This window comes from Rhinichthys klamathensis, unplaced genomic scaffold, assembly GCF_029890125.1.
Source record: "Rhinichthys klamathensis goyatoka isolate OS25496 unplaced genomic scaffold, OSU_Roscu_1.1 h1tg000040l_1, whole genome shotgun sequence".
Taxonomy (NCBI): Eukaryota; Metazoa; Chordata; class Actinopteri; order Cypriniformes; family Leuciscidae; genus Rhinichthys; species Rhinichthys klamathensis.
This window is the reverse complement of record NW_026606587.1, coordinates 9,902,524-9,959,718: the sequence shown is the minus strand read 5'-3', so window position 1 is coordinate 9,959,718 and position 57,195 is coordinate 9,902,524. Positions and strand designations below refer to the sequence as shown.

Below are 57,195 nucleotides of genomic sequence, written 5' to 3'. Positions count from 1 at the left end.
TGAAGATGAAACTTGCCCAGAAGACAAAGTAATAATACCGTATAATCAAGTTTAACATCGTTAGAATTAAAATCTGACAAAAATAGATTCTGTCATTTGTATGTTAAATAATCTGCTAAAGTTATTGTTTTTTTAGCAATGATGCAACATTTATTATTTATAAACGATTAGCTCGATAGAGCTAGGGTAGGTAGATATCAATTCATTTATATATCAATGGATGGGTCTATAATGTATTTTGACAGGTTTCTGTTCTATCTGGCTTAAACTTAGCTAACCACGTGTAGGTTTAGCTTCCCCTATCTTCTCTACTCAATTTAAAATTAATTTTAATTTTAATTTTCTTTTGTTGCCTGTCTTTAGCTTGGCCTCTTCTGGTAAGACTCTGTTTACTCCTTGCATTAAAACATACTCCACATGGTTTATAGAGCAATATTACAGTAGATAATGGAAATATGTGAATTTTTTTTACAGTCTATGGTGTGAACACACAAAAGACACATTTATAATAGGTATGTAAATCTCTCTCTCTCTCTCTCTCTAAGTAAAGAGTTAAACTGCACACTCACTCAAATACGTTAAAACACATTAAAACCTTTCCCCATATGGTTTGAATTCTGGTTTGAGTTGTTTCTTATAAATGAGATGATCTAATTATCTCATTTATATCTTAATATACATTTTTTCTTAAAATAGCTTACTGATCTGGACTCAAATGTAGGGTATGTGCACTTAATGTGGGTTTTATCATACTCTGTCTTTACCAAGTTCTCTTTAACTTGGATCTCATAAAGGTGTGTTTGCTTTAGCTACTTAAAGAAACACACACACACACACAGGTACAAGGTCAAATTCACCATGGATGTCCTTTTTAACTTTTTTAATGTTTCATTTTTTAATGTTTCATCAGTGAGCAGGAGCAGTTAAAGAAAAAAAACAGTTAAAGAAGAGTGGCAAACCATAGGGGAGTCATCATAATTCATAAATGGTGTTAATAAATATTTTTTTGTGAACAACAATATTGTCTATATCTTCTATATGGCCCATGGAATTTTAGAAAAGGGATAAATTGTGTTTGTCTTCATAAAATGCTGTGTAGGACACTGTTTTGTAGCTGTATGATGACCAATAGAATAGTACAGCAGATATTTCATCGAGGATCCATATTATTACACGGTACTGTCTGCATGTCTAATGGGCTAAATATGGTTAATATCTAAATGTGACTTTATATAAATTCACAAAAACATATTTCACTCAGTCTCCTGTATATAAAAACCTACGGTGAATTGGCCTATAACTGCAGTAGGTCATAGCATCACCTGTCATAACAAATAGTTAATCCAAATATGTGTATTTTTAATTTTTCATTTCACAAAAACAAATAGTCTTCTGTAGGTTGAGTGAAGAGAGTGAAGCCCAACTGAATATCTACAGAAAATTTAATCCGTGGAGATCTACACTGTTACGTTTATATTTAAATTAACAAAAAACACAAAATTGTCAAGTCTATGGACGGGTTATTAATGTGTAAGCGTCGATTTAATTATGTTATTTCGCAGTATATCCCTCTACTGGACGCATCAGGAACAACAGGGTCCTAAAACTGTCGGGCGTAAAACTGCCAAGGGCGTATATCTGCCGGCTCCAGGTCTGCAGCCTCCCCCTACTCGAATGTGCCTCCATGAAGGATTGGTTTTTATGTGCCGCTGAGCGCCCCCGTGCGGAAGGAAAATACGTTTGTCAAATGAAAACCGTCGCACGGTAATGACGTAAGACGTTTAACCGACGTTAGAAGATAATGGCGACCAAGCAGAGCTGCTAGATAAGGAATTCATTATTAAAACGCATATTTATCTTTAACGTCAAGCTAAAACCACATAATGTTGATGTCAAATATATGCATCAGCTTTTTTGTCAAGATAGTTATTTAGCAGCGTTGATTTGGGGGTCAATAGTCTGATGAGCCGTAAACTAACGTTACATTCATTTCGTTTATTACTGATCTTGTTTCAGTTTCGTTCAGTCTGTAGTGTATCAACAGCAGTCTTTGGGAAAGCACTTCCAGTAGAGGATTTTTGAGATTATTACGAGGACATCGCTGGATCAACATGCTTGAGGACTGTTGACTAAAGATATAATCACTTCGCCCTTGCTGGTAAGCATATTTGATTAGAAAATAATACATTTTATTATGTACCACGGCTCATACAATGGTGAATATAGCAACTGTTGGTATTGCATGTCAGGTTTATAATTTAACCATGTCTCCTTCCGTTTCTTAGGAATATTATAATGTTTTAGACACGTATAGAGACTATATATATATATATATATATATATATATATATATATATATATATATATATTAGAAATATAATTAAAATAGACAAATATCATAGAAAAATTCACATTTGTCTCTAATATGACAGCCAGTCTCCATGGCATTAAACCGCAAGCAAGAGTCAAGAGGAGGCGGACCGGCTCGCCCTTTCTCAACCAATAGGAATCATTTCCCCTGTCAATCATTTTGCACGTTCCGAATTGCTCACATGGGATTGGCTGACAGATATATGGGGGCGGGGTTTTGTACTGAGGGGTTTGTGGTTTATGCGGTGGTTAGAGTTGAAATCGCTATATTTTATTATATTAATACTAATATATATATATATATATAATATAATAATAATAATATAGTTTATTATATATTTTACACATTCAGGCTTGTTGAATCAGTCCATGTAAAATTCATCACGTGATTATTACGGCACTTGGTCTGGTGGAGGAGTGGATTGAAGTCGCGAGCTGCTGTATTTTCACATTGAGCTCGTGAAAATACTCTTCATTGGAACTATGACTCGAATATCAGTCTTTCTGAACCTGTAAGAGCTGAACTGAAGACACGGAAGGTGCTGCGGGTGTTTGTTTCGGGATATTTCACGTGCTTTAGACACATTTAACCCGTGCTGATTTCAGACTCGTGGAGGAGTGGATTGGAGTCGCGCGCTGCTGTCAGTGACATTGGTCTCGTGAAAGTCGTGACTCTGATATCATTTTATGTTATGGCTTCTAAAAGGATCATTGCATTTATCAAGACTGCTATTTGGCTTTAAACAAGCGAACAGCGTAGGTGATCGGTCACTGCAAGAGCAAATGCTGGTGAGCTGATACAGCTTATTTGATCGTCACTGTTTTATATAAACTCTTACACGCACTGTCAGGTAAGACTGTGTTATTATATTAGTAGTAAGTAACTTATGTTTTTATTCTTGTTTTAGCAATTGTGGCCTGGTGAAATGTGTGTGTTTTCTAAACATGTTTACCATGTTCAGCTGAACAAATCTCTCAATCAGTTCATCATTACCAGCAGTATCCAAATTATGTTAGTAACTTGGACAATGTGTAAATGAATGGATATTGTTTGAACGTTTGAGAATTTCAACGTGAGTGTGCACTTGTAAGAATGATTGCACAATCTAAAGGGAGTGTTTCCTCTGCTTATCAAGATGTCGATAAAGGACATATTGTGTGACATGCATAGATCTTTAGTATACGAACACTATCTGTAGTAGTAGTTATAGAGTTTTGGCAGATACTGTTGTTGCCATAGTAGTTCAATTATTTATAAGGAACAGCCCTTGTTTAATAAGGTGTGCTGGCCTAGTTTTAATTCAAGCAAATCCTTTCATTTGTGCATATTGCACAGTTTTAATTTTTGGGTAGTTGGCATGATATTACAAACAATGTCTTTTAGAATGACATGCCATACCTATTTTAAAACAATTTGTCTGTCATGTCTGTCTGTAACATAACCAATCTGGACTGCACAAATAGAATGCTGTTTTCTACACACAGCAGACAGTGTCCAGATTACTGGCATGTGGTGGAGGTTTGCTGGTAGTTAGATCAGGTAAAGTCAACTTCTGATGACTGCTTACCTTATTGTAAGTGCAGACAGCTGGACGCTTTACTGATATTACATTTGTCTTCTTCGTCTGTTCATTGAAGGTGACTTTCCAGAGCACACGAACGCTCCATGTTTCACGTATTTGCCAACTGCAGGTCCAGACTCTTTAATACGACACCGCTCAGTTGTTCAGAAGAACCCTGGCATTACCAGCACTGAATGTTAATAGTGTACAGCTGAGGCTATGCTCAGGAACTGATGGCCAAATGTGGCTTGTTTTGAGGAAGTAATGTGGTCTCAATGGCTTAAGATTTTGCGGAATACAAGAAGACCTAACTAATTTTTTTTGTATGGTTTTTTATTTTTATATTTAAGTATTACAGTAATGTTGCCTCTGGCCTATCTCTTAAAGCTGCTGTCCGTAGCTTTTTTGGGGTTAAAAATTATCCAAAATATTTGAGAAAATACATAACCAGCCAGTGTTCAAAACTATCTGCTTGCCGTAGCTCGATTCAAAGCGATAAGCTTGTAATAATGTTTTTAATTCCAGTGGTACTGGTGGATTTCCGCGGGAGATTCGAGCATGTCTTTGAGTCATTACGTCACATCTGTACACATAAAGAAGGAGTCTCGGCTAGTAGGCTATGTTGCGTGTGAGGATGCTGGAGGTGGAGATTTAGGGTGTATTCACACCAGGAAAGTCCGATAGTTCACTTGCTTTGGTCCGGACCAAATAAATTTTTTTTTTTTTTTTGGTACGGTTCGCTTTCACACTGCTCTTTTTGCAAGTGAACCAAAATTTGTCAACAAAACCACACGTGTGCTAAGGTCGTCCATTTATTGGACAAGGATTCTCAAGTAGGGAAATCAGGAAGTGCAAAAAAAGGCTCAGCATGGAGATATTTCGTACTGCAATATTTGTTATTTTACTAATTTTTAGGGGTGTAACGATACCCTCATGTCACGATTCGATACATATCACAATACTGAACTCACGATTGAGTTATTCCAAGACATATGATAAAAGGTTAACAAAAAACGTATCCACGATACGTATTGTCACTATCCACGATACGTATTGTTGCATTTTTGTATTGCGATATATTGTGGCTAGGGCTGGGCGATATGGCTGAAAACTGTATCACGATATCAGTGTTTCATATCGGTCGATATCGATAATTATTGATTTTTTTATGACCCATTTAAAATAAGGACCAGGAGAAAAAATATATTACATTTAAACATTTTTATTTTAAACTTACCCTTCCTCTGATTACAATCCCAAGACAGAAATGTCAACACAACCATGGAAAACTCAAATAATTAGAATGTAAACATAAGTCTAAATTCACAATCAGACCTGCAAACTCCTCAGAGTAAAAAAGGTGACAGTGGCGCGGCGGGACGGGGGTGGTGGGGGTTGTGATCGTACGTGCCCCCTGCTTGATTTCTTTTTTGAGACATCACGGTTCGGTACGATTTCGGTACAATGGAGTAAAAAGCAAAACAGAAATATATTAGGCATTTTTATAAATGTCTTAAGCCTTGTATTTTTTAAATAAGTTTTATTAATAAAGGCATAGAACCTGTTTATTTATAGTGCACTGATAATAGTTTTATGTAATTGGTTTATTAATTAAACTAATAAAAAGATAGATATGAGATATGTTTGGTAATTGTACCTGAATGAATTTAAAATTAATTTGCTATATTTCAGATCAATATATTTGTTTTCCTTAATTTTAATTAACCCTAACTTTATTCTCATCAGAATTATAAATAATTGATTTCCGTATAAAATAATCTACCAACATATTTCACTTTCTTTTTAATCAATGTGTAACTTAAAAATAAACAGATTAGTGCTCTGTTTTGAGGACAAGAAATAAAAACCAATGCGATATGATGAATGTCCAAAAGATGGAACACACAGACTGTTTTAAAAAGGGTTGGATAAATATGTTTTGCTTTTAAAACGGTGTGTGACAGTTGTAGGTTACAGTTTGACAAGAAATACAGTGTGACAAAAGCACAATGTTGTGTTTTATTGCGAGTATAGGCCTACACAAATATAAGTAAACACTTTGCAGGCTGAATGATGTCCTGTATTAACAAAATGACGGAGTATGTTTTTATGTCTCCACTGTTCGATCGCGCCCGCGTGTCTCTCTCTCTCTCTCTCGCGCGCGCGGAGTCGGACACACACACACACACACACTCCAGCATTGAAATCTTGACATCGCAGCCTGTTCATTATGCTGTGTTCACATCAAACGCGAATAGAGCGAATTATCCAATAATGTTTCGCAACTCTAGCCTGCATGGCATGCAGATGAAGGGCACTCATTTTCTGCGTATCAATCGCCGGTTACTGAAGAGGAACCCAGCAGCACGAGACAACGATGGCGCAACAAAACTGACACGTTACATGATTGCCTGAGCGTGTCACTCCCTACGTTGCTAGGTTACCAGAGAGCGCGTGCCTTTGATAATGCAACCAAACTTGCTTCGCAACCTGTGGTTTCTTCCGACGAAGAAAAAAAATATCGAACGTTTTATCGAACACATTTTTTATTGATATCGATCACGTGTCTATCGCGATACATATCGTTATCGTTTTATCGCCCAGCCCTAATTGTGGCACGATATATTGTTACACTAATTTTGTGTTATTCTGTACAAATGCAATATGAAGAAACTGCGCAGAAGACGGATAAGGTATAAAGTTTTCATTCATAGAGAGGGGCTATGGTCAAACATTCAAATAATGAGATTCTTATTGTATATACTGCTAACAAGTGCTGTCAATGTTAACGCTTGCGATTAAGTTTGTTCACACCGTAAACGAACGGTACCAGAGTTCGTTTGGAACCGTACCGAGACCACCTCTTCAGCTGGGTTTCGGTTCGGTTGTTTGGTCCGCACCCGAGTTCGATTGCTGTATTCACACCTGCCCAAAAGGTCCGCACCAAGGGGGGAAACGAACTAGAGTTCGATTCAATCGAACCACACAAGGCAGGTGTGAATACACCCTTATAGCCTTTTCTCACAGCACTTGATATAATTAAACTTATCAATTTGAAGGCGGATCCAGAAAGGTTCAAACGACAATCACCAGTGACAACAGATTCACCCGCTGTAAAATGCAAAACTTTGTTCGGACTTCGGAGTGGCTAACGTTACAGAAAAAAAGAGACTGCAACCGGACCCATGCGAAAACAAGGATACATATCGGAAGGACATTACATGTAGTCACGCAATGCTTGCTTACGTTGTTAACATTAACAATTTGAGAACAAAGGATAATTTGCACGGTTTTGCGTGATATGATAACTTATAAGCGATTGTTAGATTTAATCAGCGCGATTTGCTGCAATGTCAGAACCAGAACAAAGGTGGATGTTTCTTACTTGTTCAGGTGACATTTTCCGGTGAAAATTCTTATGTTGGTCATACTTCCAAAAAGAATAATCTGTGATTCTGAATGCCAGTATCCACATCGGCACGGTGACTGACAGCTAGGGATGCACGATGATATCGGGACAACATCGGTATCGGCCGATAAAAGCTTAAAATGACCATCATCGGCATCGGCCGATATGAATATTTCTGCCGATGAGCCTTGCCGATAGGGTGGCGTGTTTCCTATGCGAAGCATGAACGAAGCATGATCGCCAGCAACTTAAACTTCCAACTAGGGGTGTGCGTCTAACGGTTTTTGATCGTGGACGATTAAAATGTCTACACGATCTGCTTTTGAAGAAAAATCATAGTATCGTGCATTCTATCAGTTCAATTCTGGCGCCTTCATCTCAACATACTGTACAACGCGACGTACATTCACATCACATCACATGTAAACGCAGAGGTAGAGTTACACTCACGGTCACGGGACACCGCAATTCACAAAAGTTCATTATTTGCATGTGCGTCAAAGTCTTGCTAGGTAAACATATCATTCATGCGCTGATGCGCTGTTCTAACATCCGCTTTTCTGAGCGCGTTACACCCGACGCTCACAGGAACGAAAAGCCTGTCACAGAGTCTGCATACTGGACTAATCTTTCGAGTCTTATTGCGCTGATACTGTCAAATACACACACGGTTTACATAAACAAAGTCGGTTATGTCTAAAGTGAAAGCAAACAGAGAAAATCTGCTTGTCAAATGCGTGTATATTAGACGCGTCGCGTCCCTCGCGTGCAGTTCTTAAAGAGACAGTATAATATGCTGCCGCTTGTCCTTAAAGAGATACTGCACCCAGAAATAAAAATTCTGTCATTATTTACTCACTCTAATGTTGTTCCAAACCCTGTATTCATTTCTTTCTTGTGCTTAAATATACTATGGAAGTCACTGAAGTACAGCAACTGTTTGGTTAGCCACATTCTTCCAAATAACTTTTATAATTTCAACAGAAGAAAGAAACTTGAGAGAGTAAATGATGACAATTTAAATTTTGGGGAGAACTATCTCGTTAATGTTAATAAAACAACAAAACACAAAGAGGAAATCACTCACTGCTCTTGACTGAGAACTTTAATAGAAGCTTTAATAAGCTTTTTTTGCACTTAAAAAAAACACACAAATATATCGGTATGGGGCAAAATTAGTCTGAAAATATCGGCATATCGAATATCGGCCAAAATCCTATATCGTGCATCCCTACTGACAGCCTCACAGTCTCCTCAAACATTGTGTTCATCCGTGCTGTGCCGTGTCGAGGGTGTTGAAGTACAACTCACGTAAAGTTGATAATTCCGCGAATGACTGCAATTGCAGATTTCGAACAGAGATGGTGACAAAGAGGAAAAACGCCAGACTGCAGCTTGAAATAAATATAAAAATGCAATTTGTAGCAATTTGTAGCATTTAATGATTAATGATCCTGAATAAAGTTTTACTGTGATGCTGTATGAGCTCCTTCTGCATCCATGAATAAAGAGAGAATAACATTTGTGGTAGACTGATATATTGGGTCGGTCTGGGCGATATGACAATATTATTGGATATCAACGATGTCTCGCAAGTATCACGATGTTGATTATAACAGTCAGTTTAGTTACCAGACGATCATTGGCAATATCAGGGAAAAAATGACAAATATCTTTCACATAGCCCTGTAGTTACTATACACATTTTTATTCATGTGCAATAGCATAAATTTAATATTTTTTATATAGTTGGTAGGGTTGAGATTGAAAATAGAAAATAGATTCCAATTCTGGAATTGGATACTTAACGTCAGGAATACTTGTAATAAAATTAAAATTTGAATTTTGATTATTGATTCCTGTGTGCGCAGTTTAATGTGATTTTAAACCATTCTTTAAGCGCAAGAAGAGTCAAAAGACAACTGAATTCTGTACTTCAGCACTGTTTTCTGTGCGGCAAGTACAGAGAAATCCCGTAAACACAGTTGGTTTTGTATAAGTGAACGTACGTAAACAGTTGAGAAAGAAAATGCGTGTAACAGCTGCCTATATTGGGTCCGAGCATTAATAGCAGCCTACTATTCTCGCTGCCACCTGTCATTACTGTTAATTTAAGAACAAAAGAAAAAAACCTCATTGATCTTGACTGAATTACTTTTGTAATTTTAATCAGCCTAATCTATATTTTATTTGCCTGTTGTTCAGAGCTGACTGCTGTAACTGCAACGTGTGTCAGTGTGTGCGACTATGCTTTGTAGATGCGTTCCCTGTAAACATCATTTATCCTTATTTTCTTATTTGTGTCAAATATTGTTTTTTGATTACACATCTTGATGTTTTTTTTTTATTCCCAATTTAACAGTGCTATTCTTTTCTATGTAATTTATTTAGTTGTGCAGATGAAAAAATGGAACTGTATCCTGTAGAAATTTGGAATAGGCAGTGATTTCTCCCATTTAAAAAAAAAATATGATCAAGTAGGCCTATTCTTTTATTTTGATCTGCAGTCTAAAAGTTTAACAGAATTAAATGTTAGCTGCCTAGCCTAGTTTTGTAGCAAACAGATGAAGAAATGATGGTGCTTTGAATATCTCATTCACGCACACGTTGGTAGTTTCCAATGTTGGTTGCTTCATTATACAGTTGCGTTATACTTTTGCTGTAGTCTAAAAACAAAACAAAAAAATAAAGATAAACTTTAAGTGTAGCCAAATGGAACAGGTTTACGGTGAATGTCTGCAGTTTTGTCTCCGGCAGGGTGGGGCTCAGGTAGACGATATAATTTGATATCCGATATTTTTTAAGGTGATTATCAATAGGATATTTTTTACATATCACTGATAAAGTACACAAAGTACAAACAAACTCATCTAGAAACTGTAGTAAGCACATTTAGAACAGCTTGGGCATAATGTGTTGTTGACACTCTGCTCTAAATTGGGCGACACAGCATTTCCCATCAACACATAGGACTTAAACAATAGCTCTGAGCAATGCAGTTAGACATGTAGTAGTTCTGAGTAGTTCTCAGGGAGTGTTGTGTTTGCATGTGACAGAGAGTGTATCCAAGTTTTTGTATTGCGTATTTTATGTGTTCATTTGCAAAATGTGTCTTGTGGGTGTATAATCCCTTTGTTTCACCTCTTTACAAGATTAAATGGTCAGAATGTGTGAACATTAAATCCTTCATCCCTTAATAAGGAATAGGAACAGCATTATATATGTTTAATGTTTCATTATTAAAGAGTTGAATGTCTTAATGCCACCAGAAGGTATTTAGATAAAGTTTTAAAGCAAAGACCCATAACACCTCATCATTCTGGCCACTTTTTCATTTTTTTTTCATTTGTCTTTTCTAGTGAGATGTCTTTGGTTTTCCCACGACCCAATACCAGTGTGATCGGCAAGAAGGACAAGCGACTGATGGCTGAGGTGAACGCCTCCCCGCTCAAACACTTCGTCACCGCCAAGAAGAAGATCAACGGCATCTTTGAACAGCTGGGGGCTTACATCAAAGAAAGCTCAGCCTTTCTGGAAGGTGTCTGCTTTCCTTTCCCTTGGCAATTCATTCCACTCCTTGTTTCAGGAACTCAAAAGCACACTGTTGCATGCTGTACATCTGTCAAGCTGATAAGAGAAACAGGTTTCATTCTGACTTAGATAAAAAAAAAAAAAGACAGGTTACGTAACAAACTGGGAGACGGCTGAAGGCTCAGGGAAAAGCATGGCTTAGTCATCACAGTCAGACCTCAGGTTATCTTCTTACAAATAATGACCCTAAAGTAACTTCTTACAAATCTACCCTGGCAGTTGTTTCAGTAGTGTGCCAAGCGTTTTACTGGAAGGATTTTGGAGGATTTTATATTAGGTTTATTTGAGGTCAGTCATAATTTAGTCAAAATTGCCAAAGCTTAAATAGATATAGCATAAATTGTTAAATAGATTTGGACGTGCAAGTAAAAAGGTATCTGTCCTACAGAGTTTTTCTACTTCACCACTATAAAGAATGAGAATATTCAATAATTAAATACAAGCGAAAGGATGAAACGTTTGTAATCCCCTGCAAAATGGAATAACTCATGGAATATTGTTAAATTCGCAGAAAATCGTGCGACCAGATCAGCTGACAAATGGCTTAAATCTATGGGATCATGTACCTCTCTCATTCCTCATGAAACCAAACGTTTCCATGGTTGCGAACTTGCGATGTAACATTTAATTGCTTACCTATTATTTATTTTGTAAACAAAGTTTTGAGCTTCTCTCATGCCGAAATAGTCATGTAAATTAGCATAACATACACAATAATGTTTTGCCGGTGGGGCTGAAAACCAGATCTATCCGTTACCCTGAGATGTTAACTTCATTATTTGTGTGCTGCTTGTTGAGGAGAAGTTTGCTATTGGTTTTCTTAGTGATCTGACATTTCATTTTTTTTAAACTGGAATTTCTTTTGATTGGTTTACATTGACGGAGGGACCCGAGCCATATCTAGAGACCAGGGGCTGGATTCACAATAATCTTCTTAAGAAAGAAGTTAAGAAATTTCTCAAGATAAATTCTAAGAAATTCATAAGAATGTTCTGTAAGGCTGGAAGCTTACGCTGCTATTTTGAACAAAAAGCAGTTGAAGAATGATGTGCATAATTCAGTTATTTATCTGACTCCAATGTAATTAATCTGACTGCATTAAAGTTGTTGTTATTCTTTAACCTCTTATTCTTTAAAAGTAAAGGTCTTTCTTGGAACTGATAGGAAAACGTAAGATTTAACCTGAACGTTTAGATAACGAAAGTTATAATCACTTTAGCTTTCAACATCATCAGTGATAAAAGGAAAGATTCTTAAAGCCTTTAAAGCAGGCACAGTTATTTATTAAGTTACATGTTTAAATATACAGACAGTAGAATGGAACAACATACTGTATAGAAAACAGTTGTAACAAATAATGCACTGCTGTGCAGAAGAGGCCGTAAAAGCCTTTCTTGTACTATGAGGTTACGCACCGGTGCACGGAAAGTGGCAGGGTTAAAGCCTTTCTCCCAGATCAACAGTTACCTTTCCTTCTTATACCCTCAGCAAAGCATTGTTAAACATGAGTGGAATACCAAAACCAACTGACAGGAAACCAAAAGATATGGCAAATGGGTGGTGATCAAGAGAGGGAGAAGTTCACCACCTTTCAGTTCAGTTTATAAGCTGTCAGATGAGACCAAACATAACATGGCATACTAGTTACATGTTAGAACACACTAGTAGATAAATAGTCTGTAGTGGAAAGCACATGTGTTTTGTGAAGCAAATGGTACAGATGTGTCATTGAGGTGCAATCGATTCTTGTCTCCCCAGAGACCATCCAGTGCCTGGAGAGTCTCAACAGTCCTCGATCCGCATATTGATGAATCCCTTGCATTAGATAGGCATTTGCATACTGTGATGATGAAGGCCATTGTATAATTCACATGTATACTTTTAAAAGGGATTTCTGAAGTACTAGGGCAGTAAAGAGTTCTACCCATATTCGCTCAGCCCTATAGTTCAATTCGTAAGAAACTGCAATTGTGTAAAAACAAAGGAGAGTTTTTTTTCTCAAGAAGAAAATAACGGGTTTTGGCGTTATCTGATTTTTCGAGCAGTAATGTCGTAATTGTAAAATTATAAACGAGGTCCCTATTTTTGTAGAGTTCTTTCTGAATTTCAAATTTAGCTAGCAAAACCATTATCTATCAATGGTGTCACTTCAATCAGAATACTTGTCCACTTATATAATATAATACATATAATTACTATACTAATACTAGGGATGTGCATGTGCATATGTAAGTAATGTTATGCTGTAATGCTTAATATTGAAAGAACTGGAGTTCTTTCCAGTTCTTTAAATATTCTTTAAACCAATGTTTAAACAATGTTCTTTAAACCAATAAATTACCTTTGGGGATTTAAGACAAGTTGGAGGCTATCCTAACTTTAAGAAGTTTTTTGCAAAGATTTTAAGGACATTATTTTCAGGAAATTTAATGAAAGTTTTGTCTGAAGAATGTTCTAAACGGTTTTCTTCTTAAAGTTCTAAAGGAATTTATTCTTAAGGTAAAAAACAAGAAGAAAATAGCAGTTTAGAGGAATTTATTCTTAAGAATATTTCACGAATCCTACTCCAGAATGTCATAGAGACTTTAGGGGGGACTCTTCTGGTGTGGGCCACGAATCCATACCTTTAATTGGCAACCATGACTCTTGACTATAAAGGCATTTCAAAGTTCTTAATGTTGGTGAAGTATTTAAAATATCAAGTGTAGTTGAACTGGTCTCTTTTCTATGTCAGAAACTTACAGCAATGAAGAACTGGATCCTGTTACCACAGAGGAGCAGGTGGCGGAGGTGCGGGGGTACCTGTCCAAAGTGGCAGGGATTGGGGAAGTCTTGTCCCGGAGACACATGAAGGTGGTCTTCTTCGGCAGGTACAGTGTATATATATTGCCCCTCACAGCATGAACACAAAGTTTGTGTCGTGTTCAGAGTAGCACTAAAGCTAGGGATGCAACGATACCGCTTTTTCAAAACCGATCCAATCCGATACCAAAATTCTGAGTATTGGCCGATACCGATACCAATCCGATACCAGTGCAGTTTTTTTTTATATCAAGTAAAATTTCTATAACTCTGTGTTTAACACACAAAAGAGTGATTATCAGTTCAACACACAATCTACTTAATACAGACAACTTAATTTTAAAGAAAAACAACAAATCCAAAAAATATATGATCATAATCTGTGACAAAAATGCTATTATAAACTAGATTAGTGGATAATTCAGCAGTAAAATTTAGTCTAGAAAAATCACGAGTGCACAATAATTGTATAAAATCTGAACATATAGTGAAAAAAAATTAGGGGAACAAATAAGAGACAATAAGTGTAACACTAAATCTGGTCAAACGTTACAAATTGCTCTTTGTATTGTTGTAAAATACATTCATGAAAAACAAGATAACAAAAATCAAAAAGATAAATTATTATATATAGCCTATATAGGCTACTATAAAATTGAGACATGTTTTAAATGTATAGCACAGCTGTTTAATGAGGCAGCAACATATGATAGATAGGACAGAACAAGAAAGGCTATTAATAATCTTTCATTGCGCAAAAGTAGTATGATATGATTATGAAAGACTCCAATACAGTGCGGCACACATCGCTTATGTGCTTGAAGCAACACGGAGTCACAGCGCGTCGAGTCCGCATTGAAAAGTTCAAAGCACAAAGGAAAGACATATCGATGCGTAGTGTATTGTACACAGTATCTATCTATGCAATCGTTTATTGAGCCTTTTCTTTTAACAGTTTAAAATTTTAGTTACTGTGCGTGTGAAGAACTATATAGTGCTCTGACTCTGCTTTAGTGTTGCGATCTAACAGACGCCCGGTAGAAAGTAGCATTATTTAGTTACAGCAATAAAGTCCAGCAATATAAAGTTGTTTTATGCGAAACCATAGACCTTTATCTACAGATCAAGTATAATAATAGTAACATTGAATCATCTTGGAGAGTTTCATCGTGTTGACTCTTGTACCCGAACGCGACGCGCTGTTTGAATGCTGAATGGAGAATGACTGACAGCCGTAGCGGAGGGAAACAGTTTACGTGGTCTTGAATTTAATGACTTAAATATTAATTTATATCTCACATTATACTAGCCTATACAATGGCTTCAGAACACTTAGAAGATAGTGCAAGAAAACTTTATGGTGCTTTATAATGTTTTTGTGCCTTTTGTGGGGCTAAACAATAACACAGAATAATATGCACAATATCGGATTTGGATCGGCCTCGTCTGACCGATACCCGATCCGGCAAAAATGGCAGTATCGGAGCCGATACCGATACTGAGTATCGGATCGAAGCATCCCTAACTAAAGCCCAAAGTATATTTGAATTTTTACGCGAACGCTGGTGTGTGCTCATAGGGCGCAGCCATTGGTTAGTACATTTTGCGCAGCCAGATTTTCTTATAGTGCGTACTCTGTATGCTCAGCTTGTATATATATTATGCCTTGAAATTTTTTGCGCTAATTAGTTTGTGGAGAAGGTGGCAACACTGCCCCGGTCAATGGTTTCACAGTCGAAAAATAAACAACAAAACAAACTACTGGAAACAACAATAGCTGTCCACATTGATGACCGCTTGTGTGAGGGAGTTAAGAGATACATGCAACTCTAGTGTAAACTAGTACAAAGACATTTTTTATTGGTGACAACATCAAACATGGCAAAATGAAACCGCGCTTCTCGTTTGAGCTGCACAGCGTGGACAGTTTATAAGCTCAGACCAATATTTGACAGCACAGCACGAGCTCAGAACATTAGAGTCTGTGGCTCAGAACAGGTTTACTCGATCCATTCTCGATCACAAGACACGTTACTACACAGCGGTGGGCGATCAATTGAGAAAGCGTTTGAATTTGGCGAAGTATTAATAACATCACTGCTAGATCTTGTGAGAAGCATTCAAGTTCAGTGCAGAATTCTTTTATAAACCATAGATATCAGATCTAGCAGCGCTGACATGGAAACCAGGAGAAACATTGTGCCATGAACGAAGTTATTGAAGGCTTTTCGTTTCACAAATCACCAACATTCACCATGGATTTAATATAGTAATGCTAACTGTAACCATGGTATTGTGGGAGAAATAGTCTAATGTCTTTACATTATTCTTTTCAGGGATCGTGCAACCTTTTGAGAGTGAAATTTAAGCACTTTTCAAGGACAAGCAAAAGTGCTTCACAATTTTTCCAGCACTTCAAAGCTCTAAATATTATCTAATTTAAATGTTATTTTTAATGTGATGACCAAAAGGTTTTACTTGTTACTGTTGTTAATACAAATTTATTTGATCTGCATCTCAACTCAAGCACAGTGCTTGACTGTCAAATGTGCATTTCCAAGAAATAAACATGTAATATTATTAGTTATTGCACTTATTAATGCAAAACAATAGTAATTTTATGATTAAAGCTGCAGTCCGTAGCTTTTCCTCTTTGTCGCCATCTCTCTGTTCGAAATCTGTAACTGCAGTGATTCGCGGAATTATCATCTTTACGTGGGTTGTAAATCGGCATGAAACAACGCGGATGAACACAGTGCTTTGAGGCGAGTGCTGCTGTCAGTCACCGCGCTGTGTGGATACTGTCATACAGAATCACAGATTCACTTTTTAAAAGTTTGACCAACATAAGAATTTTCATAAGAAAATGTCTTCTGAACAAGTAAGTAACATCCATTTTTGTTCTGACCAACTAAGGGGGGAAAAGCATTCGACATGATAAGCTTCGTTAGATTTAATCAACGCGATTTACAGCAACCGTGCAAATTATAGCCTACTTTGTTCTCAAATTGTTCATGTTAACAACATCAGCATTGCGTGACTAATGTTAAATTGAATGTGTTTTATGGTTACCTGTGTAGTTCAGAATTCATATTCTCCATAATAGCAAAACGAGAAAGGCACAACAAAGGAAACTCCATAACTGTGTGAATTAAGAAAACGTACTGTTACACGATTGAACTATTGAAATGTCTTACTTGAGCAGAAAAAGGCCGTCTCTTCTTCCGTTTTGAATCCCTTTCAAAACACGGAGTTCACGCACTTTTCAAAAGCCCCGCCGATGTGACGTAATGACGCAAAGACATGCTCGAATTTCCCGTGGAAACCCACCAGTACCACTGGAATTAAAATCATTATTACAAGCTAACCGTTTTGAATCTAGCTATGGCAAGCAGATAGTTTTGACCACTGGCAGAATAAGTTTTTTTTTATATAATTATTTTGGATTATTTTTAACTTAAAAAAGTTATGGACAGCAGCTTTAAATTACCTTTATGGTTAAAAATCCCCCCACTCCCCAGTGTTACTGCTTTCAAATGTTAGTCTGGAGCCCTGGGACTGTGCTGATGACTAAAATGGCTTCACACGGACTGGACGCAAGCCAGAGCGGAACGCGTACAAGAATGCTGTCAGCTTAAGTGTTCATGTCAAAACTGAATTACTTTGGGTTAAGTCACACCTTTTGCATTTACAGAACCAGTAACGGGAAGAGCTCCGTCATTAACGCCATGCTCTGGGACAAAGTGCTGCCATCTGGAATCGGACACACCACCAACTGCTTCTTACGGGTGGAAGGCACCGATGGCAATGAGGCTTTCCTGCTCACCGAAGGATCGGATGAAAGAAAGAGTGTTAAAGTAAAAACTTTTCCTTCTTATTGTCATAAAGCCATTCTTAAGTGATTTTGGAGCTCTTTTGTTTGAGTCTTTGGGTGTGTCTAACATGTTCAGTCAGATAAGACCCATGCAATGGGAGTGGGAATGGAAATTGGCCTCTTGCATAACATAGTGCATCTCTCCATAGCAACCATAAATAATAATAATAATTCATTACATTTATATAGCGCTTTTCTCGGCACTCAAAGCGCTTTACATGGAAGGAGGAATCTCCTCAACCACCACCAATGTGCAGCATTCACCTGGATCATACTGCGCCTGAACGCCCACCACATAAATAATAGCTCATAAATAAATGAGCTTTGCTCACTGGAGGTGTTAATGATGGTGTGTAATCTCTTCAGTCTGACAAGTGAGAAGACACCCTGTAGAGCTAAACTTGTGTTTCAGATTTCATGAACATTGAGACTAGAATTGTAACCATGTAGTGTTGCAATATTGACAAAGCCGAAACCGTATTCTGTAGGGATGCACGATATAGGATTTTGGCCGATATTCGATATGCCGATATTTTCAAACTAATTTTGCCCGATGCCGATACCGATATATTTGTATTTTTTTTTTAAGTGCAAAAAAAGCTTATTAAAGCTTCTATTAATGTTCTCAGTCAAGAGTAGTGAGTGATTTCCTCTGTGTTTTGTTGTTTTATTAACATTAACGGGATAGTTCTCCCAAAAATTTTAATTGTCATCATTTACTCTCTCAAGTTTCTTTCTTCTGTTGAAATTATAAAAGTTATTTGGAAGAATGTGGCTAACCAAACAGTTGCTGTACTCCAGTGACTTCCATAGTATATTTAAGCACAAGAAAGAAATGAATCCAGGTTTGAAACAACATTAGATAGACAGAATTTTTATTTCTGGGTGCAGTATCTCTTTAAAGACAAGCGGCAGAATATTATTACTGTCTCCTTAAGAACTGCACGCGAGTAACGCGACGCGTCTAATATACACGCATTTGACAAGCAGATTTTCTCTGTTTGCTTTCACTTTAGACATAACCAACTTTGTTTATGTAAACCTTGTGTGTATTTGACAGTATCAGCGCAATAAGACTCGAAAGATTAGTCCAGTATTTAGGCGCTGTGACAGGCTTTTAGTTCCTGTGAGCGCCGGGTGTACGCGCTCAGAAAAGCGGATGTTAGAACAGCGCATCAGCACGTGAATGACATGTTTACCTAGCAAGACTTTGACGCACATGCAAACAATGAACTTTTGTGAATTGCAGTGTCCCGTGAGTGTAACTCTACCTCTGCGTTTACATGTGATGTGATGTGAATGGACGTCGCGTTGTACAGTATGTGGAGATGAAGGCGCCAGAATTGAACTGATAGAATGCACGATACTATGATTTTTCTTCAAAAGCAGATCGTGGAGACATTTTAATCGTCCACGATCAAAAACCGTGAGACGCACACCCCTAGTTGGAAGTTTAAGTTGCTGGCGCTCATGCTTCGTTCACGGTCGTCACGTGCGCATAGGAAACACGCCACCTATCGGCAAGACTCATCGGCAGAAATATTCATATCGGCCGATGCCGATGATGGTCATTTTAAGCTTTTATCGGCCGATACCGATGTTGTCCCGATATCATCGTGCATCCCTAGTATTCTGAGTAAACCTACAGTGTACACTACACACATGCTTTGTTCCAAAAGCTTGTGAGCTGTCTATGAAGGCAGCATCTTAGGTGTGCTTCTAGCTCAAAGGCTGGTCATAAATCAAGTGTCAAGTTAATCAGCAAGCATCAAGTGTACTTCGTGAAGGAGACAATGCCAGATTGGACTATGATAAGCTCAGTATGTATTTGGTGCACTCATTTTTTTTGAGTCCAATCCAATTTCAGATTCTGAAAGTTCTGTGTACATATGAACCCTAAACTTTATACTCCGCGAGTATAAGTGTCGTTTTCAATCCGACTCATTGAGGTGTTTACATGAAGGCTTTAACTGACCAATGGATTTTTTTGGGTGCTTGTAAATGTAGCTAAAGAGAAAATAATAAATCCAAGATTTATTGAATGAGGCGAGAGAAATGTTGTTTTATATCGAAGTAGTATCCCTTTTTTGTGTGCACACTACTTCATTTTGGAGTGTTGTTGTTAATTACCAATTGGGCTCGATGATAAATCAAATATTAGTAAATAAATAGTGTGGTAATTTTGCTGACATTATATAATCAGGGAATGTCGTGAATATCATGATAATGTTGATAGTTTAACTTAGATTTCTAAAGCCAATTTTACACCCCTTTGTCGTCTCACTAGTATGACCGTGCCAGAGGTGTATGTGTGAGTGCTCTGTGAAGCAATGGTTTCTATTTACAACGTGTTCTTGAAACGGTTTCAATGCAATGGCCCATCAGAGGCGTTTAGGTCAGAATGCACTCAACGCTGGAGTTTTTGTTAAAAATTTGGAAAAATAGAGATCGATAAGCATTATTTAACAACATGGTAACATCAAACTCTAGAAATCAGTTTATGAGATTTTAATCACAGACAGAGATTCAGTTGATGAGAAAATACTTTGACTATAATCAAAAGTGAATTAACTGTTCGAATTTTGAGGCAATTTTTCACTGTTAATGAAAATGGGAAATAATATTGATATTTTTCAAGGTATTGTATTGAATTTAGAAATTCCAGTATCGTGACAACAATAATATACGCACAGTATACATAATATATACACAAAAGAAAAAGTACACATTTCAAACTAAAATAAACATACCTCCGAAATAAATATGCATGCTTAGTTTCACAAATAAGATTACAGCGTATTTAAAATTACATTGTGCTAAAATTACTGTGTCTAAGGCTGCATTTACATGGTTCAAGTGACCTAATTCCAATGTTTTCCTCCCATGTGGCACAGATCAGATATAGGTTTCATTCAAACATGTGGAAATAAATCTGAGATGAATCGGATGCGTGCATTTGCATCTGCCATGTAAGTGGACAGATCGGATATTCCCATCAATGCGAGTCGTACGTCATTGTAATTAGTGACGGTGGCGAATGACGTCAACTCAGGTGGACACAAACCTCGATCACATGACTCTTTTCAATGGAGGATGAGGGCTCAACCCAATGTTTTGCTGACCTTTAAAGACGTTGCGGAAAGCAAAATTTGTATTATCATTTCATCCGCGTCCATTGCAACTGGCACCATTTCTACTTTCTTTTTTTGGGTATTCTGGGTCAGTGCGTCCATCTTGGGTTGTTTTGTGTGTATAGGGTAAATGCAGATATCGGATATGGGTCACTTTTTAAAAGATGATGTGAGCTGGTCGTCAATTGGTTATAGTCAACAAATCGGAATTGGGCCTTAAGACCTGCAGTGTAAATGCTGCCTAAAAGTGTGATATGTTTGTGAAAATCAGTAAAAATTAGAAGAAGAAAAAATAAAACATTACTACAACTTTTATGCATGTACGTACCTCATTTAGACATGTAAATAGCAATACTGAAGTGTCATTAATATATCGTGCTTAAATTTTTGTATCAATGTGATAAAATTGGAAACCATTGAGCAGACGTGGTCTGTGATGGGCAATAAGGCAAAAGCTTGTGTGCTGCTAAATGAATGTCTATAGATCTTGGCTGACTGTACATGAGCTCCAGTCTATAATTAAACCCACATGAGTCGGGGCCTTTTCCTGCCAGCTGTCACAAGGTCGCACGTTTTTGTCATTTAGGACTCGTCTCATGACCTTTCCTCTGCATTGATATATTACAGGGCTGAGGAAACGTGCATGCGATACCTAAAAGCACATTGTTTACTGTAGAAGAATGCTGGGAATGAGCATGTCACTGTACTTACCAGTTTATCAGAGGTGCATGAAAAGGAGAAAGACACAATTAGATGAATATTTACAGCAAAGATTTATTTATTTTAATTCTTGCATTTAAACACGTAGAGATGAGACTTTTGAAATGTATAGGTTGATATAGTGAAAAACAAAGAAACATGTTGACTTGTACATTTGCACAACAATAGATAAAGCATAATATCAGCAGCTAACAATTGCTATGTTTCCATTCACATATTTTTGTGTGAATTTTATGATATCGCATGAAAAAACACTGAATAGAACTGTGAAGATGTGTATAAAATATAAAACCGCATAAAAAAAAAATCAAATCATGCACATAAGCTATGATAGAAACGCATTTACCAAATAAATTCCTGGATTGGCAACAAAATCCATGTGACTTTGCCTCAACAGATCATCTGGCTGGATAACTGGATTAACCAGCTGGACTCCCAGAACTGTCTTGCACGATTTCGTTCCCAAACATCATGCACTCTCCTCTGAATGTAGGATAACATGGCAGCATTTATTATATTGTGTTTCATCTGCGCATGGGATGAAAATGGTGCTTTATTTGCAATTGTACCACATGGGTGTTGAATGCTTGATTTTGATTGGTTGATATAGCATTCTAAGGAGTGCAATTATTTTCCAGTAAACGCACAGCTATGAAGTAGTTTCAGGTCTGTCGACCGCATGACAGTTCCATATCACGTCGCCACTTTATTTGACTTATTGCAAAGGTCCTTACAGCCTACAACAATAAATTAACCTGGGGCCGTATTCACAAAGAATTTTATCTTACCACTAGGAGTACTCCTAAATCGCACTAAAATATTTTAGCTAGGAGTTTTCTCTTAAAAGTTATTCACAACGCCTTTCAGACCTACTCTTAGTAAGGAAAAATGACAACTCCTAAACTAAGAGTGAGTCTTCGTTGCTATGGATGACGTCAATTCTCATGCACGAGCTTCCTCGCAATGATCACGGTGATTGGTTGTTAGATGACAGGGCCATCATGCGGAACATAACACAGACACAACAAATCATGGAATTACGACATCTAAATATGTCTGTGTCCTACACAAAATAATAATAGTATGTCATTGAAATGCATATATAATGACATATTTGTGCAGGCCCCAGTGAAGTGTAATTCTAAAAAGGCAGAGAGAGAGAGAAAAGTCGTAAATTAAATTAAATCAAGGTAGGCTAATACCCCAATGAAAACCGCCACTTGCCTAATAATGAAAAAAACGACACTTGCATTAACAGTTGCTTGGTTAATTGACATCATATTAGCCTAAATAGACTACTTAAAGCAAGGAAATGTTGCTCCTATTGAAGTAATGTAATAGTTGAATGACGGTGGATGATGAACTTGCCAAAACGGAAAAGAAAGCCCAACTGGACGCAGGATCAGTTACTGCTGCTGGCCCAGTTGGTGGTGAAAAAAAAAAAAAACATAATAAAAGGGAAATTCGGGACTGGGATATCAAGCAAAACTAAGCGTGAGACATGGGAGAGGATTTGTTTGCAGATCAATGCAGCAAGAGACTGCGAGAGGCGGTGGTATGCGCTACAATCCTTTGTGAATAGGTGTTAGGAGTCCTCTCGACTTCTTTTAAGCTGTCCCAGACTTAGGTGCTACTTTTAGGGAAAAGTACACACATTACTCTTTGTGAAAAAAATTAGGAGTCCTAAAGTTAGGAGTGACACGCCCATTATTTTTAGGAGTTGCTCCTAAATTCGCCAGTTAGGAGCTACTTTTAGCCTTAAAATTCTTTGTGAATACGGCCCCAGAACCGTAGTATAAAGGCCAATTGACATAGCACAGACAAACGCCAACAAACACGTTTGTTGGGTTTTGTCGGATCAGTGTGTTACCCGTTGGCGTTGGTCGGGGTTTGTTTTCACCCGACTGAACATACATGCAGAACAATGGTTACTAGCTTAATTTAGTCCAATTAGCCTACAGACAATGTGAACATAGCATCTGGATGATAGATGCTTTTGTGTGTGTGTGTGTAGTTTACATGTGTATACACTCTTCAGGATGTAGGACACAGTCGTTCCCTTAATGCTTTTCGCAGTGTCTGAAAAGAGGCCATTTCTGTCCTGCCTGAGTGCATGATGACATAAACAAATGCACTCCATCCCAAGAGTGGGCCAAAGGTCATACAGTTCCCTAAGTCTTGTAGCTTTATTACTTGTGATCCTTTACTCTCTGGTGTATGCTTGCAACTAGTGTTGTGTGCAATTCTCCATATTCATATTGGTCTATCGTCAGCCTGTGAGATCGGCGATACACACTTTTATCAGGTGGGGGGTTTCAAAAGTGTACTTATTGAATCATTAATTTACTTGTGTATATATATACTCATTTATTTAATTAGTTATTTACTTAGTTCATTGTCTATCATTTTGCAAGCAAAGATGTAGTTGGTGATAAAGAAAAATGTCCTGTCACATAGGAAGTATTTCACCCAAAAGGCGAGCCCATGGATATCACACAGGCAGTTTGCAAACTTTGCACGAGAGTTGTGTTATTAAGGTCAGTTATTTACTACAGAAAGTAAAAGCAAAAACGGAGCTTTTGGCAGCTGCTGCTTCATTAACGGTGCAACCGTTCTCTCAGAAATGACGGGAGCTGAATCTACCTCAACATATGCTGATAACAGTATATCAACTACCTTTATTTATTGGTCGGTTATGCAGTGATCTCGTTATAAAATAATGCAGAGGCAAATTCATTGTAGGCCCTAATATTAATTTGATAATAATACTAGCCTGATAATAATAATACATTTATACATCAATGGGGAAACCACCCAGTTATTTTCTTCATGTCAAAGGCATCAGCTATCGGCGATATCTCTGACTGTTGTCTATACACCGTATCATCTATTGGCGCATTCCTTCTTGCAACCACAGATGTTTGGTTGATAATCTCACACCTATCGATTTGTTAAATTTGTCAGCAACCCAAAGCTTTAATAGGCCCAGTTTTGTGTAGCTAGACGTTTGAAGTTCCACGCACATGCCATCAAATCATGTGTCGCCCAAAACTGAGACTATGATAAGCTTTAGTTTAGCTTTTATTGCTGGATGAAGCTTTTCCGGATTTGTTTGTTTTATTACCTTTTTTCCCCCCTTCTCCATTCACTTGCAAACCGGAATCAGCAGGTTTGCAACACGGACAAACACTGACAGGAAGTGAGGTAACTTCCACTGATTGTTACAGAACCAACCAGCCATTTGATCTCAGTATTATCATTACATGAAATAATAAGAAATAAAATCTAAATGTAATGCTGTAAAAATGCAAAACAAAACAAAAAAATATATCACCTTAATAAAGAATCGGCAACAGACTCCAGAAAATACTCTCCACAACACCTCAGTAGTAAACCTGTGCATTCTGCTTTAGATTAGATGAATGAAGAGACAACAGGGTAAAGTAGCGTGAATGCATATGCAAAAATAACTGCGTCCACACCTTTTCAGTGCTTTTTATTTTAGTCTTTAGTAAATCTTGATGCCAAAAGAGGTTTTTGCACTGGCGCAAGCTGTTAGTAAATTTGGCCCTAAACTTGTTAAAGAGGGGTTTTACAGTGCTGACTGTCTGTCAGTACACTAAAGCACAGCTCTGAGCAATGTGGCTCTAAATTATTTGAGAATTGTGCCTCCCTTTAAAAGTGCAGTAAGCGAAACAAACACACACCCCTCCCTTCATTGCTCCGCCCCCAAAATGCATGAACACACAATGCAAGATCGGAAGTCTCTTTATCATAACTGAAGCGAAGCAAAATAATGCTTCACGAAAAGTAAAGCGAAGATAATGAACAAATGACAAGGAAGAACAAAAATTAACATGCAGTACACAAGAGTATGTAAGCAAGAGTTTGTTGTTAGTCGCCAGCAACACACAGATCTAGGCAAACAATGACACTCAGAACTGTCCTGTTACTAAAGCTAACATTACAACAACAGCATATCTTGGTTCTGTGAAACACCGCAAAAGCATGTTACTCACATGGAGCAGAAACAACAAAACCTCAGCATCTGTTTTCAGGCCTTCCTGCTTCGGTCTCTCTAATGCTGGAAAGCTTTTCTAAAACCCGTTTTTTTTCACTAATATTCCTCTGACCTTTTCTCTTTTGTAATGTCTCTCAGCCATCTCTCTTTCTAGTCTTTCTTCTAATCTCCCTCTTGCTCACTCGCTTTGTATCTAGGGACCTCTGTTTTGATTGGCTAACCTCTGTGCTTGTGACTTCTGCACAGTATGTCATGTGTATTTGAAAAGAGTGAGTAAAATAATGTTTTCCATGACAGGACTCCTTAAATTTCAGTTAATTTTAAAATAGTCTGATTAAAAAATGTTGGTAATGCTAATGTGTGTGTGTACATGTGTGTGTGTTGGCAGACGGTGAACCAGTTGGCCCATGCATTACATCAGGATGAGGATTTGGATGCAGGCAGTCTTGTGTGTGTTATGTGGCCTAAAGCAAAGTGTGCATTGCTACGGGATGACCTGGTACTTGTGGACAGGTAAACCGGACAGTTTGGCCTGAGACATACTGACATATTTTTAGGAAATAAATAATGTATTATCAGAAATGTCGTCATTTAACATAATACATTGCCTGTTTTAATTTTAAGATCATTAATTTCTGCACATATTAAACTTTGTTTGCATGTATTTATTTATTATATTTGCTTTGCTGGATCATTTTTTTAATATAAATATGATGTTTAAGGATACCAATGCAATAGCATTATAAGCCTACTGCATTATATAACTATTTAAGTGCATAAGAAGTCACATTAGTAATATCAGTCTGTCTGAAACTTATATGAAATCTTCCTTTTCAAGCCCTGGCATCGATGTCACAACAGAGTTGGACAGCTGGATTGACAAATTCTGCCTTGATGCTGACGTTTTTGTGCTGGTGGCCAATTCAGAGTCAACTTTAATGCAAACGGTGAGTTTAATACGAACTTCAGTTGGTAAGGCTAATTAAATGTGGAAGCAGAAGCTTTACACAATATTTTCTATATATTACAGCATTATGGACACAGACAAAGTGCAGTAGTATTCACACTGATTTCATGTGTGGTTAAGATTGGTGTATTAATCTTTATTGCCATGCAAAATATGACTTGTCGAGCATGATTAACTTCTATTTTTCTCCAGTCTTTGTGAGGTTGTCAAGTAATTTTAAAGTGGACTGGTGTCAGCTTCTTAAAATATGTCTCCCCTCTGCCCTCTTAAAGGAAAAATCATTCTTTCACAAAGTGAACGAGCGTCTCTCCAGTCCCAATATCTTCATCCTGAACAACCGCTGGGACGCCTCAGCCAGCGAGCCCGAGTACATGGAAGAGGTGTGACTTACATGACACATTCTCTTAGTCTGTTTACCCTGAGATGTTTTAAACCGTTAGCATCCCTGATATTGATGAACCTAATACTTTAAGCATGTTTTAGTTTTTTACAAAATAAAGGACAAGGTGAAGCTTTAAGTTTTTTGTGTCTGCTTTACACATTAAAGGCAGGGTAGGTAAAAATCCCCAAAAATACTTTTTTCCATATTTGTTTAAACTGTCTTTATATATCAATGCATAATTAAAATGTAAGTAATCTGGAAAAGAAATGATAAAAATCGAGTGTCTGTAGTCCTCTCAGGACTGCAATAAACACAGCTCATTATTCCATTAACTCCCACCCCCTCCCTTCTCGGCTCCTTCCAAAGCCACGCCCCCAAAACACATGAATGCGCGATCCCGGCCGTTCGCTCAGCTGGAAGAGTCGGACGCGTTTACCAGCGCCGAGCAGAGAGGAGCGCAGTGCATGTAGTGACATTATGTCAGAATCACAAGTAATAAAATAACTAACTTTATCAGTATGAATATAAACAATTTACATGGCTGTTAGTACACACTATCAAGCTCGCATATCGATACTGGTAAAGTTTAAAATATTTTACTAGCTCGTAACCGAATCAAACTCAATATAAGGCAAAGCTATAAATAGCTTCATTGATACACGTTTGCCGTTACTATCAGTTACACTGTGATGAAGGTGAATTTGTAAGATTCATAACATATACAGGTGTTTTGCATGTAAGAGCTTCCACGATGAAAGCACTGTTGGCTCTGATGTATTGTTTACAGATAAACTGAGTAAAATACACTCAAACACCTTCTCACAACTGCATTGCAGACACCAGATAATATAACACACACACAACATATATTGTATAACACATACAGATACAACATAAAGACATAGGTAAACATATGTAGAGCATATAACAACAAACCAAACGTGAAAAAAACGGAGCAGGTAGAGGTCACGGTGAACATAGGAACAAAGTTTTGGCAGAGGGTAAAGCTAGGTATAAAAATAGATCCCCTAAACTTTTTAACCTAAAGTTAGATTTGGCGAAATTAAACAAAACCGCTTTCAACTGCAGATAGGCCTATTGTTTATTTATCGTCTCAACCCTGGCTCACTAACAGTAACGTTATAACAGTCGACACCAAAGTGACACTGTCATAGCTAAGCCAGTGTAACGTTAGTTATGCTACGTAACGTTAGGTAGCTATATTAGGTAGCTACGTGTGCTAGTGATACATGCTTCATGAAAAAATAAATGCCATCAAAATGAAAACAGCGAGATTACCTGTCCAGCAGAAATAATGCCATCATGGAGTCACTTTTCAGCCCCTTGAGATCCCTCAGTTGTCGCCACCGCTGGAAAGCCACGCCGATATTGACTCTCGTATGATTTCTTGATTTATTGTTCATAGCCTTTTCAAATACTGTCTTCCTTTTTTTAACTTGTTTGACTTCGCTGCCTGTATATGCAGGTACTGAGAATTTTGACTGTTCTTTCTCTGCCATAATTGTTATTAGCTTCCGTGCCTCTTCAAACGGGTGCGCGCATTTGGGCTGCTCCTGTATCAGCAGAGGCGGTATCCATGGTAGCGAGGGAGAGTACCAGTCGCCCCAGCCAGTGTTGTTTTTGGCAGCCCTTTTAGTTTTAGTCTTAGTCTTTTGGACGAAAATGCTTTTAAGTTTTAGTCACATTTTAGTCACTTATAAACATAATAGTTTTAGTCAAGTTTTAGTCGACGAAAACACAAAAAGGTTTTAGTCAAGTTTTAGTCGACTAAAACACAAAAAGGTTTTAGTCAAGTTTTAGTCAATTTTAGTAAAAAAAATTAACAAATTAATTTAGGCCAAAAAGTATCGGAAATGGGCTTAGGTTTGACAGGTTGTAGCAAGTGTTGCAATTCATAAAACAACAGCTAACCTTAAAACCTTTGCATAATAAACTAGACTTTCTCATTGATGGAGATGCAGTGCTGCCATTGCCAAGCTGTACTTCATTGTCACATTGGGCAGAAACCTTTTATCCCCATATTTCAAGTTATAGTTTTTCCATGAATATTAAATGCTATTTTCACCAGGAATCACAGTAAAAAAGGAATGGTTTAAAGTTTAAACAGTAGGGATGGGCATTCGATTAAATTTTCTTAGTCGATCGTCGGGAGAATTAACGATCGACTATCGATTAATCATTAATATTTTTTATATATTAAAATTAATTATTTATTTAACTTTTTATAAATTAAAAATGCAATGAAAATACAAAAATACAGCGTGTTTTTCCTCGATGAGATCTTTATTACAAGATAATCAACTTGCGGCAGTTAAACTGGACATTCGGCTAAACTTGAAATATGCGCTGCGGTGCTCTAAAAAGCAACAAAACCTGCAGCTGCGAGTTGGCGTCCTCAAACAGAGACCCGATCGTTTGTTCCAAAATAATAATAAAAAAAATCATGTTAAACAATAACTTAACCAAAAACATAATAATACTCAATGTAACTCAAAACTATCCAAGGTACGAAGTCGAGAAAGAGTGTGAGAGAGATTAGCCTACCTAGCAACAAATTAGGCTACTTAACAAAGCCTCAAAAAAAATATCTATTAACTCACATAAAACTTCTGCACCAGTCTACTGATTTTTGTTGAGAAAGATAAGCATGTTGATGACATGGACTGGGCCTGGGGTCAGACGCGACCGCAACATGGTGACCGTCAAGCCTCGTTTATACTTTTGCCTGGCTCTGCAGCGTGAGTCTCCGCAAACGGACGAGGCGTTTATACTCCACGCGCTCGCCTGTAAAACGCCGAATACCGCAATGACGTCATTTTTGCCTCGCGCACCTTTGCTCGTGCTTGTGCGGACGCGTCGAGGTCGAGTGTAAACAAACTCTTCAGTCCAGCCGCCGAAAACACCCGCTCTGAGGGGACTGACGTTGCCGGGATGCACAGGTACCTCTGCGCTAACTTGACCAGCCCGGGAAACAACTTATTCCGTTCACTTTCCACCCGTCTGCAGTGGTGCAATCCAGCGGTTCATTGCTTCAAGGCTCACATTACGCAACGCAACCATATTACATTTACATTTACATTTAGTCATTTAGCAGACGATTTTATCCAAAGCGACTTACAACTGAGGACTAAACCAAGCGAGTCATCGTGAAGAGGCAAAAGCAACGCAAGAAGTGCTCAAAATACAAAGTTCAGACATAGCTCGGAGTAGCATAAGCCAGGCAAGCGAGGATTTAGAGGAAAGGATTTTTTTTTTTTTTTTTTTTTTTTTTTTTTTTTATCGATAACAAATTAACATGATCGACGAAATTCTTAATGATCAATTATCGATCGTCGATTAATAATGCCCATCCCTATTAAACAGCAAAAAAAAAAAAATTGAGCTACTACAACATTAAACACAGATAAAGTGGTAACAGTGGAATCACTGTTTTACTCCAAAAAAGCCAGGAATAAAAACATTATTACATTATTGTGGCTTTATTTGAGAAATTGCTAAAGTGCAATGAACAACGTGCCCAAAATATAAGCTATTGAGGAACACATACTTATGATCTACAACTTGCACTTCAACTTGTCTGCCAGTGCAACAACAAGATGCATATTATTTGTAAACACAAACATCAAACAACCCTGTCTATCTTTAACTTGTGCAAACTGCAAAGTTGCAAACATTCTGAAACAAAATAATAAAATAAATAAATAATATGGTGCATTGAACATAGGTTGTTAGGAATGCATACTTGAATATAAAGTATGAAACAAACATGACACTTGAAGTGTGTTGAGCATAAAAATGAATAAGACAATTCCTGAATATTGTAAACAATTTGGTCTTTCAATGGTTAGTTCGGTATTTTACACTTAAAGCCCTGTTTTAAGATCGTTTCTGATGAAATAGAACGGTTAAGATTGAAATTTGGACAAATGCTGTTGTCCCGAGAATTTTAGGTTTACCCCCCACCTACACGTCTATGTGCACTGGAACAATCATTCATAAAACGCATTAAACTTTAGTTTACAAAGACGTGAAACTCACCGAGTGGTCAGGGGTGTTCACTGATATGCTCACACAAAAATCGCTGCAAAAGATGCTTTCCAACAGGTTTTATCGTAGTTTTTGTCCGACTCCATTGACTTGACTAAACTACGTTAAAACCTGTGTTGTTGTTGCGTTGAATCTGGTGCGCGTGTGCGGCGGCCGGGTGCTGCGCGTAACGTTACCCAAAACAAGGATAGGAAACGGCAGGATTGCTGATACTTTTTTTTTTAGCTTAATACAGACAGATTGCACGCAAAACAGGCAGAAATGACATGCATTGTGAACGTCAGACTCATTATCATTTTCGTTCCGTCTCGTCAACGAAAACTCGAAAACGTCTCGTCATGTTTTAGTCACCTTAGAGCCATTTTTAGCTAGTCATCGTCGCGTTATCGTCATTAAAAAAAAGTGCGTCAACGAAATCATTTCGTTATCGTCATCACTGACGAAAACATCATTGGCCCCAGCCAATATTTTCTTTCGTCCCGAATGGTATAATGAGCTGTGTTTATTGCAGTCCTGAGAGGACCACAGACACTCGATTTTTATAATGTCTTTTCCAGATTACTTACATTTTAATTATGCATTGATATATAAAGACAGTTTAAACAAATTTGGAAAAAAGTATTTTGGGGGATTTTTACTTACCCTGCCTTTAAATCAAGCAAACAAATTGGACCTTTTTTTAATTTTATTTTTTTTATTACAGGGACAGTGGATATTAATAAACATTTCTGTAAATATGCCAGAATTAGCCAAAAGGCTATTTTTCATCTGTAGTCCCTGTAGCCTTTTTAGAAACCAAATGTGAATGTTACATGGTGTTTCTGCACTCTTATAAGGAAACTTGTGTGTTTGTCAGGTGAGACGGCAGCACATGGACCGCTGCTCTAGTTTTTTAGTGGATGAGCTGCGGGTGGTGGATCGCGCTCAGGCCAGTGATCGGATCTTCTTCGTCTCTGCTAAAGAAGTTCTGCAGGCACGTGTCCAGAAAGCCCAGGGAATGCCTGAAGCAGGTAGATTTGTTACAAACTTTTTCATAGACGTTAAGTATTTACAACATAAAGCATTTTTCTGTAAATATTTTATTTTGAATGTTTTTATTTTAAAATTCTTTATATTTAGGGCTGCACAACAAAACACTATACAGTATTGCGATTTGAACTGCGATATGATGTAAATGGACATTAAAGAGGACTCGAACCTCTTTAGTTGTGATAGTCTCAGTACATTGACACTGGTGTTTAAGGAATCTAATACAATTAAATAATAGTTTTTATTATTAGTTTTAACTCAATAAATAATATTATAATGAAAATTTTATTTGACACTTTGATAGTTATAATACTAATATTTATGTCTTCAAAACCTAAAGTCTTAATAAATCTCAGCATTTGATTTGATAGTCGTTATAAGCTATATTGCGGTTTCAGTTTTATTTCGATTAATTGTGCAGCCCCATTTATTTGAATGTTTCAATTGATGTAATTTTAATTTAATAATTATTAGTTTTTCATCATTGAACACCCAGGCTTTTGCGAACCCCTATTTTGGGAAAACCTGCATTACAAATGTTGAGTTAAATATTCTTTAAAGTTTACAACGTTCACATGATCACATTAATGTATATGTACATTTAAGCATCTTATTTTGAAAGAGCAAGAAAAGTCCTCTTTTCCATGACATGACCCCTGTAAAGCCATTCTTGTTGGATTTTCAGGTGGTGCTCTAGCTGAAGGTTTTCAAGCGAGAATGTTTGAGTTTCAGAACTTTGAAAGACGTTTTGAGGTGAGTGTTGTTGGGTTTCGGGAGTGTGATTTGTTTCAACGTGTCTGTGTGTTTGTCTGACTGTCATATATGCGTGTATGCTTACAGGAGTGCATCTCCCAGTCAGCAGTGAAGACTAAGTTCGAGCAGCACACAATGAGAGCCAAGCAGATTTCTGAATCTCTGCGTCTGATCATGGACTCTGTGCACATTGCAGCTCAAGAGCAGAGGTGAGCGCAAAGGCGCCTGCTTTTCTTAGCAGTAATCCATCACACTAAACACTGATCCACTGGTGACATTGACATTAGCTTAATGCCTGAGTGTGCTGTTACAATCTGAGGAAGTGATATAAATAGTAGAGTCAGATTTTGAAATTAGTGATGATATCCAGTAGGGATGGGTATTTTTGTAAATGTTTTAATTTCGAGTACTGATATATTTAAAAAAAAATAGGGGCGTGGCATGTCCGTCATGGCGATAATACAAATATTTGAATTAAAACTGTTACTTTAATGTAAATAAAAATATTACATGCCTATCAAATTATGACTTGAAAAATAACACTAGATTATCAATAATGCATCAATATTTTCAAAAAAGAAAGCTTTATGAGGTGAAGCTGAGGAGTGAATAAACAACAGTAAACTGAAGACATGTGACCTGTTCTATGACACATCCTAAATGAGATTAATCAGATATCCTTGATACACAACATAAACGTAACATCACAACTTGTATCTGCACAAAAGGACGCAAAAATGCATGTGAACTTTTAGTGACGTGCTAGCCAGAAAGTGTAAGTGGATGCGCTCTTCCCGTAACAACACGCTGAAACACGGGCAACTAAAGCACAAAGAATTTACAACATTCTTTTACAATCATGTTCTCATTATTATGTTATGTATATGCATAGGCGTAATTTGCAGATGGGACGGGTGGGACATGTCCCCACCACTTTTTGCCAGGGTAGATATTGTCGCCACTATTTTTTAAAACCTCTCGCGGTATCTGAGGTCTGATTGGTTAGCGTCCAGACTGGCGAAATAAAGTGAAACTACAGAGCTGAATACACCCATGCTAAAGTTGACTAAAAAGAGGAATAAAAAAATCATCTTTTGGAAATTGATCTTAATGCCTTAATTAAAAAAATGAGGAAAAATCCAACCGTTTAGGACACCTATTTTCTTTGTGAATGAATAATGTATCGTAAATAAATAAATGTTCTTCCTTAAAATACAGAGGGCATTAGTCAGGACACCCCTATGTTGAATTCCCATAGAGGCAGGCAGATTTTTATTTTTAAAGGCCAGTTATTTCATGGATCCAGGATACTATGCATCCTGATAAAGTTCCCTTGGCCTTTGGAATTAAAATAGCCCCACATCATCACATACCCTTCACCAGACCTAGAGATTGGCATGGGGTACTTTCCATAATGCTAATGCTCAATGCTAATCAAACCATCTATTAGGCTAACTGAAATAAAACCATGCCAATCTCTAGGTATGGTGGATCAGTCTTGGATCAGTATTATTAAAAATAATTTGGTTTGTTATATTTGAATGATAGTTGACTATGCATAGACTGAAATTAATGTTTAGTATAATGATTTTTTGTGTTTTGTTCAGGATTCATTGTTTAGAGATGAGGGAGGAGAGGGAGGACAGGCTGGAGTTCATTGATAAACAGCTGGATCTGCTCACACTGGACTGCAAAAGCAAAATCAAAAAGATCACAGAGGAGGTCGAGAAACAGGTGATGCTCCATTTATGACTCGCTTGTTTTTCTGTCTTTTTCAGAAATGTTAGCTATTGCCTATTTTGTTTCTTTCAGGCCTGGGCAAACAGAGTATACAAAGTTAGAAAGATTGGGCTGTGTGTGTACCGTATGCACTGTACACATACCCTAGTTTACGCATAAAAAACGAAATGTACTTTGGGCATTTAAAAAATCAGCCATTTCTGTTGGACTAAATCAGCTCAATGATATTTTTAAAAGACACATTTTTGTTTTAGTTTGGCTGAAATCAAACATTTAAACTTCATGTAAACGTGTAATGTCAGACTTTTTTTGGCACATCATACAAATCCACTGAGTAATATTCTATAATGATGGGGTAATGTGTTGAATGTACTATATTAAAGTATAGTTGTTCATAGAAATGTACTTTTGTTTACAATTTAAGCTTCAACCATAGTACAACTGGCATTTGCAAGGTTGTTTCCACCTTTTAACCTGCTCATCTGGATGTGTAGGTATCTAATGCTATGGCCGAGGAGATCCGGAGACTGGCTGTACTAGTGGATGACTACCACATGGACTTTCATCCTTCACAAGTGGTGCTCAAAGTATACAAGAATGTGAGTTGGACTTGATGTCCACCCATGTCTTCTCTTTATTTGTACGCTGCTTTATCCGCTCTTGGTTAATGTTTAGTATCAACATGTAACTCTCCGCATGGAAATCCCCCAGCTACCCAAAAATGTAATTTGAGCTCATCTTTGGGACGAGGACACGTCCTTTTTAATTTTCAGTTTTGCATAGGGCTGTATACAGATAAAAGCAGTTAATAGTGATTAATCTAAGGATTTATTTTCTAGTTAATGTTGTCTTTGGTAGCTCTCATTTTTTTTCTTTTTTTTTCCTCATGTTTTGCTGGAATGATTGATTTTAGGAGCTCCACAGGCACATAGAGGACGGTCTTGGCAGGAATATGTCAGAGAGATGCTCCAGTGCGATAACTGCAGCGCTGCAAACCACACAGACTGAAATGATAGGTCAGTATCTCTCTCATTTGGTGAGCTTTCAAGCAGCTCATACCAGTAACAGCAGCAGGTTAACAAGACGCTTGTTATCGTTCCAGAGGGTCTGAAGCCTCTGCTGCCCATCGGCATTCGAGAGCAGGTGGACAAGATTGTGCCCAGACAGTGCTTCGCCCTCAGCTACGACCTCAACTGTGACAAACTCTGCGGTGACTTCCAGGAAGACATCAGCTTTCACTTCTCCCTGGGATGGACCATGCTGGTCAACCGCTTCCTGGGTCCCAAAAACACACGCCGCGCACTCATGGGCTACAATGACCAGGTAGCACATGTTCATTTTGGATGGTCCTAGACATGTGCCGGTATTCGGTAATGCGATAAATCGCGGTAATGAATATGCACGATATTGTTATCGCGGGGACTTCGAAATACCGTGAAAAATAATAGATCCGAATTTAGATTTTTAGAACGCGCATCAGCTTATTTTCCATCAACCGCTTAAAAAACAATGCGTATGCTGCGCAAAACACGTGCGCACTTTGATGTAAACAATCCCCACATGTATAAGCACTGTGTGCATGCAGTGCGCACTCTAGTCTAATGTAAACAATCCTCACGTGGAGAAGAAGCACGGCGGAAGGAGGAACGCTGCCGACTATTTATCCCCCGCATGGCTGCCAACTCTCACGCATTCAGCTTGAGACTCACTCAATTGACACTTTCACACGGTCTCGCGCCACACATCCATTTTCTCACGCAGAGAAAAATCGCGGAGCAAAGAGGACACTGACACCGACAGACTAGACAGAGCAGGTTACTTTTGATATGAAAAAAACATCAGCTCTCAGGTTCTGTCCATTTTATAACGAAATTCAGACAATAAATACTGTTTTGCTGCTTGTAAATGTGACGTGACAGATCGCGCGCCTCAGTTCAAGTAAACCGATCATCTGTTACTTTTTATTAAAGATACAGTACAACCCACCGAAAGGTACGTACTTTCGATCAATCAGTGTTTTTCAACCACGGAAAGAGGTCAATAAAACTGCAGGAGAACAATTATGTCACAGAACGTTACATTTACCTCAGGAAAGCCATTTAATGTTAGTTGACTATAAGAAAATAGCTATAGAGAGGAGTATTTTGCTAAATATGTGCACTATATTACATATTTTAATATATGTTTACTTGTCACTATATAATTGTTATTATAACGAAAATTACGGCATATTACATTTTTATATTTATATTATTATTATATTTATATTGTATGCATTATATTTAATTTCTCTCTGTTTGTTTACAGCATTATGTGAGATATTTTTTCTTGAGAAAAATTTAAATGCAGGCTATCTACTGTAGCCTACCTAATATTTATCCAAATGAGTCAATATTGAATCAAGATTGAAATTAAATCCAAGAATTTAATTGAAATCGTGAAAATTGTGTTAAGCAATAATACAAACAGTAGCCTCAGTAACTGTACCATGTAAACATTGTAACATGTTGTCACTAAAAAATAAAATTAATGTTTTGACAATCACAATTACACATTGTGATGCAAGTTTTTTTTAGATACTCCCGATCCATCTGTTTCTCTTGTGCAATTAAAATATCGTGATAATACCGTATACCGTGATAAAAGCTCAATCAATTAATCGCAGCATGAAAATTTGATACCGGCACATGCCTAGATGGTCCTTGCTTTTGTCAAGTCAGTTCACCTTTAAATATATAGCGCTTTTTACAAAACAGATTGTTTCAAAGCGATCTTTTGTAATAAGTGTAAACATTTTTCCATCAAAAGCATCTTTGGGGCGCTATAAATATATTTTTCCTCCTGGATTCTGGATTTGTAATGGTTAAATTAAATTTAAGGAATCAATTAGTCAATTAATAGTCAAATTAATTGAAGTCTTGAAATGCAATTTCACAACAATGTACTAAAAGTTTAACAAAAATTACATTTTAGTTTTTCAAAAAGTTATTTTAATAGTTTTTGGATTTTTTTTTTCTGATTTTTTTTCTGATTTTTTTTCTTCATTTTCCCCAAATTTCTTGTTTTCCTTTGAAATTTCCCTCGGCTTTGTTTTAATGGTTTAATTATTTTTTTTATTTTGAAAATACATGTCTAATTAATTGAATTCATAAAACTTTAACAATTTAATATTTGATTTAAAGCATTACAATAAAAGGGCCCTATGAAATGTTTTATTTTTTCATAAATTCTGTGTTGTCTTTTAATTTTATCTGGATGTTATGCACATATGCAGGTTTATTATCAGAAATTGGGTACTAAATGAAGTCATAAAACATTTACAGATGTTTACAGTTAAATTAAAACATGGAGGAAAAAGTGTGTGATATCCTTAGAAAATAAAGTTTTATTACTTTGAGAAATACATACTACTGTACAATAATAATATGTATTTCTGTAATGTCTTCAATTTAAACAGGACTTTCAGGACAGAACAGGTTAAACAGGAGTCAGGACAGGTTGTCTGAAGACCTTTGAGTTTTTGTGTTTATATGTTATGATGATAGCTTTTTAATCAAACGAAGTTACTGTGAACTCTTAGCGCTGCTTTGGAGATAAAGTTCATGTGTTCATGCCCTCATATAGTGAGATGACAGACACTGAAACGAGTGTCACATGCTTGAGTATGTGTAGTAGATGAAACTGCACTGCTTATTCACTCTGAAACTCACAGAACATGCAGACTTCACATTTTTAAATAGCAGTCTTTTGTGCTTTTATATATTCAGACACTAGTCCATATCTCATTGATTAAGTGTTCAGCCCTAGCTTTGATTCTAATTGATAAAGGATGTGTGCTGTATTGGCAGGTTCCCAGACCCCTGGCCATCACTCCGGTCAGCACCAGTATGCCTCCTTTCCCTCAAGGATCCATGACCCAGGAAGAGCTTATGGTTTCTATGGTAACAGGATTGGCATCACTCACCTCTCGGACATCAATGGGCATTATAGTTGTTGGAGGAGTGGTAAGAAAATACCAAATATCTCGAACACACCAAAATGCATGTGTTCCTTCAAATATACACTGCTACCAAGGCTGCATTATTTGATCAAAAATACAGGAAGAACGGTAATATTGTGAAATATAAGTACAATTTAAAATAACTGCTTTCTATTTTAATATATTTAGAAATGTAATTTATTAGGGATGTGCTGAAACCACTTTTTCCAGAAGAAGTCTGATACCGACTTATAATAATTAATAATTATTTGGTCTGTTGGGGTTCATCACATGCCTGAGAACCTGGGGGAAAAAGCAGTTTGCACTGTTAAAACTGTTTCCACAAAAATATTAAGCAGCTGTTTTTTTAACAGTGATAATAAGAAATGTTTCTTGAGCAGCAAATCAGCATATTAGAAGGATCATGTGACACTGAAGACTGGAGTAATCATGCTGAAAATTCAGCTTTGCATCACAGGAATAAATTGCATTTTAAAATATATTCAAATAGAAAAGATTTATTTTAGATTTGTAATAATATTTCACAATATTACTGTTTTTATTGTATGTTTGATTCAATAAATGCAGCTGTGGTGAGCATAAGGGCTTGAAATCTTAAATCTTTTGAACTGTTTTGTATAGTTAACCTGCAAATTCATGTCATCTGATTGTCCTTTAGTCATTATAATTGTTGTAGTATTTGCTGAAATGGATGTGTGATTGTATTTCTCTGTCTCAGATCTGGAAAGCAGTGGGCTGGAGGCTCATTGCTCTGTCTGTGGGTCTCTATGGACTGCTGTACGTGTATGAGAGACTCACATGGACCACTAGGGCCAAAGAGAGAACGTTTAAAAGACAGTTTGTGGACTACGCCAGCGAGAAACTCCAGCTCATCGTCAGCTACACGGGGTCCAACTGCAGCCATCAGGTTCAGCAGTGAGTCTCAATCTACCTCTGCTGTAGCCAATTGTAGGCCGATCAAATGATTCCATCTGTTTTATAAATTATGTTCCAGAAGTCGTCAAATCAAGGACTTTCTTTTTGTTTGGTGCCATCAAACAGTTTTTTTATTATTAATAGCACTAAAATTGGAATATTCTATCTTTTTTTATTATGCCTTTTAAAATTTGGGGTCAGTAAGATTTTTTTATGTTTATGAAAGAGGTCTATTATGCTCACTAATGCTACATTGTGATCAAAAATACAGTGAACACATTGTCATATTGTGAATTATTACAATTTAAAATAACTGTTCTATTTTAATATTTGTAAAAAAAAATCTGTCACAGCATCATTACTCCAGTCTTCAGTGTCACATGATCCTTCAGAAATCATTCTAATATGCTGATCTGCTGCTCAAGAAACATTTCTTACTATTATCAATGTTGGAAACAGTTGTGCTGCTTAAGGTCCCCCTGGAATCAATCATTTTATCCCTTAAAACTTATCTTTGATCACCAAAATTACACATTTAAAAAATATGTAACTCTTGCTTCATTTAGTATACGCGGAACCATCAATATGCTAATTATCCCTGCCTCCGCTCACTCACACTAGCTCAGAGATTCACTCGGCCAACTTACTGAGGTAAACGCTGCACAATAGTATCGCTCTTTACAACGTCGGACACATAACAGTAATTAATATGATTAGCCTTTTACTTGACTGTTATCAAACAGTTAATAATGTGTTGCTAATGTTATTCAAACCATGTTCCTGTTCGATCTCAGAGTCAGACAGCTGCCTTCTAACAATCACCAGAAACACTTAAAACATCAGAACGTCAGTGGAGAAGAAAGGTTATTAGTTATAGGTTATAGAGATAGTTCATCATATCATCGTTATATACATCATACACCCGCTATATTGCTATATCTACCCGATTATTCATATCAACAAAAAATATACCAGGATAACCTGGCATCTCTTGAGACCCCTGCTAGTTTGCTGTTAATGATATGCTAAAGCCCGCCGGCACGTTGTCGTGATTGGTTACGGGTTGTTTGTGACGTCAGAAACACCAGCGATTTCACACCGCGTTTTTGAGACTGTCTTTGGTTCACTGCAGTTTTAAAGAGAAAATACTCAGCAATGGTGTTGACATGAATTTACACATGGTCTGTCTTAAAGCACATAAAAAAAAACACTTCTAAACAACATTAAAAACTACATTTTGACCAGGGGGGCTTCAATATTTTCATGAAAACATGAATAGAATGATCAAAATAACAGCATTTAATTGAAGTCTTTACTGTCCGTTTTGATCAGTTGAATTAATCTTGCTGTAATGTTAAATAAAAGTGTTAATTCCTTTCTGAAAAAAATACTGACCTCAGACTTTAGAATGGTGGTGTATATCCATCAAACAAAGAAATCCCATCATGGAAGATAGTAAAATATGCCTTACATTCTGTGTGAAAGTCTTTTTCAAAACATACAAAGCCTTTTAATCCAGTATTATTCTGAGTGTAGGTAGATTGATCGAACTAGAGTTAATCTGAACCGTCATGTCAGTGCAAATGTTGTTGTGTTATTTAGACAATTCTTCACTACTGCCCTCTGGTGGAGAAAATTAATATATGAGCAATTTATGAAGTACTTATTTTAAGAGATTTGCTTTCTGTAGTTTTTTTAAACGTTGTTGAATCCTTGTTTGACACAGGGAGCTGGCCAGCACCTTCTCTCAGCTGTGTCAGCAGGTGGACGTGACCAGACAGCAGCTGGAGGATGAAATCCGGGATCTGAACAGCAAGATCCAACAGCTGGACTCCCTGCAGAGTAAAGCTAAACTGCTCAGGTGAGAGTCTGTTGAATGAGCATTTGATGTTTAGCAGCAGTGGAGTTAGTTTATATGTAGTCTTGTTCAGGAATGGATCTTACTGTGACAACATATACACTACAGTTCAAAAGTTCGGGGTCGATAACATTTAAAAACATTTTTTTTTTAAATTAATACACTTGATTTTTAATTTGATCAAAAGTGATAGTACAGACATATTCATCAAATAATCCTGAAATCTGGAGTAATGACTGCTGAAAACCAGCTTTGCCATCATAGGAATAAATGATATAAATATGCGCTGCATGTTTTGAAGCTAATTAAATCATAAGAATTGTGTTTATTACAGTGACAATGAATGAAGAACTCGCTATTTGTATATAGCCCCTATTAATATGTTAACAGTGTAGAGTGTAAAACATTAACTATAAACTAATAGTTTGTTAATGATTAGTAAGTACTTTATTACTGTATACTTATTATAAAGTGTTACCCTTTTTTATGCAAGTACATAGTAGTTAAAGACACCTAATATAAAGTGTGACCAGACATTTTTCAAAATCTTATATCAACCCCAAACGTTTGAAATGCATCAGAGGAACCATTCCGACGACACATTAAAATCATTTCAGTTATTCATGTTTGTTCATTTGACTTTTGTTAACATGTGATTTGTTCTACAGGAATAAAGCTGGCTGGTTGGACAGTGAACTAAACATGTTCACCCAGCAGTATCTTCAACAAGGCCGATAGAGAGTGAACCAACTGTATGAGTGTGTAGAGCAGCTCATCTCCCCACTGCTGCACTTTTAATATCTAACACTAAGACATGCTTTCAACCATTTATTTGAGCATACCAAATATTGGTCATTTCATGTTTGTTTGTTAGTTTTTTGCCTTTGAGAGTAGTGACATGCGCCACTTTGAAGAGAGCTCACTTTTGTTTTTGTACAAACTCTTTCTTTTGTATTTAATACAGGGTTAATTATTTATTCTTGGCATGAGGTCGTGTAAAGTGGTTGATCTCTTGGATTGTGTTATAGATTCCCATACAGATTTTCTTGGCTTGCCACAGCAAGTTGCGAAAAGTGAGATGTCCATTTTAAGCGGTCTCTCGCCTGCCTTGTATTTAGTCTGACAGTGTGCTGTAAGGCCATGAACTTAACGTGGAATTCTCCTCTTTGGTCTTTGTCACAACTCTACTAGGTTTGACATATGTAACGTTAAGCAAGCGTTCCACTCGGTCTGAGATCTGAGTGTTTGATGGTGTGTGGGGATTGTCACCGGGATGCTGTAAGGAGGTTGATCTCACTCAGTGAATTCAGTGAAAATGAAAGCTGAGTACTGTCAGTCTCATCCTCATCCTACTCGCATATTATAAAGTTATATTTTTGTCACCCTGTTCTAAGTGTCTTGATCTGGCTGACACTTTTGGCAACATTTTCAAAAAATGAATTTTGGATATATGCCCATTTTCTAGACAACTAGAAAAGGTATAAATAGTATATATTTTTTTTAAGTTAAGAATTTTTTTTGTTAGAAATGTGACTTAATGAAATCAGCAATATTTTGTTGTGCCTCTTCGATCTTTTCCCCTCATAACTGCACCGTTTTACTACAAATCATTTGTTTGTTCAGATCATTTAGCAGCAATATGGGATAAATGAATATTAGTATAACATGGTATTTATGAATTGGAAAGAAAAACTAGCTTTAACTAGACACCAGTTAGGCTAAGCATATAATTACAAGTTCATCATACATTTATTGCACCTGACGTCCACATCTGGAATCTAATCTGCGAGATCAGACTGTCAATGTGTGCGATCCATTGTAAACAACATGTTAGTTGCTCACATATCTATGGTAACCTGTTTTATGATGTGTGCCAAGTGTTAAAGAATGTGATCTGGAGAGCTTTTGTGATGTGCACTTTATATTTTGCTGCTTTTTGTCTTTATTTCCAGCAGGTTTATTAGAAAGAGAATGGTACACTGAGCTTATGTCAACTTTAATGTATAGATGAGCATGCAGAACGTTGTAATTTATTGTCATTCACTATTACTGTTAGAGGAAATAATAAAGTGACACTGTTGAAAAATGAACGATTAGCCTGATTTGACTCTGTAAAAGCTGCGGTAAATGTCGATTTTTCTTTCTAAAACGTTGCTTAAAGAAACACGAGTGGCTGTTACATTCTTTTAAAGGTGCTCTACGTAACTTTTAGCGGCCTCTAGTGGTGATGTTTCAGATTGCAACCAAATTTTACAAGAGCGCTTGTGCTCGAACTCATAGACAATACCGTCTATTACACAAATATCTCGGCAAATACTTGACGGATTCGGCGAGCACCGAGCTCGTTGGGACCATCTAGTCGAGCTGAAAAGAACCATATAAGTTCCATAGTTTTTGGTGGTGTTTTCGCGGATATATTAGCAGAAAACCATCGGCCGCGCTGCAAAATTGAGGACGCCGGTGACCTCACTATCTCAGAAGAAAATCGCTCGTATCTCTGGAACGCAAAGACCCAGAGAGCTCAAATTCGGGGGAGGAGGTCCCAGGGGAACCCTTGCCCCCTACCGGATCGCCGTTCGCTGGGACCCCCGATTTCGAACGGCTATAACTCGGGGAGCCGGGCGAGTTGGACCTCGGGGGTCGGCTCGTTCGAAAGGCCCCGTCCAGCACTACGAACGATTAGAGTCTTGGGAATATTGATCAAAGATTGACTGAGATATAAGCCGAAAAACGTGCGCCTTTAACCGGACGTAACTCCCTGACCGTCTACAATAGACTATTTAAGGAGAGAGGCTCGGGAGCGCGCATGCACGTCACATCCGTTGGATTTCGTGGTAAATCCGACCCGGAGACTTCACTTAGAAATAGGAATACTGGCCTTCAGGGGTAATAGCAAAACTCGACAAGTGGATCATTTTAATGTGTGATTACAACCCCTTCACACACAGGCAATTAAAAAAAGTTACATAGAGCACCTTTAATGGCCAAACATTTTTTTTAAATTGGGGAAATACGTTTTTTTTGCAGTTCATATTAATATATAATAACCTATTTATTTACACACGCACAGATCCAACAGTTTTTCATTGAGTTTCTAACAGTCAGGGTTTCCACAGTCCTGGAAGACTTAGAAATATTAGAGAATTAAAAAAAATTATATATATAAAAAAAAATATGGAAATGACTACATCTTAAAAGGCGATTAAAATAGTCCACATCAATCAATGTACACTGTATATTGTCGCCGATGTATTATTTTGATGTTTTGTATATTTTTGTAAGTGTGAATCCATCTAAAATTCATGAAAACTATCCAACATGTTTCTACTTGCATTCTGACATGATTCTGATGAAAAAATCGGTCACAAATTATTTAATAACATGTGACAGCACTTTGGTAGCACTTTATTTTACAGTCCTGTTCCGCATATACATATTACTTACTATTAATTACAATAACTTGGTAATAATAGGTATTAACCCTGATCCTACCACTAAACCTAACCTTAACCCATGTAGTTACATTACCCAGCCTTTTCCACTGTAAAATAAAGTCCAACCATAAGTTCTTTTAATTACAATTGAGCTGTTGTACAGTTATGAAGATTTTGAGATTTTTTAGGATTTTATTTTCTTCTCCACCAGTAGATATGCTACCATGGCTACAGTTGATGCATATTATGGAATTAAAATCCATGATCATATATTATGATAATGGTACAATGACTTCACTCTCTGACAGGCACACTACATTTTAATGTGCTAGTTAATTAAAGGAAACTAATTAAAAGTCCTTTAAGTTATACATTAATATGCCAAGGTTGAAAGTTGCAATTTGTTGTTTAATTAATCAATTTAAGAGAGTTCTGCCATAAAAAAAAAATAAAAAAAACATTTTTGAAAACTAGAATAAAGTTTAAATATCTGGGCTAGCCTACTCAAAAGTCTCATTGGGCAGTGAGCATGGAGTTCATAAAAAAATGTACAGAACACAACAATTAATTTTTACACACTTTATAACTTAGAAACATGTTACACAAAAGCAAAACTCTTTAGTCGTTGTCCATACATAAGACTCCCAAACAAGAGTTCTAAGAGCATGTCCAAGCCCTGATTATTATTATAAACGAACCATTGCATGAAAAAAATCCATTTATAACCCTGATGTTTCAGTTTTCAAACAGTAATTAAGGCCTTAATGAACGAAGCACTGCTGCCCCTCCCTCACATCCCTGAGCTCATTTGCATGTTAATTATCATTAGCGTCATGGGGGGAAAGGGCCCATAACAGTTAAATTAGCAGCTCAATCATATTTTTGGCTACCCAGAATGCCACTGAAGCACAACAGGATATATTATTCCTGTCCCTCTCTGTCTAACGCCATCTTTTCGCTGCCTTTCTTTAGTTTCAGAGCCTTTAAAAAAAAAAGGACAGGCATTAAATGGTTAACAACACACACAAACAAATGTCACACCTGACCGGTAAAAAGTGTGGGATTTTACCGTGGTTTTTAAACTTTTTAAACGCCCCATTATTTTTCCCAAATCACGATCAAATATAGTCTAACTAGCTTATATATTATATGATAATATCGCATGTCAAATAAACAGTTCAGTCGTGTAGCTGAGAGGTGGATCTCCCCTGCCTCACCAAAAGAGGGCGACAAAGCCTCACATTTCACACTGAAATGCAACGCTCACCACGCAAACACAGCTAAATCAAACCTTGACATTCGTGTTCCCGAGGAAATCCCGTTTTACTCGTAAAATCAGCATGTGCAATACTAATATGCATATTAAAATAATTTATTCGTTTGTTTATTTATTTAAACAAGTGGGACACTGAGTAATTCATGAAAGTTGTGTTCTTTGAGGTTTGAGTTGTTTGTTGTAAATCGAGTAAAACCATCAATTTTCTATTATAGGGGATATTTATGTGTTTAAATACCTCGTTTTATCATCAGACGTTTCCCTGGTTTCAGATTAACAAAAAAAGACAGGATTCTTCTGTTGAAGAATAATAAACGTTTATTTAACGTCTCTTAATGTTTTATTGACGTTAGACTCATGGGTCCAATAAAGCCTGTATTTTGCATCTACCATATTTTATTTGTGTTGGTCATATTTTGAGCCTGTGTAAAGAATTTAATTGGAGCTCACTTTCAACGACAATAAGACTCTTATATTGTTTTATAATGCATCTCTGTTGATATTTACCAAACCAATGCAGACCTCCGTCATGCAGCGTTTTCTCAGTACAGATTGTGCCATAGCAGCTGCTATATGATATGATATGGGAGTTTATTTTGAAACTGGGCATCCCCTATATGGCCGAGACACCATTTAGAAAATGGATGACTGCATGTCTGATATTTTAGAAATATGATTTGAATGTATTTGATTTTGCAGCAGCATGCAGGCTTCTCCATGTCCTGAGAGATCCGAGTCTGAGCTGAGAGGCAGAGCTCTGTGTTCAGTGTCAGGTGTCTTCATCGAAGAAACACACAGCATATAAGGACAAGCAATGAACATGTAGACCTGAGGACAGTTACATACTTCACCCTTATGTTAAGATTGTCTTAAGAAGTAGTTTGACCCCTATCAGTTAGACATAAGAGGTTACTTTTCTGATTTAAATGAGACCAATCTACCTTTTATGTAACTGACGTTGCTTTATAAAGTTAGGACCAGTCTTGAGGAAAACAATTTGATGACTAACTTTTAAGCAGTTTATGCAAGATGCCACTGGCTTTTTAATATACTTTTTATACTATCTTGTGATTTTAGATTTGAGATTACACCTAAATTACAAGCCAGTCTTTGGACATTTCATGCTAATCATCTTGTGGGCACCTATAGAAGTTATAAACTGCACTTCCACTGCATTGACATATGACCATAAAACTTAGTATACAGATATCTGGCCTTGTGAAAAAGATGCACTTATTTAAAAAAAAAGAAAAAAAAGATCATATAATATTACTGAAATACCACTAAGTGTGGCTACTTAAAGAGAGAGACACTTTAAAATGATGCTATTTTGATGTGTTGACGTATACTCGATTATGTTTAATATAATTGTAGTGTTATTCTATATAAAGTTATATATTTGAAATGTACTAAATTGTAATTTCATCTTAACAAATGTGTAACAGAAATTACATTACAAGTATATTGTAGTTACTATACATGCTTGTCAGTATATTCAACACTATATTTTGAAGACATTTAGGCCTATATGAAATTAAATGGTAACACTTTACAATAAGGTTCATTAGTTAATATTAGTTAGTTAACATGAACTATGAACCGCATACAGCATTTATTAATCTTTGTTAATGTTAATTTCAACATTTACTAATACTTTATTAAAATCTTGTTAACATTATTTAATGCACTGTGAACTAACATGAACTAACAGTGAACAGCTCTATTTTTATTAAATAATATTAACAAAGATGAACAAATACACTAACAAATGGATTGTTCATGGTTAGTTAATGTAGTTAATACATTAATTAATGTTAACAAATGAACCTTATTGTAAAATGTTACCAATTAAATATAAAGATATACGACATAAATGGGTAAAAAAAAACTCTCTTAAGTTTTACTTATTGCATTTAATATAAATGAACTATGCATATATGTGTCTAAAAACATCACATTCAGTATATTCTTCTAACGTAGCATATTTCCATAATAGGTACTGTTTTTAAAAGTATAGTGCACTTCTTTATCACAAGGGTGATTTCATCATAGATAAATGAAAATGCTTTAGTGCTGGAACAGCTGGATTGAGGAAGATCAGGCAACCAGCAATGTAATAGCATTGACTTTATTCTAATAAATTTGCAATCTAACTGAACAGATCTATTCATTAAATGGACAAATGCAAAAATGCTCTACAGTTTGTAGCAGCTGTTGTTTTTACTTTTTTTACTATAAAAAATATGTTTCATAATTTCATATTTTATGCTCTTCAAAGTTGCCACTCTGGACTCACTCTAAAATATTCTCTCAACCATGTTCATGAGGTGCATCACCATCATCATTATTATTAAAATGTTTGCAACTTTTGTCTTAGCCTATATTTCTTTCTGCAGAAACAGTTTCAGCCTTTAGATCAAAATGTTTTTCAGATCATGATAAACGTAAATTTGACTGTATCAGACAGTTTTGACTAACAGTATTTTCATGTGTTTTTTTTTCAATACAGTTTATAAACACCATTTTACATACACCTGTTTTAACATGCAGTCCAAAAATGAAATCCTAAATCTTAAAAATATACATCCTGTGTCATAAAGGTTTTTGTTTGTTAAAAATGAACAAAATAGAAATCATTCAATTCAATGGTTTTATGTAGAGAAATTCGTTCTGCCCATGTTTTATGAAAAAGGCCCAGTGTGTCTGTTTCTCTCTTCTTGGCTTTGCCCTGTCTTAATACATCATTAATCCTTTTTTCCAAAAAACGTGTTTTTGTCTCACACTGGTTCACTATGATAACCATATAATAAATGTTTATATTTTAGACCTGATAGTTTTCGCGGAAAATTGGGTGCATACGTCACTCGCCAGTGAACATCTCGTCATATCCGTAAATAGAAAAAAAAGTTGCTCCGGCTACTTGACGCATGTATGATGTGGGATTAATGACAGAGGATTTGAAATGTTGTAAAAGCGACGCGGAGGTTGTGTTTTCATAACTCACCAGGTGAGTAAGGTATTTTACTGAACAGATAAATTGTCATTGTAGCTCTCTAACAGAGTTCACTGTAAAGCATATTGTGAAGGGTCATCATATTCATACACACAGAGATGAAGCACAACCAAAACAATGTTCTTCTTTTGTGGTGTATTTGCTATTCATACTGGAATGGAAAACCCAGGGAGAAGAACCTATGAAACTCATTTTCACACCTAATTAAGTGGGATTCACATGAAATGAGTGTAATTTAGTCCTGGGCTTTGCTGAATCTATGACCCCTGTGGAACATGAGTGTGGTGGATGTTGATGCTGCTCACCAAACCCACGCTTGAGACTCCTGCTCCGTTCTGGATTCCACTGGACGGATGAATAGATGGAAGACAGGGAAATTTGATTTGGAATAAGAGCATGTCTTCCTGGAGCGAGATGTGCGTATGCACAGCTGTGTAAATAACCGAGTTTATCCTCAGTCACCTGCAAGCAATGAAAGCAGCACTTCAGCATTCTGCTTCGAGAAGGTCTGATGCCAACCTGAGCGAGCCAGAGCGCGCGCATTAAATCACACACTGAAGAATGTCATGTAACTGCACACTCCTATAGTTACTCAATAATAATCATCAATTCAATCGAAACAGGTTCTTCTTTAGAAATTGAACTTCTCAAATTATAGTTCTGTCATGACAACTCTCGGAGGGTTTGGCATGGTAATGGATATGACAATGGTTTTATCTTTGGTCTTGGAAGAATAGATTATTATTGCCGCAATATAGCGTTCATGAATTACCTGTAGCAGATCTATACAGGTGGAGCTGGGGAAGGTGGAGGGTTTCTGAAAGTGTGCTACACTTCTACAGCAGCTGACCAATTTGAAAGTTAAGCAGCGAGCTCATTGGTTACTGATACAGCAGGAACCAATCAGCTGTGCCATAATAGAGAATGATGTGATTGGAAGCAGATTGAACAGACCTATCAGCCTGCGACATGTAGAGTTTCATGACAGAACTTTTTATTAAACACTATAAATAAGTATACTTATTAAAAATGTTTGCTAAGGTTACCATCAGTATTTGAACGATTTTTATATTTTGGATCATAAACCAGGTGGACAAACCCCATATACTTCCACTGGAGGAGGGACCAGAGCCATATAAAGGTAGGCTCTTTTGACTTGGTACAATAAACACCTGACAACCGCACCTTAGCAACCACTTAACAACGCTCTGACAACCACCCACATCCTAACATCACACTGTACAAACGTTTGGGGTCAGTAAGATTTGATTTTATTTCAATTAATACTTTTTTTTCAGCATTGCTTTGTTACAATTTTTCTTTTTTTTACTTTTTTTTACTGATAAAAAAAGCATCACGGTTTCCACAGTTTCCTGAGTTTTAAATCAGCCTATTAGAATGATTTCTGAAGGATCATGTGACACTGAAGACTGGCGTAATGCCTGGCGTAATGCCCCCCCCCCCCCCCCCCCCCCTTTTTTATTTTCTATAGCGGGATGTAAAACAGACTAAAAATCAAAAAAGTATTCCATCAGTTTATTTACTGTATTTCTAAACCATCAATGACAATGAACAAAGTAAGACTGCGTACTGAATAATCGAATTATTCCGACTCCATTATTTCGCCTATAGCCGAAATTGTGGTTGTGATTATATCTGTCTGTGGTGTCAAGACAGTTTTGGAGGGTTTTATCCAATAATATCAGTTCCCACAGAAATATTTCCCGTTACCCAAGCGGTTTGCTTTTTACAATGAGGCCGGGTGGATCGTTGCTGTCTGAGGTTTTATATTTCCATTAACCCAATGTGTGTGTAATAGCCCAAGTTTTCTTGTTTCTTTCTGTTTTATATGATAGCCGTGTTCTTTAAGAGCTTTAGCTAACAGTGCTTGGCTTCACATGCTGAAATGTCCCTCTTTGATCTCACATCTTGGCTATCGTTTAAGCCCGGCCTGGTCATTGTGGTTTGATTTTACAGCCACTACCCGGTGCAGACAGACTAATGTCTATTAAAATCCTGCCACTGAAGATAAGCATGTGGACAGATAGGCAGTCGTTGAAGAGTGCGGGCGAATAGAAGCCACTGCTGTGCAGTGATTGGTCAATGACAGAACTTACTATTAAAACGAAATATGCCAGCCAGAGCCGCACTGATGTCATATGTGCTGAGGGTGGGCATCGAGGGACAATATGCTCTTTATACATGCTTCTGCGCTCCAAGGCAGAAACATTGTTCAGCAATAAAACATTCTGAAATCAAAACCACATGCTCCGAAGTGTAGGACACACTTTACATCGCACTGCGAAGCCGTTGCTCAACTGGGGACCGCGGGCTCCCGAGTCATGCCACACTGGTGTTGGACATTGCACATTTTCATTTGTATCAGGAAGCTCAAATGAAGACCAGACTCGGTTTGAGACGTTGCAGGAAAGGGGGTGTGGGGGGGTTTATGGAGATTTCAAGCGCTGTGGAACAGATCGCTTTGAGCTGACTGTTTTGACAGGTTCACAATTTGCTGCGTTTTGTTAACTACTGTTAACACAAAACAGAATTTTTTTTTTCTAATGCTGACTTTTTCACAGAAAAGAAGTCCTCGTGAAAAAGAAGTGCATACTTTTAAAAAGAATATACTTACTGTGAGAATGAACTGTGTGTAATGTTTTCGGACACTTAATTAGCATGTTATTTACAATTAAATGGAAATGCATTATAGTTTACATACATTAAGGCTAAATGCTATTAGTTGAAGTTCAAGAGTGCCTTTCGTCTCACTTTGTGGGACTTTATCTTTCATAGTTAGTTCTAGTGTCTTTGAAATGTGCAGCGTATTTATGGTAAACTAAAATATACTTTAACTTGTAATTACTTTAATGAGCTCATTGTTTCTTCCTTAAATTAATACATGATGTTAGCTAACTGCATGATTTGCATTATAGAACTGTACATTTCTGAAATATGGACATTACTTGGACATCTCTGATACCAGAACACTCATCTGCCTTTTCTTTAAAGCTGCTTTGAAACGATATGTATTGTGAAAAGTGCTATACAAATAAATGTGAATTGAATTGAATTTAGTAAGGTATTTAACTACACATTTATAAATGATAAACTTGCAATTTAGTACATTTCAAAAATCGTTTAACTTTAAATATCAAATAACACACTAGATACAATTACATTACATGTGCTTTAGTATGTTAGTCAACACGTCTAAATAAGTGTACTTTAAAACATGACAAAATATTTTGATTTAAAATGTAAATAATTACTTTTATTTTTGACATAGTGCACTTTTTAAGTGTACTTAAGCGCATAAAGAACTCTCTTACGTTGCTTTTTATTCTTTTATCTGCAAGTACTGTGCTATTTAAAATATAGAATTGAAGTACATAAGTGCATTTTCCATGCAATCCAGCACTAAATTATTGTCAATTAAAGCCTGACAAAATGCATGTTTAGTGCAGATTTGACATATTCACCTCACAGTATTCAGATACAATATTCAGCCTTTGCAGTAGCCTACTTGTTTGCTTAGTGCATTTCATGCATTGGATGCGTATTTGCATAACACGCAAAGAAGCATTTGAAATGTTTGTTTTCTTAATGAGATGCAGAAGGCAAAGAGGTGACCAAGTGCATCTGTGTCTCATGCCAGCTGTTGCTCCGCAGCCAATGCATTTTTATCCCTCTCCGATAGCCTCATCGTTAAACAGCCTGACTTGCAGAAGGGTTTCAGAATGAATATATTTTACTGCTTTCATTTAAAGATGCCTCTAAGTGCAGGCGTAATTCCCCCACTCATAAGTTTACACGATGTGGAATTGCAAGCTTTCTCAAAAGTGGCTGGCTTTCAAGAGACACAATTAAAGCGAGCCGCTGTGGGAGCCAGGGGCCCCTTGTTAAAAACAGAGCTAGCGCGCGCCTGTTAGCCATGCGTGGAGATACAGTCAAACAGGTAACAGAGTTCTGCGTCGGTCGCCCCGAGCCATGGCTGAACCTCTGACCTCTGGGCGGCCCAGCCGTGTTTGGGTTTCTAAGCAACCGGCGCACTTTTGTATTAAGTTACGAATAATCAGGTTTTCCTTTCCTGAAGCCACTGCTCTGACATGGGGGAAGTTGGGCTTCACAGTTAGAACTTGTGTGGAGTTGTTGTGTGAATAGCAGTGATGTATGTAATGTTTGGTATTATCTGTGTACATGAACAGAAAGCAAGATTTGCATTAGCATTCCAAAAGAAAAAGGAGGAGTTTGTGACGTCTCTCTCTCTCTCTCTCTCTCTCTCTCTCTCTCTCTCTCTCTCTCTCTCTCTCTCTCTCTCTCTCTCTCTCTCTCTCTCTCTCTCTCTCTCTCTCTCTCTCTCTCTCTCTCTCTCTCTCTCTCTCTCTCTCTCTCTCTCTCTCTCTCTCTCTCTCTCTCTCTCTCTCTCTCTCTCTCTCGGTTTTCTGTTGTAGAAAAAAATATGTATGTCGCATTTTACCCTAATAAAAATCATGGATAGAGGTTCACCTTTATCCTTAAATGCAGTTTTATGAAGCTGAAGGTGTTGCCACGTAGAGTACATATTTCCTATGTCAGAAATGAAAAATCTAATCCTTAAAAAGAGAATCGCCTAAAAGGAAAGACCTGAAGACGTTTTCAACACAAGAGTTGGAGATAAGAGTCATATCAGTCATGTTAGGTCACCATTAAAAAATAAAATACTGTAAGGAACATTTGAACACTTCCAGACTAAATAATGGTCACAATTTTGGAGTTACCATAGCTTATCATCAAGAACCCTGTACTTATCTTGGAAATTCAGGTCTTTCAATTACTCTTGAAGCAATTACTAAAACAGAGTAATTGGAAGTTTCATATTTGACATTTGAGGAAAAGAGCAAATCAGACATATTTATCTTGGCGGTTCTTAGCAATGTACTATTAAGAAAATACTTCAAACTTCACTTTTTTCATGCTAATGCTTTTTATGAAGCAGAAGTAAGGTGAGGAGTCAACCATAACGCATACAGATTAGAATTAATAGGGAACATTCCTGAAATCAGGGATCTTTTCGAATCAAATGTTCTTCTAGATTAATTTTTATTTCCTGAATTCTGCAGGTTAATTTTATAAATCTTGTCTCAAGATAATTTATTTGTGAAGAAAAAATGGTAAGTCTTATTTCAGCGGTTTTCCTTCCTTCGTTTTCCCCAATTTAGAAGAAAGTTTTATTGCACTTTATTCCACATGTACACTGTAAAACCTGATGAGTTAGTTCAACTCAAACCGTTTGAGGAAACCGATTGCCTTAAATCATTTAAGTTTATTAACTCAAACAATTTAAGCATAAAAAAATATTTGATTTGTGTCCAAGTAACTCAATAACATATTGTTAAGATAACTTGGGTAAATAAAGTTAATAGTACTAATTCCATTCAGTTAATATAACTTAAATCTATGAAGTACACTTTAAACCCGGATAAGTTGGCAGAACTCAAAACACTTTTAATAGTATAAACTTAGTTAGCTTTAAAAAGCTAATCTCCTAACGTAGTAAATGCTAACATATTAGCAATAGTATGTTATACAGAAACACTTGCTGTATGAGCGCAACAATATAAAGGGATTCTCTCAAATCAAGCTGCATGCACCACTTGTCACCATGATGGTAACTATCCTAAAGCCAACATTAACAGAAATTCTTCTAAATTAGCATAACAAAACATTAATCACGACTAAATCTCACACTTAACATTAATCTTACACAAAAAAAACCCATTATATTACACTTAATTTTAACATTTACTCTCCCTTTCGAGTGCCATCGGCAAAGCATGCTGGGAAATAGATATCCAGCCATTTCAGTTAAACTTAAGTTCGTCTAAATTAAAATAAATAATTTCATAAAACTCAAAACAATGAACCAGTTCAGTTTACTTAAAATATATCAGTTCTGTGAACTTGAAAGAAAAAGAAAGTGCTAAATACTCATAAAAATTAATTTTGACTGAACTAATTCGTTTAATTTAAGTTTGTCCTACTCAAACCAATTAATTATTTTGAGCATTAGGGTTTACAGTGTACATATGTTTTACATACATTCTACACCTGATCTTTACCCATGTAGTTACCTTATATTATTCAGTCCTTTCTTGGATAAGTGCAAGTACTGTAAAATGCAGTGGAACTAAAAACTTTTTTCAGTGAGCCAATGGATATTTGGTTTTATGAATTGTATTCTGCTTTCTTTATTGCCGCGGTAAGGTATCTTAAAGGTGGCATATTAAAGATGTAATATAAATTTGTTGTCCCCAGAATTTGTCTGTGAAATTTCAGCTCAAAATACCCCCGAGATCATTTATTATAGCTTGTCAAATCTTCCCCTTTTTGGGTGTGAGCAAAAATGCAACATTTGTGTGTGTGTCCCTTTAAATGCAAATGAGCTGCTGCTCCCGGCCGATCCTTTACACAAGCTTCGGATACTCCAGGAATAACAAAACACGTGAATAATCTCACTCATCCAAAATCTCAGAAATAACCAGAAGCGGAGTGAGAGAGACTCAGGAAGAGGTTGCAACTTTTAGACGCACCTGGATGTTTCTGAATGGTTAGTGGATACATTTATGTAGTTGTTCTGGCACAGTTGACACAACTGACATAGTTCCCTGAGGTCTTTATAAGACAGCTGTGACATTTTTGGTCAAATAGTGTTCTGTGGTCGTCTGTGCAGCCAACGACAGAACAGTTTACATGCTTTGCTCGAACTTTTGTTAGAACTGGTTACACTATTGTCACTTGCGAAAACCAAATGGCGGCGCCATGGGTGGAAGATTAAAGGTCCTTGCACACTGAGTCCGAAATTCTCGTCCGAAATTTTTGCACGTTGAAAAATAAATACGACCTCACGTTGTGTCAATCACGGTTACAAACTGCCTCCGAAACTTTCGTCCGTCATAAAAAAATTCGGATCGTGTTTGATTTTATGTGTTTTTCGCATCCGTAGCAAGAATTTGGAGAGGTGTTTTGACAATAGGCTTTATGCACAGCTTCACTACTTCCTGAACTTCAGCCAGCCCTTTGTTTCCTGTCTGTCATTATTGGACAAACTGATTAATCCAGGTGTGCCTGATTATTGTTACTGAGGCCAGGCGCACCTGGATTAATCAGTTTGTCCAATAATGACAGACAGGAAACAAAGGGCTGGCTGAAGTTCAGGAAGTAGTGAAGCTGTGGCATAAAGCCTATTCTGAGCCACCAAATAACGAATACGAAAAAAACGTATATGAACATTTCAGACCTTAAAGTCCATGTAAAGTCAAAATTTTGTATGTGTTCTGAGTTTGTCACACCACAGAAAAATGTGTTATTAGTCACCCAGCCAAATTTGAATGATAAAAAAAAGCCAGCAAGTACATAAAATAAGCTATCAAAATCTTGAAAAAATGAGCAGTAGTCTCTGCTCTCAAACGCTGGGGGCGTGTCCGCTGGCTGCGCTGAAACCACGCCCACTCGCGGGAAAGGTGCCGTCGCCACACTCAACTCTATAGCTGGAATAGATGCTCGCATGGTGGGCACGCACTGCCGATGATGGCACCAGTTGTCGGCGCGACGGGAGGATGAATGCCGTGGCGGAAGATAGTCGGTTCGGCCCCATTCACCAGTAACAACGGATTATCAGTGAATGTCTCAGTTGTCTCCGAACCATCCCGTGTAAAATGATCACTTACAGAGGCGGGTTTTGGCAGTGATCCTCAGCTCTCCATCAAGGTTGGCTCTTCACAAAATTAATCCACTTCTTCTTGATGTAATCGTTTTTCGGAAATTTAAATAAGGACACCGATCTGTTTTGTATGTGATCCGGTGATCGCATCCAGGTAGTACGCATTTCCGTGACGAAGGCATAGCTAGCTAGCAATCTGTAGGCTGCTGTAGTAACTAAAAGTACTGACCGTAACTCACGATTGAGCGGCAAAACTGATGTGAATGGGCTCTATATTGTTAGGAGCGGCCAGCCTCAGTGGCTCCAGTGCGTCATCAAGCAGGGGCGTGTCCAGGAGCTCAAGGGCTCCAGTGCGTTGAGCCCCGTTTTAGCCCCGCCCAGAAAATCCGGAAAATAGCAATGGTGAAAAACTGTTTAACGGTCTAACTCCACAATTCAGTACTTCACAGTTCACAGTCTTTGTAATATGTTTTAGCAATACATTTCTAACATTTATAATGTGTTTAGAATATTTTTTTAAATTGCCTTTACAAGGACTTTAAGGGGTGGTTATATTATAATAAGATCCCCTTCCTACG

General features: G+C 37.0%; 1 protein-coding gene across 2 annotated transcripts; it reads left to right on the top strand.

Moving 5' to 3' along the window:
* Positions 1-1,988: 1,988 nt before the first annotated feature.
* mfn2 (mitofusin 2) lies at positions 1,989-42,193 on the top strand. Of its 2 annotated transcripts, none has more exons than XM_056246795.1 (18): positions 1,989-2,158; positions 10,701-10,879; positions 13,667-13,802; positions 17,429-17,591; positions 25,869-25,993; positions 26,319-26,427; positions 26,720-26,827; positions 31,754-31,907; positions 32,612-32,679; positions 32,767-32,888; positions 34,287-34,413; positions 34,914-35,018; positions 35,333-35,435; positions 35,522-35,742; positions 38,268-38,423; positions 39,138-39,334; positions 41,061-41,195; positions 41,861-42,193. In XM_056246795.1, the coding sequence occupies exons 2-18, from the start codon at positions 10,705-10,707 to the stop codon at positions 41,928-41,930; spliced, it is 2,274 nt and encodes a 757-aa protein (XP_056102770.1). In that variant the 5' UTR covers positions 1,989-2,158; positions 10,701-10,704; the 3' UTR covers positions 41,931-42,193. The 2 variants fall into 2 exon arrangements, with proteins under 2 accessions (XP_056102770.1, XP_056102771.1); XM_056246796.1 differs by lacking the exon at positions 1,989-2,158 and adding an exon at positions 2,777-3,221.
* Positions 42,194-57,195: the final 15,002 nt, after the last annotated feature.

Coding starts and splice junctions, on each gene's coding strand:
- mfn2 (XM_056246795.1), top strand. CDS start 10,705: ATGTCTTTGGTTTTCCCACGACCCAATACCAGTGTGATCGGCAAGAAG. Junction 35,019..35,332: donor TGCTCAAAGTATACAAGAAT/GTGAGTTGGACT, acceptor GATTGATTTTAG/GAGCTCCACAGGCACATAGA. Junction 39,335..41,060: donor TGCAGCCATCAGGTTCAGCA/GTGAGTCTCAAT, acceptor TGTTTGACACAG/GGAGCTGGCCAGCACCTTCT.